The sequence below is a fragment of the Ambystoma mexicanum genome, chromosome 4q (genome assembly GCF_040938575.1).
Source record: "Ambystoma mexicanum isolate Mex_15411 chromosome 4q, UKY_AmexF1_1, whole genome shotgun sequence".
Taxonomy (NCBI): Eukaryota; Metazoa; Chordata; class Amphibia; order Caudata; family Ambystomatidae; genus Ambystoma; species Ambystoma mexicanum.
Genome location: NC_090928.1, coordinates 532559871 through 532631959, shown reverse-complemented (window position 1 = coordinate 532631959; position 72089 = coordinate 532559871). Strand labels below are relative to the sequence as shown.

At 47.4% G+C, this 72089-nt stretch overlaps 1 protein-coding gene across 1 annotated transcript; it reads left to right on the top strand.

Annotated features, from left to right (window-relative positions):
* Window positions 1–11435: 11435 nt before the first annotated feature.
* Window positions 11436–67548, top strand: PERP (p53 apoptosis effector related to PMP22). The gene is made up of 3 exons (XM_069608077.1): window positions 11436–11879; window positions 59911–60048; window positions 64828–67548. Exons 1-3 carry the CDS (start codon window positions 11681–11683, stop codon window positions 65043–65045), a joined length of 555 nt encoding a protein of 184 aa, XP_069464178.1. The 5' UTR covers window positions 11436–11680; the 3' UTR covers window positions 65046–67548.
* The last annotated feature ends 4541 nt before the right edge of the window (window positions 67549–72089 follow it).

Here is a 72089-nt window from a genome sequence, read left to right as displayed (position 1 = left end):
TATGTAACCTTCAAAAACCTTTTTGTTGTTCTCAACATCCACATTTATAAACCACCATTCATTCCATCATTCATTCACACTCTCCCTGTATATATAAATTCTCCACACCTAGGGTACTGTATGCACCTGGAAACAGATATATTTACATCAATCACAACACTTCTTTGTAGTTTCAGTAAGTGCTAATACACAAAATCAAATAGCATCCTGCTTGTTTGATATAACTCGATATATGTTTCGGTCTTCAAGGAATGGGCTCCTAATTTGGGGCAGTCGATATAGGCGTGCCTCCCCTCCTACTTAGATAAATCTAACACAGGCATCCCAAAGGGAAGCCTGATAGAGAATAAAAACCAGACAACTAGGGTGTAAATAGGCAGGAGGCAGCAGCACCCTGGCAGCAGTGTTCTCTCCCCCCTTTACTTCAAAGGGGGAGAGAACAACACAAAAAAAGATGAGGGGAAAGCGGAGAGCCATGCACCTATTTGCAAAGTGGCTATGGGCATATGCCATCCTATCTGGTGCTCAGGGACATGTGATGGCTTTAGGGCATATTTTCCCTAGAAAGACTGGGCTGCTGGAGCAGCTCTGCAGAAGAAACACTCTGGCCTGTGTTAGGAAAGATTTCGTAATTGTAGGTAATTTTCCTTCCATGTGGCAACCCCTAAACTTTTTGCTGTTGTTTTTCACCTTGTTCTTGACTTTGCCAGAGAAGTGCAGCCTTCTGCCGCACTCCTCTGGGCTTTCGCTCCTTTCTTACGGGGAAACTGACATGCCCTTAAGACAGTCAGTACCGGGGAACGCCGTTTCCCGTAGTTTCTTTTCTCATGTTGCGGCTTTAGTGAAACATGACACAAGAGGGCACTGTAAGCTAAGTTACAGCTCTCTTGGGTCTCTAGCCTTCTACAGGCCCTAGATACTCGTTTAGGATTGTATTTGATCGGTGCAAGTGATTCAGGGACGGGAATGGTGGCAGCGATCGTTTCTTTGTATTTTGAGCTCCTTTTGGCATTCTAAGCGCGTTTTCTGTGCTTCACCCAAAATGGTGGCCTGGCTCCCAAAATGGCCAGACCACGAGGCTCCTTTGTCCTGTCCGCTGACCATCTTGCTCCCTTCACCTTCCCCAGGTCGAGCCGACCCGGGGCCTTCCTTATTTGGGCATGTACTTTCCCGCGAAACACGGATGCTTTCGCGGGCTTCTACATGTCTTTTGTGTGCCTCCAGGATGTGGGCTGGGATGTCTGGTCCCAATACACATCCTGGGTGCCAGAGAGTCTAGGGTGGTGTGAATGCCTGGGACCACCGTGGTCCGTGATTGGTCCACGAATGGTGTGAGTGTTGATGAGCGGATCTCCCATTGGGTCCCCTCCGTTTTGGCGCGAAGGGAACCGTGGATAAGAGGGGGCTGGAAACACCACTACCATGTCGATCTCCTGAGTTCTCACGAACGAAGGAATACAGGAGCCAAGTATCCTGCAACCAAGAGGCTGGACCGAGGAATCGCTGGTGACCCGCTGAAGGACTTCTCCTCTGCACTGCTGTCGCCTTGTGAAACCCTTTTCACCTTTGATCGAACCAGAAGGCCTGTACTGGTACTTCGACCCTTTGGAATAGCGGGAACAGCTATTCTCGGCATCTTCACCATCTCCTGCCAGTAAGCCTTCGGAAGCGTCTCTGGGCCATCCAGTTGACTGACCAGCTTACACGGGAGTCTTGCTCTGTAACCGCCGCCAGGTTGTGTAGTATTTCGAGTCCTTGTCACTCTCACACGCTTCGTACACTTGGCGTTCCCAGGTCGGAAGTGAGTAGTGTACATTTGGCTCAGATACACACGGCCGCTCCGTTGCCCTGCTGTGGTGACAAAACTGTGCAGGTTTCTTCGATTGGGACGTCTTTTTACTCAACACGAAGACGAGGCGTTCCCTGCTCTTCTGAACCTGCCAGCTGCTGAAACTGACGCGGAGAAGCCTGGGTCTGCTTGCATCGGGGACCGGTGAGTAGTTTAGCTAGGATCTGGTCGCCCTCCTGCAGGAGCCCATTGCTTTTCCCCGCTGTGTAAAACAGCACCCTTTTGCCGTACTCGCGCTCTGCTTCTGCCCACTGTGGAGGCTGCGCTTGAGTCGCGGAACTTGTTCTCCTTCATTTGTGCACTGAACTGAACTGCCTGATTTCCTTAGAAGAGACTCTCTTTTTGCCCGTTGGCACCAGTGTGTGCAGGTACTTTTGAGCACAAGGCTCCACTCTTCGCAGGGCTCGGACTTCCATCTAGTTAGGGGCCTCTGAAGACGAACTGAGTCTAAAGCATTGTATCGCACTGCCTGTTTTCCTTCCCTTGCAGGTGGACTACACATTTCGTGCATATAACGCTTGCGACTGTCATATTTGTATATATATTGTGTTGATATGGTATGTGTTGGTTTACTATCGTTATATTGTGATTTTCTCGCTACGGTCATTGTTTTAAAGGCCTTAAAATAAATGTGTATATATTTTTTATATAACACCTGTTTGGAGTAGTTTGTAAGTGATCTTGCTCTGTGTGCTCATTGCGGGCTTTCAGTCACCCTCACCCCTCTTGAGACCTAGTCTTGACCGCCGCGATCGCTACCTTGATTGGTCTGGCTCGTCCAGAGGTTACCCTGTTCCAAGTAATTAGGTTGGCCTTCTGAACTTCTGCACCACCAGGACAGAGTTCAGAAATCCGTCTTAACAAATTGGTGTACAGCGGTGGGATACGACTGAAGGTATCCAGTGTTGCGCACGAACTAAGGCATTTCAGGTTATTCCAACCAGGACACGTAGTGAATTGTTGTAGTATAACTTTAAAAAGGCCATAGTCCTATCTAACAGCATGGAAACAAATACCTTGTTAACTTTAAATGCTTCCAAATCAGAAACATTGAAGAAGATGTGTGCGGAGAGAGGTGTTTCCTCTCAAGGCACTAAATTGGAAATGATCCAAAGAATCGTGGCGTGGCAAGAAGCGCAGCTTGACGCTATAACTTCTGAGGACAGTGCAGAAGGTGGTGGGGCTGCTCTCACTGGTAGAACCGACGGTTCTGCCGCTGCACTGATCCATCGCGACCATGAGGACAGGGAGGACGAGATGTCTAATGTTTCCTCTGCCAGTGCTGATGGGGAGGCTATGCTTGAATTCAAGAAGCAAGAGCTGCGGTTTAGGCAGCAGGAGCTTGAATTCAGCATAGCCAAACTAAAAATCGAACAGGCAGAAAAACAAAAAGACAGGGATCACCAGTTGGAACTGGCCAAGCTTCAGTTTGCAAATGGGTCCAAGGGTCCTGGACATGGGTCTGGGGCTTCCTCTCATCCACGGTTTCCGAAAGATCTGCTCAGTGTGTATGAAGAAAGGAATGACATTATGGACTGGCTGAATGCGTTTGAGTATGCATGCGAAGTCCAACAAGTTGACAATGCTGATAAGATTGCCTGGTTACTCAGCAGACTGCCCCATTCTGGCTGTAGTGCCATCATGGAAATGTCGAAGGCTGAGCGAGCTGATTTCGCAATGTTAAAGCAAACTCTCATTTTAAAGTTTGGGAAGACTCCGGCCCAATATTTGAAACGTTTCAGAGAGTATAAGAAAAAGGAAGGTGGTACTTGGGTATCTTATGTCACTGAATCCTTGAAAAACTTAACTGGCTGGGTCGAAGGTTATAAGGTTTCTACCTTCGAAGGCATGATAAATCTTGTCATGCTGGAACACATTTTTGCTTCTTCTTCCCCGGAGCTTAAGCAGCATTTGGCCGATTCAAAGGAGATAGATCCTAAGAAGCTGGCCATTGCAGCAGACTTATGGGTGTCACATCGAGTGTCCCATAAGGACAAAACTCATCCTGGTAAGCAGGAGGAAGGGAAAAAGTCCAAAGATATGGAGGGTGGAGAATCTGCTAAATCTTCTTCCCATAAGGGCCACAAAAAGAAAAGTAAGTGTAAGACACAAGAGAACTCACAGGGTAGTGGAGGTCCGCCTCCGAAACAGAATTTTGGTTACAATAAGCCTCCCTATGTAAACAGACCCAATGGATCTTGTTTTGCTTGTGGAGCAACTGACCATGTGAAGGGGGATCCCCGGTGTAAGGTTAGACCTTTGGGGGTCCACTCCGCTAATCTGGCCTTCTCCTCCTACGAGGAAGAAGAGATTACAGGAGCATCCTTCTCCTCAGACTCATTTCCCAGCGGGATAGAGGCTGAGGTAGTTTTAGTGTCCCTGGGTTCCTGGGAGCCTAAAGTCGCAGAGGCTTATGCTAGGATTCCGGATAATACCAAGCACTACTTTAAAGACAGTGTGCTGATCAATGGAGTAGATACTCCAGCTCTTAGGGATAGTGGGTGCAGTCGCACTGTAGTGGATTCTACCTTGGTAGACTCAGAGGAAGTTGCCAGAGCTACTCTGATGCCCACTAAGTTGGCTGACGGCCCCCTCCGTATGTTTCCCGTAATACCTGTAAATCTTACTTTAAATGGTACAGCAGTCAGGATTCCAGTGAGCATTCAGAGAAACGTCCCGGGAAAGGTCTTGTTAGGTAATGATCTCAGAGCTTTAGGGCTCGTAGGAGACACTGCCGAAAGACCCTACACACGGTCTCAAGCACGGGCAGCATTGGCCCAGACCAATACGCTGCCCCAGCCGAAGGGGAAACCCAAGGCGAAAGGAGTCGACAAGTCACGACGAGGGAAAGAGAATATTCCCCTGAGCTCGCCTACCACTGCGGTGGAGGAAGTTGGTCAATCGCCCGGGCCTGACGAGGAGGTGGTGATGCCTGAAGTATTCGACCCCAACGATCATCCTGAACTAAAAGACTTGTTAGTTGAAGGAGGTCCTGATAGGGACGAATTCAGTAAAGGCCAACGTGAGTGCCCATCTCTGGAAGGCCTAAGGAGACAGGCCTGCTCCCAGCTTGAGGGTGAACCTCCTGGGACGCATAGGATTTATTGGGAAGGTGGACTCCTGTATAGCGAGCCCACAGAGTCTACGGAAGGAGACCACAGGAGGTTGGTGGTTCCCCTTGCTGTTAGGCCCTTCCTCCTGCAGTTGGCGCATGAAGTTCCCCTTGCTGGTCACCTTGGTATGAAGAGGACCAAGCAAAGGTTATCCATGCACTTCTACTGGCCCAAGATGGGGGTGCAAGTAGAAAGTCACTGCAGGAGTTGTACCTCCTGCCAGTTGTCTGGTAAGGTTGGCGCGACAATCCAAGCTCCGTTGGTACCGCTCACAGTTGTGGGGGTACCATTTGAAAGGGTAGGGATCGATATCGTTGGTCCCCTTGACCCGCAAACATCCTCAGGCAATAGGTTTATCCTGGTGCTGGTCGACCATGCAACCAGATATCCTGAGGCCATCCCATTGAAAACTGTAACTGCCAAGTCAGTTGCAAAAGCTTTACTTGGCATATTTACTAGGGTTGGCTTCCCTAAAGAAGTTGTGTCGGATCGTGGCAGCAACTTTATGTCGAAGTATATGCAGGCTATGTGGAAAGAATGTGGGGTCACCTACAAGTTCTCTTCTGAATACCACCCCCAGACCAATGGTCTGGTGGAACGTTTCAACAGAACGTTAAAAAGCATGATTGGGGCTCTGGAGGAGCCTCAGAGAAGAAAATGGGATCTTCTTTTACCATGCTTACTGTTTGCCTACCGAGAGGTACCACAGGAGGGTGTTGGCTTCAGCCCCTTCGAACTTCTGTTCGGTCATCCCCTACGGGGACCCTTAGCCATCGTCAAAGAGGGATGGGAGATGCCCAATCCCCCTGTTACTACCAACGTAGTTGATTATGTGCTAGGGCTCAGAAAACGGATGGTACTTCTGATGGGCTTGGCTAGTGATAAATTGAAGGCAGGACAAGCGCTGGTGAAACATTGGTATGACCAGAAAGCTTCCCTCATCAACTTTACACCTGGTCAGCAAGTCCTGATCATGAATCCCATAAGGCCTCGAGCTTTACAGGACAAGTGGTCAGGCCCTTACACAGTGGTGGAGCCCCTGGGTGAGGTCAACTATTTAGTGGACCTTGGAAGGCCTGGACAGGCTCCAAAAGTGTTTCACGTGAATAGGCTGAAGGCTTTCGTCCCAAGAGTCGAAATCGCAGCACTGCTACTGGCTTCAGACGTGGAGGAAGAGGAGTCTGAACCTCTCCCCGACCTGTTCCAGAGCGGTCCTTCAGATAGCTCCTTCGAGGGTGTCCGAGTGGCCCCTCACCCGACTTCTGATCAGCAGGCTGAGGTGAAATGTTTGCTTAGGCAGTTTTCCCCCCTGTTTTCACAGTCCCCTGGTTTGACACCTTGGTGCAAACATAACATTGACACAGGAGACAGTGTACCTACCAAAAGTAGGGGATATAGGATGTCAGACAAAGTACGGTCTTATATTAAGACCGAGGTCAACAAGATGTTAGAGCTTGGGGTGATTGAACCCTCTAGTAGTCCTTGGTCCAGCCCTGTGGTTTTGGTTCCAAAGGCAGGCACTTCTGAATTGAGGTTCTGCGTGGATTACAGGGCTCTGAATGCTGTCACCAAGACAGATGCACACCCCTTGCCTCGAACAGATGAGCTGGTGGACACTTTGGGTGCCTCCAAGTACCTCAGCATGTTTGACCTCACTGCTGGCTATTGGCAAATAGCTTTAGCAGAGCATGCCAAGGAGAAGACAGCATTTTCTACTCCAGACGGCCTTTACCAATTCCGGGTAATGCCGTTCGGGTTGAAGAATGCACCTGCCACTTTCCAGAGGCTTGTGAATCATGTGTTGAATGGGTTGGACGAATTCTGTCTTGCATATCTGGACGATATAGCAGTTTTCAGTGCCACCTGGGAAGACCATGTGAAACACCTCGGGATTGTGCTCCAGGCTCTTCAGAAAGCACACCTGACCATAAAGGCTAGTAAATGCCAGATTGGACAAGGCTCAGTGGTTTACCTTGGACATGAAGTAGGTGGAGGGAGGATACAGCCTCTACCCAGTAAAGTACAAGCAGTACAAGACTGGCCTACCCCCACTACGCAAACCCAAGTGAGAGCCTTCTTAGGACTCACGGGGTATTACCGCAATTTTGTGGCAGACTATGGCACCATAGCTGCCCCTCTGACTGCCCTCACAACTCCGAAGAAACCCAAGAAGGTAACTTGGACCGACGAGTGTGAGAAGGCCTTCAATGGCTTAAAAGACTCCTTGTGCCAGGCCCCTGTCCTCAGGGCCCCTGATTATCAAAGACCTTTTATCGTGCAGACGGACGCCTCTGACACTGGGATAGGAGCTGTACTATCACAAGTAGATGAGAAGGGTAAGGAACACCCTATCGGTTTTATTAGTCGCCAGCTTAAGGACAGAGAGCTCAGATGGTCCACGGTAGAGAAAGAATGTTTCTCTGTTGTGTGGGCCCTAAGGAAGCTGAGGCCCTACCTCTATGGGACCCACTTCACTGTGCAAACTGACCATAAGCCGTTAAAGTGGCTAATGAACATGAAGGGGGAGAATCCAAAGTTGCTTAGGTGGTCCATAAGTCTACAAGGCTTCGACTTCACTATTGAGCATCGGCCAGGTGTCCAACATAGCAATGCTGATGGGTTGTCCAGAATGTTTAACCGACCTGAACAAGAGACTCATCCAGGGGTGGATTAGTTACCCCTGTCCATAGTCTGGGAGGGGCGAGTGTTAGGAAAGATTTCGTAATTGTAGGTAATTTTCCTTCCATGTGGCAACCCCTAAACTTTTTGCTGTTGTTTTTCACCTTGTTCTTGACTTTGCCAGAGAAGTGCAGCCTTCTGCCGCACTCCTCTGGGCTTTCACTCCTTTCTTACGGGGAAACTGACATGCCCTTAAGACAGTCAGTACCGGGGAACGCTGTTTCCCGTAGTTTCTTTTATCATGTTGCGGCTTTAGTGCAACATGACACAAGAGGGCACTGTAAGCTAAGTTACAGCTCTCTTGGGTCTCTAGCCTTCTACAGGCCCTAGATACTCGTTTAGGATTGTATTTGATCGGTGCAAGTGATTCAGGGACGGGAATGGTGGCAGCGATCGTTTCTTTGTATTTTGAGCTCCTTTTGGCATTCTAAGCGCGTTTTCTGCGCTTCACCCAAAATGGTGGCCTGGCTCCCAGAATGGCCAGACCACGAGGCTCCTTTGTCCTGTCCGCTGACCGTCTTGCTCCCTTCACCTTCCCCACGTCGAGCCGACCCGGGGCTTTCTTTATTTGGGCATGTACTTTCCCACGAAACACGGATGCTTTTGCGGGCTTCCACATGTCTTTTGTGTGCCTCCAGGATGTGGGCTGGGATGTCTGGTCCCAATACACATCCTGGGTGCCAGAGAGTCTAGGGTGGTGTGAATGCCTGGGACCACCGTGGTCCGTGATTGGTCCACGAATGGTGTGAGTGTTGATGAGCGGATCTCCCATTGGGTCCCCTCCGTTTTGGCGCGAAGGGAACCGTGGATAAGAGGGGGCTGGAAACACCACTACCATGTCGATCTCCTGAGTTCTCACGAACGAAGGAATACAGGAGCCAAGTATCCTGCAACCAAGAGGCTGGACCGAGGAATCGCTGGTGACCCGCTGAAGGACTTCTCCTCTGCACTGCTGTCGCCTTGTGAAACCCTTTTCACCTTTGATCGAACCAGAAGGCCTGTACTGGTACTTTGACCCTTTGGAATAGCGGGAACAGCTATTCTCGGCATCTTCACCATCTCCTGCCAGTAAGCCTTCGGAAGCGTCTCTGGGCCATCCAGTTGACTGACCAGCTTACACGGGAGTCTTGCTCTGTAACCGCCGCCAGGTTGTGTAGTATTTCGAGTCCTTGTCACTCTCACACGCTTCGTACACTTGGCGTTCGCAGGTCGGAAGTGAGTAATGTACATTTGGCTTAGATACACACGGTCGCTCCGTTGCCCTGCTGTGGTGACAAAACTGTGCAGGTTTCTTCGATTGGGACGTCTTTTTACTCAACACGACGACGAGGCGTTCCCTGCTCTTCTGAACCTGCCAGCTGCTGAAACTGACGCGGAGAAGCCTGGGTCTGCTTGCATCGGGGACCGGTGAGTAGTTTAGCTAGGATCTGGTCGCCCTCCTGCAGGAGCCCATTGCTTTTCCCCGCTGTGTAAAACAGCACCCTTTTGCAGTACTCGCGCTCTGCTTCTGCCCACTGTGGAGGCTGCGCTTGAGTCGCGGAACTTGTTCTCCTTCATTTGTGCACTGAACTGAACTGCCTGATTTCCTTAGAAGAGACTCTCCTTTTGCCCTTTGGCACCAGCGTGTGCAGGTACTTTTGAGCACAAGGCTCCACTCTTCGCAGGGCTCGGACTTCCATCTAGTTAGGTGCCTCTGAAGACGAACTGAGTCTAAAGCATTGTATCGCACTGCCTGTTTTCCTTCCCTTGCAGGTGGACTACACATTTCGTGCATATAACGCTTGCGACTGTCGTATTTGTATATATATTGTGTTGATATGGTATGTGTTGTTTACTATCATTATATTGTGATTTTCTCGCTACGGTCATTGTTTTAAAGGCCTTAAAATAAATGTGTATATATTTTTTATATAACACCTGTTTGGAGTAGTTTGTAAGTGATCTTGCTCTGTGTGCACATTGCGGGCTTTCAGTCACCCTCACCCCTCTTGAGACCTAGTCTTGACCGCCGCGATCGCTACCTTGATTGGTCTGGCTCGTCCAGAGGTTACCCTGTTCCAAGTAATTAGGTTGGCCTTCTGAACTTCTGCACCACCAGGACAGAGTTCAGAAATCCGTCTTAACAGCCTGAGAGTACTGAACTCAGGAAAACCGCAGATTAGTACATGGTGAACGGCCGAATGGCCAGGAGAAGAAATCAGCGGGCGACGAACGGACCGCAGAGCGAGGTGCCTACCAAGGCCCACTCCCTGTCAGACACCCGGAGGCCCCCACAAGGGTCTTGATGGAGCTGGACAACAAGGCATTGGCAGAAAAGACAGCCGAGCAATACAGTAAGTGACTGTCTACAGTAAAAGAAGTTTCTAATGTAACAAGACATGAATGAGACAGAGGTTAACAAAGTTGTTACATGGGTTTATAGCCAGAATAAAAATTAAGCATGGGCTAGGAGGCACCTATCAGCCATAGCATATTTTGTAAAGTTGGCTGGGGGGAAAGAACCAACACACAGCGCACTGACAGATTATGCTTTCAAAGGGTGGGTTAAACTCGAGGGGCCAGCGAAAGACAAAAGACAGCCCCTGAAGTTTGAAAAACAATAATGTTAAAACGGTGAAATATGTTCACACATATATGAGACCAAGTATTTAGGGCAGTTTGCGCTGCCCTACCTTGGGGCCCTTGGGGTCAATGAGCGGATAGCCTCTAATACAAGGGCCAATGATGGTTTTGACATGTTAGGGCTGCAGATGGTGCGGGACTAAATGACAATAGAGATAAAAAACAAAAAAGAAAAGGTAGGTTGACCAACCTATACTGCATTGAAGATACGGTCAAGCGGCCCAGTATGCATCACAAATGATTTTCGTGCAACTCACCCACAACTTAAGGTCTAGTTCTTAATACACAGGGACGGCAAGGCCCTCAAACATTTTCAGTTCCAGGCCATCCTCAAAAGCTATTGCTATGGCTGTTTGGAACAACGCAGAATATGGAACCCACTCCTTCAGAATAGGCGCTGCAACATCTGCATGGAGTGGGGCAAAGGGTGAAGAAAATAGGGGGCTGAACATCAGGGGTTTTCAGAAAGAGTGTAGAATAATTCTGCACAAGCAGGGGCCTGAATTGCATCAAGCACGGAGTATAGTTGGTTTTCTGACCTGGACCTATTCCACAGAGATGGAATCCACCTGTCAGTAAAAGGGAGGGAGTTATTTCACACAGGGAGCCTGAACAGTTTAGCGACATGAGCTCAGCAGACAATGTACAGGTCCCAAACACACAGACCTTGAGCCCACACTGGGGCGCACCAGGTGAGCAAAGAAGGGCAACGTCCAGTTCCCGGCCCAAGTGCCCAAAAGTACAGAATTATGATAACACTGCACACCTGATGGGAAATAAACACAATACTCCTGTTTTGTGTCATTAGCATTATGTTTAATAAAAAGCCACTGTCTTTTTAGTGCCAACACAAACAAGAGTCTGCTTACTATGTATTGTATATAATGTATGATGTCATGTTCCCAGAGGCCTAGACAGGGTAGGGCCTGAGCGAGCAAGGAACACCCAAAATCTGTAAACACCCTCTCTGCAGCGCTGTGTGGGCATTTACTGATGTTAATGTCACTGCGGTGGGCCCAGCTACACTAGCTTTAGGCCCCACTTGTTAGACAATCCTGGCTGGATGATGTTCCATGAGGTTAGCGCCGGTTCCACAGTTTATAGCTTCGAAATGTCGGACTGCCGCTCCCGGCGGGCAGGCAGGTGAGGGTTAAGCGTCGGGAGGGCGGGCAGGCAGGGCGTGAAGTGAAACCCGACGCGGGCTTTGTGCACAGACCTCGGCAGGCAGGAGCAAGCTCAGGTGTCGCCCAGCCCCGCAGCGCCGTGACTCACTGGGCTCTGGGTGGGGCCGCCTGCTTTGGGCTCGGGTTTGTTGTCGCAGGAGGCTCAGTCAGTCAAGTCCGGGGCAGAGAGAGCGCCGAGTCCGAGCCTTGGCCAGAGTTCTGCACCGCTGCCTTCCCTCTCTCCCGGCCTCACGATGTTCAAGTGCGGCATCGCCTACCCGCGCTGCAAGTGGATCCTTCCGCTGCTGCTGCTCTGCGCCCTCATCTTCGACATCATCGCGCTGGCGGGCAATGGCTGGGTGGAGACCGAGTCGGGAGCCGAGTACGCCTCTCTCTGGAAGAAGTGCACCAGTAACCGCGACACCTACGAGTGCGAATCCATCATGGACCGCGGTAAGAGCAGGGCCGGGGAGCTACGCTACTAGTGACGGGCTACTCGCCAAACACGTCCATAAAGTTCGCGTTTCCTTGTTCACGGCACTTCTAAATACCATAAACGGAGCTCAGGGTCAAACCAACGAAAAAAGTGCTGTTGTTCGGTGCACTCCCCACCTACGTAGACGGGCTACGTTCCAGCCATTAGTTCGGCCTCCCGCCCAAGGTTCCCTGCTGCCAGCGGTAACATTCTGGGAATCCGGGCTCCCTGCGCTATCGCCTTCTCCATTGACAGGACGCAACCCGCCCCACACCTGACTGACATCCCGCCCCACTCAACTTATCTCACTGGTATGGGGAGGGGCAGTTTACCCCCGTAAGCCCCCACCACGTCTCCGTGCAGGCTAGGATATCCCCTTTCATTAGAAAGCTTCATATTGACTTTACAGCAGCACGTTTCCCCACAATTTTAACTTCAATATGAGTTTACCGATCTGAAAGAGGGGAGGGGGGCACTTTGCTTTTCCCAAATACGGAAACGCCGCCTCTCCAAAACTGCCTTTTGATTTTGCCTGATTGAGTTCAACGCGCACAACAAGCAACACCACAGCCCTTTCCCAAAATAGAAACTGCCCATAACACTTTTTAGCATGCCCTTGGAAAATGTGTGAGGGGCCGTGTTTCCAGCAGTCGGACACACAAAAAACGAACGTGAGCGAGCGTGGTTCATGCGCAAGAGCTTTGAGGCCTGGGTGGGGGCGGTGAAGGGCTCCTACTCCACTTGATAGTGATGCTTTCCCTACATTTATTTTCTGGGCCCCCGACCTTTCCATCTCGCTCCCTTTTGTGTGTTTTCCACGGCCTCCCTTTCAGTTCCAGTTCGGTGCACGCCTGAACGGGATTGTGGGGTCTCCATGGTTTTTCCTCGGACGCATTGCCCTGGGTGACCCCGCAGCACTCTTGACACACACTGTTCCCTCAGTGGCAATTTATTGTGTTCCTTGCCATATTAAATCTAAGTTTCTCAAATGTGGCTTGTTTTCCACCAAAAGCATGTTCAGTGCCTTCCAAAAGTAGAACATTCCAAATGCTCTTGACATTATGGGCGTTTGGATGCATTGTGACATGTAGTACATGTATTAAGCTATCTTGGTTTTTATAATTGTGAATTATCTTTTAAAGTTATGCTTTTGTTCACATATCTGTCACGCTTGTCTTTGAGGTCACTTTGTTCCAAGTTTAGCTTCTGCATTGGAAACTTATACACAATTTTCCAAAATTGAAATGTATAGGAAGGAGGGGTCTAATGGAGCAGGTCCTAACATGGCTGCTCGTGCTTTGGACTCTCCTCATTAACTCGCCACTGCTTCATTCACGGCCTTACCCGAGCTCTGCGTGGGCACCAGAGCACTGGTTTGTGAGGGAGAGATGAGCCGCGACAGGAGGTTCCGCTTGCAGGTCTGACGGCATTCCAGAGGCATGTTTTAGGGACCAGTTCCTTCCCCTGTGCCTAATGCTGTGAAGGCAGGCACTGGCAGAGCTGGTGTGTACTGCCCTGGCGATGGGTGAAACCCAGTGAGAGGGAGGTCTGCCTCAGGTCTTGGTGAAACTGGACGCCCAGCAGTTCAGATTTAGAGCTCAGTGGGAAGTAGGGGGCCACAATGAGGATGAGGAGGTGCATGTCGGGGGATCCAAGAAGATCCTCCTCTTTGTCTCCAACCGAGGGGAAAATGCTGAATGAAGGGCCTGAACAGCAGCCTTCCTGTTGGCTCTGGTGGACTTGGTTATTCAGGCGTGGAGAGGATCCGGGAATGGCCAGTACCTCGGGGGTTGCTTCTCCTAAATGGCCGACATCCTACTTGGCAACCATCTTATCCTAGAGTTGCTGGCTATTGAAATGCGGGAGAAAAGAAGGGAGGATGGCGGAGAGGAACTCTTCAAGCCACGAGGGTGCTCCAAATGGGGGGGGGAAATAAGGGATCCATCATTAGCAGGAGATTTCAGGGATGAGGAGGGTTTAACAAGAGGGGAGAAGGCCTTGCTCAAGCCCATCAATGTCATGCACGCTGATAACAACGTGAGATCTGGAAACGGCGAGCTTACGGGTAGAGCGGTGAAGGATAAGCTAAAGTTTGGCTGGGAGAGTACTCCAGATGGGACCAGCTTTTGAGGACATTAGAATTGTTTTAGGGTAAACGCAGAAGCTGCACTTAAAGATGCTGAAGAGTTTTATAAATATGTCATACGGAGTATATTGAAACAGGACTTTAGGCTGGAGTTTTTGGACCACCTTCCAGGAGTGCACTCAAATGTGATTGTTGGTGATCCTGAAAGGGGCTACAATAGAATGACTCCAAGCCAAAACAGAAATGATGATAGCAATGATGGAGGAGAAATTGGGTGCAGAGAGATGCCGCTGATACTAAGTCCTAGGAGAGGGCAGAGAAATAACAAGATGAGAGGCCATACTGTAATGTTAGTCTGGAGGTGGACAGATTTCAAGGATACTATATAGCAAGTAGCAGTTAAGCAAATGGAGACACTGTATTGTGATTTTGGATAATGCAGTTTTCAAATCTGAGCCACAAACCATTGGCAAAGACGGGAGCCATAAGTAACAGAGTTGAATGCCAAGGGCATACCCCCGCCCCCCTCAAACCCCACATAATTTCTTTTAGCTTTGACCTTTTCCCCCCCTATGCCCCGGGCCTATTTGTGGAGGGGTTCTTTTGGGGCCCTGGAGGCTTTCATCTACCTTTTGGTGGCTAGCTTGAACATTTAAAAGGAGTTTGGGGGAGGGATGTTGGCAGTCAAATGGGTGCTTTGTTTGCTTTTTTTTGGGAGTGATGTATTTGCTCGAGACTCGAGCTGCCTATGTGGTCTATGTCTGCACTTCTTTTTTTACTAATTGTTTGTTGATTGGTACATTAAAAAACACATTCTAGGCCTATCTCAAGATAAGATACTTGAAACAAAATGGCCTTTTTGACTCTGCAGGTATGAATAGGCTTTGGTTCTGATCTTTGGGAAAGCTAACCTCTGCCCTGTAGGGTGAAATGTGTTGAGGGATGTTTTACATGTTAAACTAGTATTGGATCTTTTTTAGAGTGTATTTGCACCGTAAAGAAACGGCACACAATGTGCATGACCCGTTGGCCTGCTTGCTGCGGGCAGCGTGGAATTTCTGGCTTATTGTGGCTTTCCAGTAAGAGCATTCCAGGAGATTCTTGGCTTAGTTTCCCCCTTTCTGGTCTCAATTAAAGGCAAGCTCTTCAAGTAAGGCCTGGCGGTGAATACACTCAGTTTAGGGGTCAGGAAAGAGGCCTTACTATAGGACTCCTCTGGTTATTTGAATTGTAGTGTCGGTTTGCTTAAAGGTGAACATAATCTTGCGCGATCTTCATGTGCATTTCTCTTTTCCAATAAGAAAAGAGAAATGCATATCAAGATCTACAATAAATGAGCTATGCATTTCAGATTTGTTTAGAAACATTACATTTCGTTGCAATGTCATTGTTTATGTGAATTTCGATTTTGAAGCCATTACGAACGAAACTCGGATATAATGTAAAAAAAATGTAACAATTATCTGATTGCCTTCAATGTAAGGCCTTTGTAGAGGTCGATCAAAGTGTGCTACAGTCCACATTTGGCGGTGGGCTGTCCGTAGTGTGCTGCACCCCTCTTGGTTTTTCATGCCGCCAAAGAGTGGTTCCTCGTTGGAAGCTTTGTCCTCTTGGTTGTGTTGGAAATCTAGTGTTGGGACCACCGCAGGCTTGCTTTCCTCAGCACAGTTCTTGATAGCCTGGCATATTTATCTGAGTTGATTTTATGTGCAAGTGGAAGAGCGTGAACCGGTGAGTGTGACTAAATCAAAGTTAAAAATTGAGGGGAGCTGGGAGCTATTTAGCTCCTGCTTGTAGCCTAAAAGAAAAAGGAGGAAAAAAAAGAAAGAGCCTGGTTAGCATGGCACCAACAGCTACCATGAGCTACTTTTGGCTCCCAAGGCCAACTGATGTCAAACGCACCTATGTGAATCTTTAACTCTGCATTTGGGGCAATCCTATAAATATGGATTAGGACAGTCCAAGCATAAGGGGGCATAAAACAATCAGCAAAAAAAGTTTGTATCTTATTTTGAAGTTAGATTTGCAGAACACTATGTATGGACTCCTGTTCCCCAGTGGTAGCTCCTGCTCACTGGTTAATGCAGGATACACAGCTGTTTTTAGCTCCTGCTTATCTAATGTTAATGTTGACCCTTGTAATTGGTGGTGGGTCGTCCTTTTTTTAAAAAAAAAATGTATTTTTTTTTTCCTCGAGTGGGAGTAGTTCAAGAACTTAAAGGATAGGGTGCAGGGGGTTCAGTTCATGAAGGAGCAATAATTGGGAGCTGTGAAAAAGGTGGTTGTTAGAGAAATAGGACTGTAAGACTTAAAGCTTGGTCTCAAACCCAGGGACTGCATCTCTCATCCCTAACATCTCCCCACTGGCTCCCGGTTGCTACAAGGATCAAGTTTAAGACCCTCTGCATCATCCACACGGCTTTCTGGGGCCTGGAACCCTGTTAAATTCAACTCTCTCCCCTAAATACCTCCCTGCTAGAGCCCTTCGGTCTTCTAGCTCCAACTCTCCACTTTTCGAGTGGGGGGGTAGAGATCTCTCTCCTCTGCAGGTGCCTCCCTTTGGCCTCTCCAGACCTGAGCCGGATCTCCTAAAGTTTTGGAAGTTTCTGAAGACCCTCCTTCCCTCTCCCCTGGTAATTGTCCCCTGTTCCTCTTTTGACTAGCTGCCTGGTTCTTAGAGGGCCCCATGCCCTTATTTACCAGTGTACCCCTGCTCTTGGTCTCCCCTCCCCCTCACCCCCCTTTCCTGCACTTGCCCTTCCAGGCTCTCTTCCCCCTGCAGTAGCCTGGCTGGACCTGCACCCTTTGAGCCCTTCCAGCCCCATCTCTCGCATTAGCATGTGGTCCTTCTCCCCCTGCACTCTTCTGCATTCCCCTGGCACTTTTCCCCCAGCCTCCCCATGGCACTCGCAATACCCTTGGGCACACCCACCCCGCTCTTCTTGTTACTGCACTTGCACAATCAATGACACAAGGTGTAGTGGGACTTTTTTTTGTTTTTCTTCATCCCTATCTTCCCACCCTGCTCTTAATCCCCAACTTTTTATAGGAATTAAAATAGACGTTGGTTTAAAATAGTTTTTCAATGTTTTGAAAAAACTGCAGTATTTCTTCTGGCTATTTTTAGATCATGGATAAGTGGCAACATTTTCTAGGGGCCAACATGTTAGGTAAGCCGCATTGATCACTGTCCACTGCCAAAAAACTTCAAGCCCTACCCCACTTGAGCACTATGGCCATTTTAATGATAGTAGGGGTGATTTAAGTCTCGCACATTTGTCTGTTCTTAAAATCGCATTGAGCAAGTAGTATGGTTTAAAATATGAAATTATTTAAATACCAAATTATGTAGTATGGCAGTTCTACCCAAGTGGTTGCCAATTTTGCTCAATGATGCATTTTAAAGCACACATGCGAGTAACATTGGTAAAACAAAACAAAGAGGTGATGGCTGGAAGGTTTAGAATTAATATTAACCTCTACCATTGCTCTGAGCAACCCTCCAGACCATCGTTCCTCGTCTGCTAAACCATTACAGCAAAGGGTCAGACCATATGACCATCAGGCTTGGTCCCACCCCACAGCAAACTCGGGCATGTTTCCTTTTTTTGTTTGGTTAGAAAGTTTCACAGTTGCTTCAAACTATAGCAAAATCCCACGGATGGATTTTCCGAAAAACTGTCATAAAGCTGGATAATGGTCCCACTTGGTGACCTTCAATTGGTTTGGTGAAAGATTGTCAACTTTTTAGATGATTTTTATTTTTTTTTTGGTTGGTGGATGTATGTCTGCCGACTGTATTTTATTAGGAGGCGACCAGAGTTCTGTGTTGAAAGTCAGCCATTCCGAGTTGTAGTATCATCTGAAAATGTGTCTAGCGCCGGCTAATGTGGTCTGGATGCCTCTACTAAGGTAATACAAAATAATAAAACTGCCGTTTTGTCGCGCAGGTTTAAGCTGGGTCCGTAAGCATTGCTCCTGTTTCATACCCAACTCGAGCCCTTGAACCTTGGGACTGCTATGACCAGTTTAGTTCCAAAAAACAACCTTGTCTTGCACTGCCCAAAGCCTTTCATCCTTCTTAGGTCGATAAATGAGTACCAACACAGGTTGGTTGATTTTGTATGCACATTTGTTCTATAAAAAAGAGCTTAAGCGTAAGTGCTATACAATAACATTATCATTTGGCCTTGGACGTCTGCTTGGATTCACAGTCATTTAGTGTACTCGGGAACAATGCTATTGGATGCCACTTCCTGTTTTTTCAAGGGGTGAAAGGTCGTGTTTCATCGCTTCCCGGGATGTCACTTTGGGGTGGAGGTCAATCACTTCTGATGATGTCATCAGAGGTCAAGGGTTGTGAGGCGAGGGGTGGGCCACTTTTTTTTTTTCGCTGACCGGGCCTATTTCTTGGCCCAGTTAGACCCTGGTAGGAATCCAATCTGGTTATATTAGCTTTTTTTAAAAAAATTAGATTTGAGGACCAAAACACAAAAAAGCCCAATTGGATTGTTAAGGTTATTTTGTAGACCTGTTTTTGGATGCAGGTGGGAACGTCATCCGCAATTTTGTGTACAGATAACCTAACGTCCACTTTTAAAGCTATTTTCAGTGAATTTCTATTCATTGTAATATGTTAATCTTCACTGCACATATTTGAGGGTTTTGGTTTTTCTCCCACTCTGTTTGCATGTGTGCCCAGGAATGTTGGCTGACACGTCTGTTGTAATGGGCATGTGTGTGTGGATGCAGGATGGTAATGACACATGGAACCTGGAGTGTTGGTGTGACTGGGTTCTATGGGTTCCTACAGTGACTATTGGAGTTGCTGGGGTGATGTCCCAGTATTTGTATCATCTGATTTACCTGTGCTCAGGCAGGAATAAACTTGCCTGTAACGTACCTCCTGATTCCAGCGTGGTGTGTGAGCATGAGAACCCCATTACTTCAATCTGCTGCCCACATTTCACAGCTCACAATGTGCAGAGAGTTGGATGAAAGCTAATGAAATTCTATGTTTCGGTTTTGATTACCATGCTTGGATAACAATAGATTTGATTGGTTAGTTTGATGTTCCAGGCCTTCAATTATATAAAATCTATATTTTGCAGGAATGACGGCTTGTCTGTGAAGAATGGAAAATAATATTGCTTTTTATTGGGGAAAGTGGCAGAAAACAACTCATTAGCGAGTTAAAAACAAATGGTGACGTCATGCTGAAATTCTGATGACCGGTTTTCACCCCCCCCCGCTCCATTGCACCCCTCTTTCCCCTCGCACCGCACTTGTATGATCTTTATGACACAAGGCCTAGTAAGATCGTTTGTCTTGTCCTCCCTCTGCCTTCCCTCCCTTGTCTTGTCACGTGTAGAAATACTTGTGTACAGGTGCGTTATAAATAACTGGATCATTACGGCTATTGTTCAGGGTATAGAGGAGGTCCCAAATAAAGCCTGCACTCCCATTTCCTATTTTGAAGTAGCAGGAATGTTCACACCAAAATGTGTGACGTATGAAGAACAAATAAACCAGCAAAGAGCCGCAGTAGGGCTCTACCCAGTGCCTATCAGAAGAACAACACCTGTTGAAGTACCAATACCCAGAAAACCATGAGCAGTAAGGTATCCATTGAGAAAACCCTACCAGCAAATAAGACCAAATGAAGATTGCCTAAGTACCATCCCGGAAGAAACCAAAAAGGCCTTGATGGAAGATGAATGGTGACGTCACGAAGGCCCGGACGGACTCGCAGATAAAAGACAAGATGACACAAGAGACAAAATGCTATGAATAAGGATATCGTGAACCTAGAAGGAGAGAACAATTTTGAAATATAAAGAAGCTTAAGCTGTAAAGCAGGATGAAGTCATTCAACCAGCTAACACCTGTACATATGCTTGAAACCACAAGAAAGCTAAGAAAACAGTGCAGCTTGCTATGCTAAGTAGAAGAATAGAGCAGCAAGCGCCATTCTACTACATCTACCTCAAAACGAAGCACAGTATTATAAGTGCTGGTCTACCTTACACAAAAGCAGAATCAACTCAGATTACTAGAGGCCAAACAGGACAAGATTCGTATCCCAGCTGAAATGAGAAGAGACGGCTGTATCAAAACTCAGCAGATGCAACTTGCGCCAGGAAGAGCCAAGGTCAGACCAATAGAAGGAACGAACAGTAGCTTTGCATAATTGAAACTTAAGAGCAGAATATCCTGTCTTTGGAAGGTCGAGATAAGGAGGCGTAGGCAGGTGGCAAGCCGAATAAGAATTAAAATGCACAAATTGAGGGAAACTCTGCAAATTCACGGTGTGAGTAGCACGTGACCACCCGAGCGAGAAGGAGCACGGGTTCACACCTACACTTGGCAGCCGCCCAGACAGAGATATAACTTTTCCTGACAAGCAGATGCAGTTTCGAGGCCAACCACAGCTAACTAATTGACACATAGCCACTAAAGTAATGATTGATTGAAGGCAGGCCAGGTGAATCGTGGGGCACTCTGCACCTGGCTGACCATTCTGCATGCTGCTAAGTAAAGTGGAAATGTATGCATGGGGTTGAAGCCAACCCAATCCCAATGGACCAAATAATCTAGGGTCCTATAGATAGCAGAACCAATGGGACGTCGTACTCTTAGTGACGTCTACAACAGTAAAGTTTGAAGGAAGGGCTTAGATGCCCACCTGATAGTGTTTATCCAATCCCCTCACTCCGTTAGCATATACAGATATAGTACCTATATTAAGGTTACCTTTTCCGAACCAATAGAATTGCATGTTAACTTTTAAGTGTTACACGTCAAATATGATTTTTCAGTATAAATGTTATTGTTTGAATGAAGTTCCTTGGAGTTGAATTGAGACGGACTATCGCATCACCTTTGATTTCCATGACTCCCCATTTTTTGTACTTGTCATTAGACGGACTCCCTTTGCCGAGCCATTGAATTGTCCTCATTGATTGGTGTTGGAGTAATAAACCTGCACCCCCATCCATCTCAAAGGTGCAGCTATCTCGTCTTAAAGTACTCCGGAGCAAACCCCGGCTCTATGGGCCGGCCGGGGGTCTCCCCAGTACATGGGTGTGTATTTCCCTCATCACAAGAACGGTTCAGTAATGATAATGGTATTGTTAAGATGTGTTTTTAAAAAAATTTAAAAAAAGGAATAAAATTCTTTCTTGGCTGTTTAAAGTCTAATGTTACACCAGATACTTTACATGAATCCTGAATCTCATTTAACTCTCTAAATTCATTTTTGGGTGATTAGGTGATGAGCTAGTTCATTTGCAGACCTTCGAGTTTTAAACCTATTGGGATTGCTCCAATTTACGACCATTCAGAAGCTACAGTGCCTGGTGCTTTTCCCCAGGTGGTGATCTTTGGAGTATCTGCCCCACGAAACCGCTACAGCTTCCTCTCTGGTGAAAATAGGATTTCTTCAGAAGTTATTTAAAAATAATAATAATAATCGGAATCGTGCCATCCGCACTATAACTAAATTAGTTCCAATCAAGCCCATTCAATGGCACTGGTTTTGCGGTGGGAAATCCTCTTTTGCCCCCTTCTGCCCACAATCTTTTTGGGTAGAACACTGGCAGATTTCCCTAAACGCCATTTGCATCAATCTATTTTCCACCCTTTCATAATTCTGTCTCTTGTGATACTAATCAACCGATTCTATTTTGTACAAGTTTTATATGCTAGTTTGTAGGGCAGGGTATACATTTAAGGCACCTTTCCACCAGTAGCAATCTCCACCTGTACATTTTATCAGGTGCTCAATACACACGTGTGTTTCCTGGGTAGACTCGACTAGAGGCTCTGCATTTTGCTTTTAACATCTGTCCTTGATTGTTCCATGTCGAGGGCCAAATTGTAATGTTGGAGGTATGACAAATAACCCTTCACACCGAGGATTGTGTTTGAGCTCGGATCCATGGGCAGGTTGCGGAACCGCTTGTCTTCTCACGAAGACTGATGGTACTACAGCTTCTCACCTTAATTTGTTTATTGAACCCACATGAATAGAGTTATGCCGATGCATGGAGAAAGAGACAATATTTATTGCACTTAATATGAATTAGGGAGCCAGCAGGCGAAGCTGACCCTCCCCCACCCCTTAAAGGATCCCCATAGGCACGTTATATATGCCTATCATATCATAAAGGACCAGCACTCCAGTCCGGTGCTGGCAGACACGCGTACGTGTAATCGCCTGCACTGATCATGTACTTGATCAACCAAGCACTAAATCACCTCGCTGTTAGCTCTGGGGATTCACGGCAGCCTGGGGATCCTTCCTGGTGACCTGCAAGGTCAGGCACCCATCACTGCTTCTGACCTATGACTGCACAAAGTGCCCGTTGAGACCACACATTTGAACTGTGCAGCTTTGAATTATGAGGAATGATTCGAATTTACTGCAGCTGGTCTCTTTTGTCGCCTGAGCATTGGAATGTCATCCGTATCTCTTGGCCTTGGCTGTGGGTCCTGTCTCACACGTCTTGCTCTCTGTCCAGCCTGAATTCAGCTCAGCTCTGCTCTTGCTGAGAGGCCTGTGGCCTGCTGTAATTTTCCTGAACTATTAGAATGCGTTTTTTACAATGTTCATTCTATACTAGATACTCCATAGGTTAGTCAAACTTGGTTCTATCAGGTCCCATAGGTGCTCCTTCAGTTCCATAGGGTTATTTGCATGTAAGCATCTGCAAGCTGTGCTCAGGATCTCTTGCTTCTTGCGGTTTCTGCGTTGCTGCATTTGGCTAATGGCAAAAATAATAAAAGCAATGACAGTATGTATATGTGTCTGTCCTCTAACTATAGAACTGTTCGCTCGTGTTCTTCATGTATTCAAGTGCGTGTTTATATCGTGAGGATGGCACATGTGCTTCATGTCTAACGCTGCTAAGTCATGGTGTCTCTAATGACATCAACAACATGGCTTCTTAGAGCGTTTACTCGATGAGGTGTCTTTGGTTATAGCTTGGGGCTCCTCGTCCACGCTGGGGTACATTTGTACCACACCTGATCTGTAGGGTTGGCTGAGGGGGTATCTCTTGACATACTTGTCAATCATTGGTCCGTTGGTAATTTGTCCAAAATAGAATGGGTGATTGCAGTGTTTCTTGGCCTTTTTCCGCATCATGAATTTCGTAGGAGGGGCAGGCGGGGGTAGGCTTCCCTATCCCTCTTCACTTGGCCTACAAATTATACCATATTTAGAGCAGACTGAGGAGGAGGTGTACCTTTTATTAACATGCGCCGCTTCCTCAGCACCCCCCACCCCCCATCAAGGGTTATGAAACGCTGTTAATTAAATGCTCACTTAAACTCTCACTTAACCCACAGACTATCTACAACCTCCTTCTCCTTTATCGGCAACCCAACTCTGTTGACTCACCCGAGTCGGACTTCCTCGCACTCCCCCCTGGCCCCCCCCCAGTCACCCCGACCCCGCCCACATCGCCTCCTGGTTACTCCCTTTATCAAACCTGCCACCAACTCGGGACATGTGCTTCACGACATTCGTCTCCTCCCATGCTCACACCAAGGGACGTATTCTTGTTAGTGGAATTGATATTCAGAATCCTATCGGCATTTCTCTCATCAGTCCAGTGCCTTGTTCAGATCATCACCTAATTTAATTCAATCTCTCTCCGCCAAACTTGTCCCTCCCACTGCACCTGTGCTCAACCACATTATGGTCACGAAGCTCATGCATGAGATCCATGGGCTCAGACTTCTGGAAATCCTCACTTCTGCCCCTCATCTACGAAGGAACCTCAAGGACTCGCTGACCACTACCACCAGAGCCTCCTTCACACCATAAACCAGCATGCCCGCTTGAAACGCAAAATGCCCAAACTGCACATGTCTGCCAACATCTGGTTTTCTGAGGAGCTCATCGCCCTGTGCAGAAATAGGAGGGCGTTAGAAGATCTGTTCAGAAAGCACCCCACCCACACCAATGGCACTAACCTCTCCAATTCTACCAAGAAAAATAAGCAGTTCTGCACAAAGCAATCTCCTATGACACTAGAATCTCTAATGCGAGTTCCAATTCCAAAGAATTAATTGCCATTCTAAGAGGACTGGAAAACCCTGTCCCAGACTAAATCTGACAAAGCCTGGTGCACTACTGTTCAGGATGCGCCCTCTAAGATCGATCTTCTGCACAACAAAATCAATGCTAAGAAAATACTCTAAGCTGCCAAATGTGTTCTGCTGAACATGCTGGCAGCCCTTGCCCCGCCATCTGTTTTCCTTCGCACAAGTTACCCAAACTATCGTCTTGGATGTCATTCAGAGCGTGAATCTATGTGCCCCCACTGTGACGCCGATCATTACTGACTTTGTGAATGCATCCTTCAAGATTAGTGTGGCACCTACCCATATTAAAATGGCATAGGTGACCCCACTCCTCAGAAAAAGCCATTATTGGACCCCTCCCTACCAACTTAACTACTGCCCTATCGCCACTGTCCCCTTCTTACTCAAAATCCTGGACCACGTTGCCTACCTGCAAGTTCAATAATTCCTTGAACACCACCCTCTCCTGTGACCGAGACAGTCGGGCTTCCGATGGAAACGCAGTATTAAAACAGCCCTTCTTGACCTTAAAATGCAACTCGACAGTATGCGCGACTCAGGCAACTTAGCCATCCTCCTCTTGACCTCCCTGCAGCCTTTGATCTTGTTGACTATGACAATCTCTGCCTACACCTCAGCTCCCATGTTCACTTCTCTACAGACGCTGTCAGCTTGTTCAAATCTTTCCTTATTGAACGAACTTCATTGATCATGCTGCAGCTGATCCCACTTTTGTCCCTTTGTGTGTCCCCCACTGCTCCTGCCTTTCACCCACTTTATATAACACCTACACCAAACCTCTGTTTGACTTGGACTCACTTGTGTGGAAGTGGAAGGCAGGCCAAAATGGGGAAGGCTGTGTGGGGGGAGACCCTGACGGAACCATAGTTTTGGGTCGGGAATTATACAGAATTGGATGGCTACTCATAACCGCTGCCTCAATGATGACACTCACGGGCTCCCCCCACCACCTCAAAATACTCAACTCTGCGTTCTCTTCCTTCTCCATTGACGGCTCTGTTATTCCAGTCCTCAAGCAGGTTAAAACCCTAGGGGTTTACCTTCACGCAGACCTAACGATGTCTAAACACATCAACACACTCGCCACCTCAACGGCTTATACCTCCAACTCATCGAACTGACTAGACAATTTCTTTCTCATAACTGCCTCGCGCTCGCCAGAGCTCAGATACTCGAACTGGATTACTGTAATGTCCTCCTCAAGGGCACTTCAGCTACCGACCTTGCCATACTTCAACTTCTACAAAATGAAGCACTATGTGCAGCACTGGGACTCCGTTAATCTGATCATATTACAACAGCATGCAAAGAAGCTCACTGCCTGACCATCAGAGCCTGTACTGACTTAAACACCCTTTCCATTGCCCACCGCTGTATCTATAAAGAAGCCTCCCCCCTCTGAAAAACGGAATCACTAAGAGACACCAGGCACGTCCCTCTGTTCATCTACACCTCTTTTGGTTACACACCTTGCTTCAAACATTCCAGAGCAGGAGGCGTGAGCTTAGGAGTTACAGCTTCTACTCTCTGGAACTCCGTACCACCCTATATCAGAAATTAGCCCCCTACCGTGCCTTCAAGAGACTTGTGAAAACGTGGCTGTTCGGTAAATATGACTGTGTCGTGTCATAACGGCCCTCTTTGCCACTCCGTACCACCAGACCCTTACTACAACTTGTCTGCCATATATGACTCTCTCCATCCTGGATGCCTACCGTCTTTTGTACAAACGCTGTGATACCACTGGGTTTGGGCGTTACATAAATGCTATAGATAAATAAAACTAAATGGCTGAAACAGTCGGGTTGGTTCATTAAAATCGTAATCGAGGGAGACGCCTTTCAAAGATCTCTCAGAAGTGCCCATCTTATTTTCATTGTCAAAAGTTCTAAAGACAAGGATTATTGGGTAACAGCGACGTTATCTTCAGGTACAAGGCACGCACTTGACGTATGCTGGTCCTTAAACTTATGTACTATATCTTTATCCCAAATTATAGACCATGGGGCCTTTTTGATTGGTTGCACGCGCGAAGACTGGAAAGGGTAGTTTTCCCTCTGTTACTCCCAGAAGATCGCTTGCTCCTGATGTATTTATGCACAAATTCCTTAAGCAAGCCGTGTGGGAAACGTTTGTTTTGTACAAAGAAAAGAGACCTGCTTGAAATATGGATAATTTCTCATGGTTCCTGGGGCAATTCTTCGTTGCGTTCAGAGTACTGACCCAGCAGAGTAATGGTGGCTTTGACATCAGTAGCTGCTCAGTGGAACATTCTAGTTGGCAGGTATTTTGGATGCTTTTAAGTTTAAGTAACTGAGCTGCTCTTTTTGGAGCCTAAATGACGTGCTAGGAAAAACGTATCATGGAAAACAAGACGGATGGGTTAACTGTGACGGGAGAGCAAATGCAGATACCCTGTGGGTGTTTTGGAAGGCATGGTCCGAAGTTCTGATTGGACAAGTTGGAGCTATAACCAGCTTCTGGGCATTCAAGGACCCTAAGAGCTCGTACATCAGATACTGCAAGTCTAACTTCCACTGGATACACGCACGTGGTGTCCATTATATATGATCCATCATGCTTTGAATGGAATCTGGACGTGTCCTATACACATTGCTTAACGTAGAGTTCATATCATATACGTATGTTGCATGGCACAAGTTAGCCTGGGAGTTGTATGTTTTTAGGGTTGTGTTGCCGTCCCGACCTTAACGTTTGTTTTTGTTGGTACCCCGTCCTTGTTAACCATTTTTTCCCCAAACCATGCTCCCTCTATCCCCCCGAAATTCGTTAAAACTTGCGAATGTCATTTTTCGGGATTACATTCCCTGAATTGCCCGCCATTCACTAACACTACATAATGCCCACGATCGGCTTTTGCACACCTCGTTTCGCTCCACATCGTGAAATGACTCGTTGTTGCTCCCAAAAGAGGTCCTCACTTTTTAGCGGGGCGGCCCCCTTATCTTGTAGAGCTGGGGTGCTGTGCGGAGCCCTTCTCGTTATATAAGCTTGCACAAGTAACCGGGTTAAGTGCCAGTATTGTTTACATGTGTATTGGAATGTTGTGATACTTTTCCTGTTAGCTATGTTCGAGTGGGGCATCAGAGAATCCAGGTGGTCGTATCCTTGCGTGTCGGACCTACAGTCTGTTCGAGTGCTCACCTTTCATCTCCAGGTGTATAGTACCGACCCTTATTGGTGACCCCCTCTGTAAAGCGAAAGTTGTCGTGCCACTTGGAGGAACGTGATCAGGTTGTTTGTTAGTCTAGTTGTTCCCCACTACTCCCGTTTTCAGTCGGTATTTATATGTCTCTGTCTGTGCAGCCGCGCGTTTTCTCTCTGGCGCATCCAAGCCGCTGGTCTTCTCTGTTCTGTCTGTTCTTTCTTATTTAAGATACATTGGTGTGGTGCGGAGGCATAGTTACATTACCCCGAAAAGCAGCCAACCCTAAAAGCGATTGGGTGAGAGTTTCTTTGGGTAGAGAGAGGGGGAGAGCGAGAGAGAGGGGTTGTGAGAGTGGGAAGAGGTAGACGCATATTCGTGCATTTCGGATTTCAAGTAGAGGGCTTCGATGTCGCATTCGTGGCCTCATTTTTTTTTTTTTTTTGCTGCATTCCGTGGATTCTGAATGGGAACCTTTTTCTTAGGACCGAGGACCCCAGGCTGCCCCCTGGCTGGTAGAACCTGGTTATTGCCGCTTATGGGCCTGGCTGTACATGCGGTGTTGGTAGTAGCGGTTATGAATTGTGTCCCTAATCAGACTGAGTCTTGTTTGTTATTGGTATTATATTTTCTCCTATGAGCACAATCATTGCAGTTGCTTGTATGCGTGGGAGGCCTATCGATGAGTGCTCCTGGGTGGGGTTTGTTGTTTGGAGGAGCTGATGAGTTCTTAAGTGGTGAGAGTGAAGAGGGTTACAGGAGTTCCTGTTGGAGAAGCAGAAAAGGATTGGGGGGGGGGGTCCTGCAGGTTCTGTTGCATAGTCTTGAGAAGCCTTCTCCACTTCATGTGAGTCAATGTCGTGCCTTATGTTGCATTTTCTTCCCCAGGTATGTGTGTGTTTTTTTTTTTTTTTCGTCCCCGAAATGGGTATGGTGGTGAGATCTTAATCTGAAGAGGTATAGGAGGCTAGAAGTCATGCGGTGCTATGCAGTTTTACCAGTTTAACAAAACCACATGTCTGGCTCCAGATTAGAAAACGCGGCAGCTACCTTGTTAGGCCAGCCTTCCTTTCTAGTGCCCAGTTATTTATTGGGGGCATGTTTACAGTTTTCGCTTACCAGAATTTAAAAACCACTCTCCTAGGAAACTTCTCCTTGCCAATTATTGCAGAAGAAAAATAGCATACATGGTGTCTAACAAACAAGAACAAGGAAAAGCATGTTTTAGGTTGGTGGTTGCTGACCTGCACCCATATTAGTAAGCAGTGTTCCACTTTTCACTGTTGTGTAAATGTGCAGGTGGGCAATGCCATGGCTCATGAGAATATTAAGGTCTTGTGATTTCTCGACCTTAGCAATGACCTTTACTGCCAGGGCTGACCACGCATACTGTGGTACAAACAGCAACTCCGCCCTGGGAACAATTGCTTGCCCAGAACCAGTAAATGTCAAACCCGGACTTGAGCCAAGAACCTTTTAAAGGGCACATGACCGTTTTCCATATCTATGCTTTAGACACTGCAAGTATTGCCGGTCTCTGCTGTGTTCTTCTGGTGTTACTTGCATTGGAATGCGGGGTGAGGGCTTCGGTAGGCAGGGGCAGAACCAACTATGATGGATGGAATTGCTTGAGCCAGAGTTTCCTAACCTGTGCATTCCTCTGGGTAGATTTCCAAATGCTGCATCCAGCTTCGTTGCCGCTACTGGATCTGGTGACATTAAAGGCCCACTTTTTTTTGGATACTTGCTAGGGTGGTCCTCCGTTAGGAGAATTTTTCACTTCTATGGCTGGCCACTGGGTACTTCTAGACTGCAAAAGGCTCGTTTCTACAACACACACACCGTTTTCATCAAAACTGGAATTAATGGTGTAGGTCTTGCCTATAAGCTATTTACTAAGATGACGCATCATATTTCGGTCTATTCAAATATAATAGGAGCCGATTGCAGGGGGGCACGGTCTGCAGCTGCCAAACTCCCTTGGATGGAGCACGGCATGCATCCCCGCCAGATCCCTTTCCTCCCGTCCACTGGCTCCCTGGTGAGGAAGGGTTATTGTTTAAGGCTGTGCATATTTCACAAGTCTCTGCCGTCCTGGCCATGCGCCACGCTTTCAGTCCTTTCCAAATCTGTCTCTTCCCGCCGCCATCGGCTCTTAGTTCATTATGGCCCGATCGGCCGGCAGATTTCTCGCACGGTGCCTTTTGTATGCAATTATATAGCATGACGTTTTCTACCAACGGGTTAAAAAAATAAAAATAAATAAAATAAATGTTCCCAAAAGTTAGCATCACCATCTCAGTATGCCCTGTGTTTTCCGTGGGCAGTTTCAAGTCTCTTGGCAAGAGGTCTTGTGATCTGCTTGTGAGCCAACGCAAACCTGTAGGTTTGGTTTTTGAGTTACACTGAAGTGTACCGGTTGTGTAGGCTGCAGTGGCTGGAATGTGCGCCACACCTCCCTGCCGTGGGGGAGGGAGGTTTCTAGGTGCGGCTGTTCGTGTATATCTGGCGTCAAAGAGAACTGTTGCTGGGGAGGGTCAGAGTTCAGACCTCTACCAGAAGGGCATAGACGACTTTGAAAGATGACAGCTGTTGCATACAATATTGATCTAACTCGGGGCAAAACCTTTTACCAGTTAAATTCTGGAAGGGAAACGTACTGTTGTTTTGAAAGATTCAGCTGCACATTTCACTTGTTTTTTTTGTTGTTGCAAAAACAACAACGATTTAACCTACTAAAGTGAAGGCATATGTGAGTTTATTTAAGTGAGTAAGGCGGATAATTGGTGTCTGTGAGGAATTTCTACCATCTGCACGTGGGTGTGCACTCGCCTGGGCTTTTTCAATTTTTTAAATGGAGTGATGGTAGATCAACGTCCGGAAAATGTGTGGGGCTAATCTGCACACATTTTCCGATGCTCACCGCATGACATACACATGGACCTGTGTGCTCTAGGTGGACACAGGCCACAGGCGCTGTTCCTCTGTCATATTTAGTTGGGATCTGGCAGGTGGAGTATACGAGGCATCTCCAGAAGGGGGGGGGGGGCAAAGGTTCCCCCTGCCATGGCTAGCCTGATTAACTGACAAAGGCCTCATGGATCCACCCTACCCTGTTGTTGAGCCCGGCATCTGGTAGTATCGATTAACATACTAACAGAGTGTACTTCAAACATGCCCACATGGGGTCTGGCTGCAGAGGGTTAACAAAGGAGACGGGAAACCTTTCATATGCATTGTGTCAACCTGAAGCCATCTCCTGCCACTTGTTTAATTGACAGGGTAATGACATGTCTGGGCCTAGGTGTATTACAGTAGTCCTCCACAAAAGGGGGGACCCCATTCAGAAGGTATGAGTATATGGATTGACAGCACCAGAAAGTCTGGTCTCACCGCAGCTTTAAGGCAAACCTGGCGCTTTAATCGGGAACCAACCACAGAGCGTTCCATTGGCCCTTGATCCACAACAGACCGGAAGATTGGGACTTAGTAATAGATGTTTTCACCCCTTTACCGCCCAGTGAAGAAGCTAGGAGAAGTGCATCTACCGACATCGCCTAAAAAGAAAATTTTCTAGCCCCTCAAGCTGCAACCGACTGCACTGCTGACTGCTACGCCGCAGTAAACTAACGCCGTCCGAGATGCCTTGACCAGTGCTTCATAACCGCCGGCCTGCACTGAGACAATTCCTGACCCAGAGCTGTCGTGTAGGCCGGCCTGCAGCCATCCGTCCAGCTTCGCTCGCCGGGCCTGCCGCCTAATACCCACAGCTGTCTCCCATCTTGAACTCTTTTACAGAAGATATAAAGCGCCTTGAAACAGACTCAACCGTGTCGACCACAAAGAACTTCTACAAGCACAAGGTACATTGTGTTTCTGTACCCCTGGTCCTTCTCAGAAGGCCCCTAGAGACATTTTAAGACCCTTTGGTCCCTTTGTGCTGAAGCCAAGTATCCTTGAACTCTTGTGATTATTTACTATACTGACCACCCTCCTGTCAGTATCCAGAGTGCATCTCTTTTCCTTCTTTGAAACTGTCTGTCCTCTGCATTCCTACACAAGGTGGGTTGCATTTCGTAGTATTGCTAGAGCTGTCTGTTGTGATAATAATAGATATCTTTATACAACCTTGACTGGAGTGTCCCTTTTATCATTGGGTAATAATTGTATTTTCGTTGTGTTGCAACTATCCAATGCTTTTGGAGATGAGCCTACCGTTCCATCAACATTACCTAAATTGGACAAGGAGGTTTCTAATTGACTTGTGTTTCCAATCCGTTCGGATGTCTTCTGGTGTACTAGCGGTGTGCGGCTGTTTGATGGTTTAGAAACCGATATTCATCCCATGACCACTGGTACCCAGAAGTTGATTCACCGCTGTCGCTCTCGGTGTGAAGCACTTGAACGGTAGTTTGAACAAAACGTGACTCTTTCATATGCAAGCCAGTGCTAAAAGTGTAGCTCCTTGGTATAAGGCATCACTCAGAGCGAGGAGCTAGTTCATAGTGTGCTGAAAAGCCGGCTTCAACATTCAAGGTGTCCATTTTATGACCATTTATGCCTAATGCTTTTGAAACCTGCTTTCCAAACTCAAATAATTAATGTAATGTTGGGCCTTTGTGCAAGGCAGCAGTTGGCCTGGAGAGTCAAATGTAATTGCTGGCATCTGTTCCTCTAAAGCTAACCGGGTTCTTCTAGGTTTTAAGCCGGAGCTAAATGCCTCCCTGCAGTTGTGATCATTGAATATACGAAACCGATGAGAGCCCATTCAATTTGTATCAATATTCTATTTTTGAATTGTGTTGGTACTGCTGGAAGTGCCTTGGAATGTTGTCTGGGTTAAGGTTACCCAGACGTCTGGGAGGACATTTAGTGAATTTCTCACATATGATTGCTATTAATTCAGTTGCACTTTTACAATTCAATGACTCACTTCTCAGTATTCAGTTTCAAACATTCATACTAAACCATGATTTTTGCATTTTCAATTAGTTTTTCATGAAAATGAAGGTTTAATTCTTTCGGACATCAGCATTTTCATGGTGTCCAATGTATTTCGGTGTTGTGAACGATCTTCAGGGATCAATTTCTGCCTTTTGTTCTGTCTTTCCTACGTGTGCTTCATATATAGTCTCTGGCGCTGCTGGGCTGTCCTCTGGTCTATGTTCCTATGTCTTAACTTCAAGTGGTAGCAGAGGGATGGTCGCTAACTCACCCGGCCAAAATGCTGTCTCCCACGCACTCCCCGTGGGACTTCCAGAAGATGGGAGTGGCGGACTGTGGGAGTGATTGTGCCAGAGTGCGTATCAATCAGGGTATTTATAATGCGCACTATCGCCAAAGGCATCATGGCGCAGCCGGCCACCCACAATGAGACACTGCACCTACTCAAATCGGTGTGTTTTGAGGTCACGCCTAAAGCCATCAGTCAGTCGTTAGCCGTAGGGCTAAAAGAAAAGCATTCCAGAGTTTCGACGCTGTGACCGAGAAAGCTCGGCCACCCATTCACTCTTTGCCATAACTTGGAATGCCCAACAATGCTGCATTCATAAACCCAGTACTCGTGTTGGGCAGTAAAAATGAAGTTTCTCCTGAATGGGCAGACATTCTTTTCCATTTAAGGCTCGATGGGTCATACAGAAACCGGCAGCTAATGTATTGATTGACGTGCCTTAGTTACACGCTGGCCGAATGGGATCTCTTTAACCAAACGGACTGCTGCATTTTGCAGAACCTGGAGACGGTTGACTAAATATGCAGGCTGGGCACGATAGGTGGCATTACAATAGTCAATACTACCGTTCAGGCAGGCTGCAATCACTTGCGCATTTAACTCTGGGATAAAAGGGAGCACTTTTTTTAGTTGCTTCATCTTACAGAAGCCGAGGCCACAAACAGTTTATCTCGTTATCCATAGTTAAAGGTTACGATATCTTGGCCCCAAGGTTGCGAACCATCCTTGCCGGAACCGGCAAGGGTCCCATCAAACGCGGCCAGGGGAGTTGCTAGGTCTGGAAAAGACCCGGGGCTAAGCTAATGTTGGAACTGTTGGGACTGGGGGCTAGCTAGTCTTTTGGCTGAAGCTCCTGAGATTCTATCAGGGGCTACAACCAAAAGATCAGGGGCTATAGCCCCCTTAGCCCCCCCCTAGCAACGCCCCTGAACGCGGCCAAAAGTCCAGTTTCGGCGGCACCAGAAGGGCCTATTATCAAAACCTTGGTCGTACCGCCATTTAGCTTTAACCAATTTGCCTCCATCCAACCCCTGACAGCGTCTAGGCACAGTCACAGCTGGCTCCCTCTTCTCTCAATGCTGAGATCCATCCTGAACAGAATCTGGATCTCCATAGGAAAAAAACTGTAACCCAAAGGACCGGATCAGTACTGCTAGAGGCTGGATGTGGACCTTAAAAGGCAATGGGGACAAGGCAGACCCCTGCGCAACTCTGCATGTCTGAGACCAGCGCTAACCTGAAAGATGGAAGGGGAAACTGATTGTATGTATGAGACCAAAAAAAGCCCAGAACCAGTCCAGTACTGGCTCCGAGATCCCTGCGCCTCTCAGTCTAGATATAAGGCTCTTAGGATCAATGGTATCAAAGGCGGCCGACGGGTCCAATAAAATTAGACCTGCCGTGCTGCCTCTGTCCCTGATCATGGTCCGGTCATCCAAAGCCACCACCAGAACAGAGAATGTCCCCATCAGTGGACGAAAACCCATTTGACATGTGTCTAGTATGTTCTGCTCTTCGAGAAAAGATCTCAACTTGAGGGGTCACAGTCGATTCCAGCGCCAACTGCAACAAATTGGGCGATAATTTGACAAGACCGCAGCATCCAACAATGCTTTTTGGCTTACTGCACAAAAACCCAGACTCATTTAAAAGTGGAAAAGGTCGCTTTAATGTGACGGGCCAAAGCTTACAATCAAAACGCTTAACTGGCTCCATGGCCTAACAAACTAAATAGCTATTTGAACAATCAAATAAATAACTTAAACATTTCCCATTTTCCCCCAACAATTAAATAACCCATTTCCTCCCTAATGATCCCTTGGATCCTACCGTATCCTTGCCCCTTTTCCAGGCGTCCCGCTTTCTCCCCAGGGGCCATGCCCCTCCAGGCTCAATACCTGATCCCCCGGGGTGACCTGCTTGTGCAAACAGCGCCACCCCCTCCTTTCCCGTGTCATTCCCCCATTGTGCTTCCCTCCCCCCACATCAAAAGGGGCCATGCCCCCGGCACCAGAAAAACCCTCCCCCGAGGAGTTCTTTCTGCCCCAAACCCCCCCCCTTTTCTACCTCAAACTTTTCACCCAGTCTCCCAGCCACGAACCCAAGTCCGCAAGGTAGTAACTGTTCCCGTACATGGACAAGTGTACCCCATCCTCTCTAAAAATAAGAAACCCCTCATATGTTATCTCCTTATGGTCCATGACCCTCACTTTCACCGACGCACAAAATTTTTCCATTTCCCTGTTTATCCCCTTCCTAGCCCGCTCTATTGCTCCCTCATTCCTTGCTCCCCTCCAAACTCTTCTCGGCAACAACTTCGTCCATACCACCACCGCTTGAGGCCACATACCCCTAATCCAACCCAAATCCCTCTTCATTTTTCTCAGCAGAGCCACCCCCGTATCCCTAACCAGATCATTCTCCCCAGCATGCAGCATCACCACCTGAGGAACTCCATAGCGTTCCCTCATTCCTGCCAATATGGGCAGCAGCTGGTCCCAACGCATGCCCCCCAAACCGTTCCACCTCACCACCACTTCCTTATAACTGCAACCCAGCTGTCTACCAAACACCCTTTTCTCCGCCTCTTTGCCAGCCCACTTCACAATTGAATGTCCAACAATCCAAACTTGCGCCAACTCCCTTCCTTTGCTCAGCATCTGAAACAAAAATTAACAAATTACTGACAAATCATCTTATTACAAAACAAAACAACTTGCCCCCCAAGTCATCCAACAACTTTCTTCAGCAATCCCCTTTCCCAAAATCCCTAACGTAACCCTTGTATTTTCCCGACCTCCAACGCCCCAAGCTTTTCACCCTTTCTTCCAAAAAACCCAGTCTGCTACCCTCAGATGCTGCGCCCATCCTAAAAGAATGAGTCCCAAACTCCTCCCCTTTTTCTCCTACCCTGCCCAACGCCTTACGCAATACCCCCAGCACCTGCGCTGCTGTGACCGGGGATCCATCCGCATGCTGGAAAACCAAACCTACGTTAACCCCACAGCGCTCCTTCCACACCTTACCCACCTTAATTGGGCATAGAGCCTCGCTCCCTCGACCCAGCAGGACCCAAGAGCCCCTTCCCTTCTGATCCGTCTTGGACCTTTTAATTTTGATGTCTAAACCTTCCTCCGTAATTTGCACATCCTCCCACCGCAGCCCCCCTACCCCCCCTTGTCCCCCGACCAACTCAGAAACCCTAAAGGCCCCAAAAAATAACCATGTAAAACACGCCGTAAACATTTCCCCTTCCCATACCGACCAGCAAACTCCCCCCAAAACCTCAATCAACCTCTGCAGCAATTCAGCCGATATCGGCCTCCTCTTATCCTTATCCCTCTTACTCTCCCTTGCCCATCCCTCCAACATCCTACTTGCCATCTCCCCCCCACTTGGTTGAAAACCCCAAAACCATTTTCCGTAAAAGGAGATCCCTGCTAGCTTTCCTGTTATCGTTGCCCTTGACCAGCCCCTGTCCATGCACCTCAGCAGATAATTAATAACGTCGTCCCTCCTCCGCTCTTCCGCATCCCATCTACCCCTCCAACTCCTAGCTCCTCTCCTAATAAAATCCTCCCAGGCCCTCCTGTATGACTTCTTGGATGCCGCGGCCAATGAACCCTCCACCAGTGCCAGCGCTCTCAGCCTCCTATCTTCCACAGCTCCTTTGGAATCTGCCGCCCCTCCCGATCTGCCTCTGGAGCCAATCCACGGAATCTCTGCCATTGAAAACGAGATAATGCATCAGCGATGCCATTATCCTTCCCTGGCACATGTGTTGCTTTAAACACTACATTCCATTCCATGCAACGCAGGACAAATTCTCTCATCAGCCTTGCCACCCTCTGATCCCTCGCTGACTGCCTGTTCACCACATGGACCACGCATTAGTTGTCTACATTGAAATTCACCTTCTTATTTCGCAGCTCCTTCCCCCACAACTCCAATGCAACTAGTAATGGAAAAAACTCAAGGAACGCTATGCTCCTCCCTTCCTTCAACCATCTCTCCGGCCATTTCTCGGCACACCATTTTCCCCCCCAAAACACTCCAAAACCACCGGCCCCTGCTGCATCCGAGAGAATCTGAACTTCCCAAGTCACTGGATCTCCCTGCAACCACATTGACGTTCCGTTGAAACTCTCCAAAAAGCGCAACCAAATCCTGTAATCCTCCCTCACTGCCCCCGATACTCTTATCCGGTGATGTGGGCACTTCGCTCCCGCCATGGCCCTTGCCATATTTCTGCAAAACGTCCTCCCCGGGGCCACCACCTTACATGCAAAATTCAGATGCCCCACCAATCTCTGCATCTCCACCAGCATCATTTTCTTGGCCCCTACCGCTTTTTCCAATAGTACCACCAATTTGCTCACCTTGTCGTGCGGCAAGCGTGAGGTCATGGCCACTGAATCCAACTCAATTCCCAGGAATGTTAACACCACTGCCGGCCCTTCCGTCTTGTCTTCGGCTAATGGTACCCCCAGCTCCTCCATCAAGTCTTGAAACAACTTTAACATTCTTTTGCAATCCTCCTCCCTCTTAGCCCCGCTAATGAACAGAAAGTCATCCAAATAGTGCAACACACTCTCCCACCCTGAGCTGAATGAGAAAACCCACTGTAAAAAAGAGCTAAATCGTTCAAACAGCGCACAGGAAATTGCGCACCCCATAGGCAATGCTTTGTCTATGTAAATACGGTCCTCAAACTGCAACCCAACAACCAAAAATCCTCTGGGTGCACTGGCAATAATCTAAACGCCGCCTTGATATCGCACTTGGCCATGAAGGCCCCTCGCCCTTCCCTCCTTATTAGCTCCACCGCCTGGTCTACACTTGCGTACACAACCCCACACTCTTCCGGTGCAATGAAGTCATTAACTGACATACCCTCCGGCCACGACAAGTGATGAATGAGTCTGAACTCCCCCGGGGCTTTCTTGGGCACCACCCCTAATGGAGATATCACTAAGTCACCCGGTACTTCATCAAACGGACCCACCATCCTGCCCGCCGCTATTTCCTTGCTCAATTTTTGCCTTACCACCTCTGTATTCTCTCTTGCTGACTTCAGATTTTCCGCCCATCGCCGCACCCTCGGACCCTGGTAACCTAATCTGAACCCCTGCCCAAAACCCTCACTCAAAATCTTAGCCCCTTCCCTATCCGGGTAAAATTGCAACCATTCTTCCAACACCCCCACTTTAATTGGAGTAAAAGCTTTTCCCCCCAACCCCTTTTCCTGCACCTCTCCCCCTACCCCTGTCTCCTTGTTGAAAACACTGCGTGAGAGGGTGTTTTCCCCCGCACTTGCTGCACTCATGCTTGAACCTACACATGGTTCTTGCGCAGCTCTCCTTATTGTACCCCCAGCATGCTGCTGAGGACTGGCCCCTGCCTCCTCCCCCCGCCCCTTCATGGGCGGGGCGACCAAGAAAGGGCCGGAAAGGCACTGGCAGCCCGCTCGCCGTGTGTAATGTCGGGGCGGGCCTCGTTGGGGCCATCCATTGCAGCCAAAGATCCATATCTATCTCCCCCCAGACCGCCTGACTGTCCTCCGCCATTCTCGCTCTAAATTCCTCATCATACCTAACCCAGGCAAAGCCCCCAAAACTCGTGAAAGCCTTCCTTATTACATCCATGTATTTAAGCAGGGCCACGCAACGCTCCGGGAATTTTTCGCAATACACGCTGGAATAAATGATAAACGCCGACGTCCAATTCTCAATGGTCACCGGGACCCTCGGGCGTGAAGCCAACTCTCTCTCTTCCTCCTTAGACCCCTCTTTCGCTCTCACCTCCCTATGAAGCAATTTGAAAACATCCACAAATTCACCTCCCTGTATCTTCTCCCTGGTCGCTGCCATCAAATGTGCCCCCAATGGTTTCGTTATCCCCATGTATGGCAATTTCTTCTCCTTTCCCTTTACATCCACCTCTTTATCTTTCCCCACCTGCACCTCGAGCCCCAATGGCTCCACCACTTTGTCCGTTTGGACCTCCACTGAGCAAATGTTCTTTTCAACCCCTTCGGCTCCCACGGCCTGCACCCCGACCTCCTTCATCACACCTTGAAGACCACCCCGGTCATCCCCCGAGCACCTATTTGTAACCCCTCTCTGCCATGCAGATGACCATTCCCTTTCCCGCTCACCTCTTCCCACGCCTGCCATCTGCGGCCTGGCATCCACACCGGTGCTCCTCCTCTCCATTCTTAGAGGGCTCCTGCTGCGGGGACAAAACATTTCAGCACAATCACCCAGCCAATAATTCCCTTGACCCCTTTCACCCCGACGCCCTTGTACTTCCCTTTCTTTGTCCCACCTTGAACTTCTTCTCTCCCCCGCCCTCTCCCTATCCGCCCTGTAATCCTCAAATTCCCATTGCCCCCCGTATTCCTCCCAACCAACTTCATCACCCCTTAAATACCATTGAGGATGCGGGCTCCTGCCCGAGATGATTTGCTGATCTTCCTCCGAGCCCGGGGCGTCCGCCCCGCCACTCCTCTGACGTCTTCTCGGCGGGGCTGTGGAAACCTCTGCCTGGTCCTCTTCTCGTGGGCGAGGCGTTCCGACCTCCACCCTGACATCCTCGTTGCTAGGGGCTGTGCTGCGCCCTCTAGGCTCCCCTTGCGCTATCCGAGGAGGGGCCGTACTGAAACCCTCACCCTCCATCTGTACTGCGGGGGCTGCGCAGCGCCCTCCGCCACCACTCCTCCTATCCGGGGGGGCCGTTCCGCGCCCCACCCTACCCTCCTCAATTGACGGGGACCTCTCCCTCCTTCTCCCACCTGCGCTCTTCTGCAGGTATTTACCCCCTCTTCCTCTCTGCCCTGCCACCCCCACCTGCGCCCCACCCCTGCCCCCACTGGTGTTCCCTCGTTCCCTACCCTCTCGAGCGCTCCCCTCTTCCCTAGAGCTTTCATACCCTTCCTCCCTCCCTGGCTGCCCCCCTGATCTCCTTAAACCCCCATCTGCCCTCTTGTCTATTTCCCTCCTCATCTTCCTGCCCCTAGATTCCCAAATCTCCCCTCTCCCTGCCATAGGGGTGCAAGCCACCACAGCCGCCAATGCACCGTCTGCCGCCGCTCTGCGCTGCGGCCGGCCCCCACCGCTCTCCTCCTCCCCCGTAACTTCCCCTACCGCACCTTCCAATTGGGCTTTAGTTGCCCTGCTAATGATTTCCAGGGCCTTCTTCAAGGCCCCGGCATCCACCAGCCCCTTCTTGCTCGCCCCCCGTCCTGTCATCATGCACACTAAAACGCGTGTGCCCAGAAAATATACCCCCTCAAAAAATGCCCTAATCACTCTAAGCCCCCGAGCCGGGACCTACCCTTGGACTAGCCCCTTTTGGCCCTGAAAAACCTCCAAACCTCACCGGAGCTAACCGCCCCCCAGAAACAGAAGCACAACACACACCTAGTGTGCTCCCCTGAAAATAATCACCCTAATATTGCCAATTAATAAAAGCAACAAATTTAAACTAACACTTCCCTAAATAGTTTTATTTATTTATTTTTTTGAACCTGCCAACCACCCTTTTTACCCACTACCCTCTCCCTCCCCACCACCTAGTCCAGAAACCCCAAAGCGGGAGCCCTACAACCCCCGCTAGCAAGCACTAGATAGCGCTTGCCAGCCGGCAGAGAACACTGCCACCTGGCGCTGTCCCGACAGCACCGCACTCCCCACAATCACAACAGGGGTGCGGCTCCTTTAAATGCGCTGCCCAGCCTCTTATGTGAGCGCGCTGGTACGCGCCCTCCGCCCACGGACCAACGCTCAGAAAGCGGCGTGGGTACTCCCCAGGGGCGCCGTGGAAAGCCGCTGCAGGGACACTGAAGCTCCGCTCCTCCCCCGGCCCCAACGCCCACACGAACCGCGGGCCTACGCACCGGAGCTAAAACCCTCTTAAACCCGACGATAACCGCAGAGCCCCACGCCCGCAGGCTACCCCTGACGGAGACGGAAGCCTGCAGCAACCGGTAAGCCGCGAGGGGTGTCTTATTTACGGCACCCCCCTCCTACCCCGCTACCGACAATACAAACTTTTTTTTTTTTTGTTTTTATAGTTAATACCTACCCGCCCTACCGCTATGCTAATCCCCTACCTCACCTGCACTAACTCGCCAACTAGGCCCAAGGGACCACAGGGAAGGCTCGGGAGCGGGCAACGGGACCTGACAATCGCCAAGTCCTAACCGTCGCCTGCCTCCCGAACCTTCCCTGAGCCCTTAAATACCCCGGGCGGGGCGCTCTACACCCCCACGGCCACTCGCTGGCCGTGTGCAGCGCCAAAAAATTCCCCGGGGGGAAACGCTTCGCGTTCCCCCCGGGGCCCCCCTTCTTTAGCAACGAAAACACCAGGGCCTTCATTGGTGAAGATGGAATTAGCCCGTAAATCAAGGTAGAATTAACAGCTTCTGCAGTGATCGCCCAGAGACTGAACAGAGCCTGTTTCAGAAGATGCAGTGGGATGTCATCCATTGGGGAAGCCGATTTGAGGCCAGCCACCACATGGCAAACCTCCACGGCGCTTCAGAGTGTAAGTCAAAAAAGTTGCCCACCACCTTCCCTGAATCCCTGGGATTCAGGGATAGCAGCTGTGAGGTGCTCCGTCCTTCCAGTTCTGGGCTGAGCTATCTCATCCCTAATCCTGACAATTGGAACAATAAAAAAGTTTGAAAAATCGTCGCACAGCACCTGTGAATTCAAAGAAGCAGATGCTGTGTTAGGGTTCGTCGCAGAGCCGGTCTTATGGGGGGGGGGGGGCGAGCTGGGTGACTGCCCGTGGCGCCCTTAGCCCCCACCACGCCAACTCGGGGGAGTCCCCCAAGGGCTCACCCGAGCTGGCGCCGCGGGAGAAGGCGCGGCAGGCGGCCCCTTTCTGTCAAATGCGCCCACGACAGCGGGCGCATTCAATGACAATAGGGTGCGAACGCGCCCTATTTGTATCATTACATCCTCACCGTAGCGAGGAGGTATAAAAAAAGTTGCCCATCATGGCCCCGCCCCCCTTCCGCCCCGCCCCCTGGTTAACCAGTGGGTTGGGGGGGCACCAATTCGCCCCAGGCGCTGCTGCCCTTAAGGCTGGCCCTGGTTAGTCGGGTCTTTCACGATTTGAAAACGTTTTTTTAGCATGTTTATGGCGGACTGAATCGATGATGCAAAAAGGCCATTTTAGCCCCTTTAAGGGCTTTATGATACAGACCTTTTTTATTTTTATTTTATTTTTTTGAAAACTCGAGCTGCAAAGTTGGATTGTAGCCCCTCCGCCACCGGCACTCTGCTTGGTGGACCGTAAGGCGGAGAAGATCAGCTGTAAACCAGGGGGCTGACAGGCATGAGGGCTTAGGATCCACACAGTTGTAAGTATAGGTCCAGAAATCTGACAAATGCAGGTGGGAGGGAATTGGGGGGGGGGGGGGGTGGAGGGACAGTTAGGTCTTGCTGTGCACAACGGCTGCCCTGACAGCCTGGCCTGTGCTTCGCAGTGAAATGATTGCGTGAGGCCTTTCCCTGTGTTCTTGAGCCTCTTCAGTGCCTTCCATACATTTCAATGTGACTGTGGCGTCCATCTTTATTTTCACAGCTGTTCGTTAGTTGTGTCTAAGCGTCAGTAAGCATGTGTATTCTTGTGCAACCAGCTAAGTGAGTCATAAACATGTTCTTCATGTCTATAATTTAAAATGTCTGCGTAGCTTCATGCAGGAATGCGTGTGCTTCATGTCTAACACATCAAAGTGAGTGTGTTCAGCCATGCAGCCTCTTCATGGTTTCTTTGGTAATGTCATCAGGTTATAGTCTGTAGGGCTGCTTCAGTGAGTGGTGTCTGTCATCTTGGTGGTATGCCGGGGGATGGGAGGGTTTGTTAGACGTCCCCACTACAGTTCCTCCTAGATGCTCCTATCAAGCCTGCCTTTTCATAATAGCTTCTCGTATCCATTCACAATGTTCACTTTGAATGTTGCGATCTACACTGGTTCATACCACGTGCCTTCAAAGTATGTGGCACGTTAAAGTGCAACCTACTTGTTTTGACTCTCATGTTGCAGAGAAACACATGGACATGAAACCAGCATTTGAAAGAGCAAACCGTCACTTTAATATGCAGTTCAAAAGAGTCCCCTGGAAAGAGGAGCTGTTAGTTTATGAGAGAGCAACCAAAATGAACTGGCCTTGAATCAGTTAAAATGATTCATGTAACTGCCTCCTCAACTGCCTCCATAGGGTTTTTTTTTTGTTAATCCTTATGTTCTCAATCCATCTCCAAGAGTGGACATCAATAAGCTCTGAGACCAGGTCCCTGCCCTCCTGTCCTACTACATAACCTTCTGCTGGTGGTCGGTTTTAAAAGCTACCTGAGGGGCAGGTCATGGACAGTATTAAAGGGAAGCCAGGAGCTGCTTCTGGACATCTTCACCTTCTTTCCAGAATGCCTTGTCCATTGTGGAGTGGACTTGACATGTCTGAACTCCACTTGAAGCCTATGGAGTGCTGTCTAGACTGGTTTCATATGGCTGTGCTCTGCTGTTTTAAGTCCAGTCTTTATGCTTGCTGTTGCTCTCTGTCGATTTAGTTGTTTAGGGATATGCCACATTCTTCTGGCCTGATAATAATAAACCCAGACACACATTCTCCTACAATAGGAATGATGGTGGCCTCATGGATGAAGGCCATACAAACACAATAATCCTGTCTTTAAAACACAGTATCATTCGGTTTTCGTGACTTTGAGCCAGATTAATCTCTCTCTTGCAGTGGTAAACTGGGTGTGGGAATTTTAGCAGTGCTACCCCGGTGTTCTCTCCTCCTACAACTAAAGATGGCTCTGGCTTCATCTGGAATTGCAGGCGATAAATGATCTGAGCCAGAAAGCACATACATTTCTTAAATAGCAAAGATATCAGAATTGATCCAGTAGTCTGCTGCATCAGAACTTTCGCCTGGAGTATTCTGCTGTGCCAAATCTGATTGGTTGACAGTGGTTCAGGGGGAAAGGGTGTATGCAATCCAAAGCACAACCTGAGATTGCATCCACTCTGTCTTTTCAATAAAATGTTCTGATCAGTGAGCTGCAAAAAGTTCAGGGACACTCTGTGCTCCTTTGTGGTACTCATCCATGGTAAAGATGATGTCCTTCCTAATGTTTCGTATTGTGGGTTCCTTCATGGGGCTAAGAATGGATTGATGAGCATGAAGTAAGTTATCATACTCACAAACTTCTACAGTGGTCTTTTGACTCCTTTTTAGGATTCTTCTAGCTGAAAAGAGATCGGAGTGTCGGCTGTAACTGACTAGGAGCTGTGGGTTTGTTCAGGAGTGGGCTATTAATTGGCTGTTCTTGTGGGAACGGTGACTCGTTCTCTAGAGAAGGGATATGGTAATAGTTTATGTAAAATCGAGGCAAGTGTTGATAGGAAAGTCTTGATGCGTGCCACTTAGCAAGGCTGTACGGGCAGTGTGAATGCTGTGATCTTTTTTGCAAGCTCCGTCCACAGTCCATTGCTCGGATTGCTTGAGTTGCTGTGTTCGTGTCCCTTTCACCTCAACAGAAGTATCATAGTACTGGACAGAGTTGTGGATAACAATGGAACAAAATGCAGGCAAGAAAAGAGATGATGCAGAACCTGTATGATAGAACTATGATGTCAACGTCTATTAGGAAGTCTAGTGCGTGATGCTGGTGTGAACAGATACTAAGTAAGGATGGAAGGCTTCTCTCACAACATCCTGGCTATCCAGTGAAGAATCCAGTGGGTGGCAAATCTTTGAAGCAGAAAGACTGAGGTGGTCGAGATGGAACATTACTGAGGCCCACCGGAAGGACGATCACTCCAGTCAAGATAAGCCTGAACTTTGGTTTATCTGAAGTGTCTTTAGAAGCCCAGGTTGGGCTTTTCCATTACCCTACTTGTGCAGAAGTTACTAAACAAGAACCTAAACATCCGTCTCGGCAGCCAAACTGCAAACAATAACATGGCCACAGAAGAAGAGGTGGGTGGGGGGTCCCAGTAAAATAAGTTTATCAGGATGTCCGGAGGGACAAGACTCCCAACAAGGGGACATAGGCAGGAAAAGCCTGTACATGGTAGCTTGGTGCCTGAGTGCGTTGTTCCGGCCACAATGGTAGTCTCTGCCTGTCTGAAGCATGTTGTGTCAGGAGGATCCTTAGTTGTGGCCCCAGCTTTGTCTCGATACGCGCTGTCGCACATCTCTTGCTGGGAAGCAACCCCAGCCTTTCCCTTTGGATGGGAGAAAACCTATTGCACATTACAAACTGGCTCTGCCATCCGTGCTCCTTGGTATGGATTGGATGTAGGAATTCCCCAACAGTTGGAGGTATGTGGAGTCTTGCATGGGGGCTAACTCGTGACATTTTATCTGGAGGGACTGGCTGGAAGTTGCTAAAAAGTGACTGGTTCAAAAAAAATCAACTAATAGTTATTTTTTTTTTTCCAGCTGCTTCCATAACATCTTCTACTGGTCTAGTTCCCCTGGTTAGAATCTGAATTCTTCACTCATTTTAAAATACCAAGCACAAAGTGATATTCCCGTATAACACATGGCAAGATACAGGTCAACCATGCGAGGAGTCAAAAATGAGACCAATGTAGGGGCTTAATCGCAAATATAACTGATGCTTGTTTTGCTCAATTGAGCGTTCAGAAAACACAATGGCAGCAGAATTTTTATTTTCGTGTGTGTGTGTATGCATATATATATGTATAATGTTCACAAATGTGTCACCCACGTAGGTAAGCAATGTACATTGTGGAAGCCAATAAATGAAATCTGTTCTCTAACTGCTGATTAATGTTTTTATCACTTCCAATATGTAACACCTTGGAGAGAATGCCGCTGTCGTGCTCTTTCTCTCCCTTTCATTTCTTTCTCCTTCATAATTTTTTTTTCTTGCGGGTCTCCTTTCCCATTTTTTTTTTCTTAAGCTCTCATACTCCTTTTTGTCTCTCACTCATTCCATCTCCTTTCTCCTACTGAAATGGGTAACATTCATAGCATTGCTTGTGCTGTATGTGTGTTTTGTGCCTCTTGGGTGTAGTGGGAACCAATACAGGCCCTGGCAATATTTTTCACAGTGGCCCCACAATATATATTTTCAGCAAGCCCAACCCTTTTACTATGAGAACATTTGGAAATCAAATCGGCTGCCACACAAGAGGCCCAGAGTGCGGAAGCCTAGCTGGAAATAACCAGTTCCCTATACGCCAGTCCACTCCTGTTTGTGCCTGGCTATCCTTGAAGAGTACGTTTGGGGATGGTTGGAATCGGGGCTCAAGTCGCGGGTACATGCGGGTGGATGGTGTCCCCCTCCCCACTCTTTTCAGTCTCCCTCCTCATCTCCACTGTTTTTTCTCAGAGGGCACCTTGATTTTCTAATTTCGGGTGACGCCACATTCAATTGGTATGTTAATGAGTCCCCTCCCCCCCACACTTTATTTATGTTTTGCTCTGTTATGTTGCTTAGTGGTCCACTTGAGCGAGTGTCAATTTGCTGCTATTAATAGTGTTCTTTCCCGACCACCAGACACGTGGAAATCGCAGCCCACGAACGGCCATGCATAGTGTTTGATCTAGCCTCGGTATGGGCCCTTTGGTTTGGAAAGTGGGGAGGAGGGGCAGTGTGTGGAAACTGCTCATGTTGTACACGTATGTTTCGTACAGCAGTCTTTTAAGGTCTGGGGGCGTATGGTTTGATCGGCTCCATCTTTGTGCACCACCTGTTTGCAAAATGACTGACTGTAAACACATTCCTGCTGGCACCATTATGTTTTGCCCTTGGTGGCAGTCTCCTCCTGCAGCCTACTCGGACCACCCTAGGGGGCAATTTCTAAAGTGCCGGCCTGACTGTGTCTTGTGGGGCCAATGTAGGACCGTTTGTGGACTTGGTGAACTGTGCTAGTTACCCAATGTGTTTTACAACTACCATCTGCCACGCATGTTAACTCAACTCCTAACCTCTCCCGCAAGTTGGGTACACCACCAGAGTTTGCTCTTCATACAGTGCAATTCGCACACGAGGGCCTGTTTTGGTGCCTGGCCAACTTTCTGTCCCAGGTCGCCTCTTGTATAATGGCTTTGATCACCGTGATTTCGGCAGCGCTGTGGACTTCGGTCTTTGTGACGCAGCTTGGAATAGTTGTATTACTCATACTTTAATCGCAATTGCGGAAGGCTTGGCAGTGCCAGTCTCTGCCCCACCCAAGCCAGAATATGTGTTTGACTCTTGAGCTGGGCGTGTTACTGTTTCTGCCAGAAGGGAGTGTATCTGTTAGGATGAGTCGACCTTGCTTCAGACGGATAATTACCTCAGTGGCTACATATTCGCTTTGTCATCAAGTTTCAAGACAGGGGGTGCGAGAACGCATTCGAAACTATCGGTAAAGCTGTTTTCCACACTCCGGATGCATCCCTCGATGAGAGACATCAAGGAAACGTTGTAACATGTCAGGAACACTCTAGAATTGTTCCTGCTGTCTCTCGACGAACGAGTTTGTTGGTCGGTTCATTTTCCTCTCCTAATCATTTGAATAATGCTGTGGGCCAGGTCCCATTAACGTTTTTCTGGCATTTTCCGTGCCACCGGCTTATGAGGTGCGTTTGGAGAGAAGGGTAAACCAGTGGGCTGTCCATAAAAGTATTGAGACACTGCCCATTTTCAGATGGCACCAAGCAAGGGCTGGCGTGCTGTTGATCACATAAGAAGGGGTGGGGGCTAGTGGTGCAGCTGTTTGAGACTGCTGTGGTCTCTGCCGCGGCTCACATCCCCACAACAGTGGTAGTGTTAGCCCAATATTTGCACACCGCAAAATTGTCTGGAGTATTTTGTCTTGTTCTGGAGGCTGCATGGATAAGATTGATCATAAACGCATAACTGGCTATGAAATGAGGCATGATTTGAATCCAAGGCACTAAATGGAGAGGCTGGATGATGCTATGTACACTGGAGGGAGGAGAGTAAATCTTTAGTCCTCCCAGACTTGGCACAGATTTTGTTGGCTCAACCATTGCACCTACCAACCAACCCTCTGCTTCTGTGCCTCTTTCAGAGTCTGGGATAGGACTGTGGTCGCGGCCTGCAAAGCGCCAGCTTGACATTGGGTAGGAGATGGGGCAAGGCATTGATTGTATGCAGAAGAGAGCAGTAAAAGCGAGTTGAGCCTGCTCTGGTGAAGAACGAGCAGGGTAGTGAGTAATGCAGGGTGTTGGCTGAGGGTAGTATAGATCATTTGCAGGGAGCAGGTGGTGGTCTTTCTCAGAACTGCTATGACCCCTTTTTGGCTACATGTGTGTGAAGGCGATAGCGTTTATGGTATCGAAGCAAACTCCTCAAAATAGGGTCCAACAGATAATTTCTTAAATGCAGTGAACACAGTGTAGAAATCGTAGAGGGTGCATGCGACAGTCTCAACATCGATGGGGAACAAAACCTTAAATAATCCAAAAAAGCCTCAGACAGACTGGGGTGAATAAACCAGTCTACACCGGCTAATGCAGGTTGAAAAATCCCAATGGATATCTCACCGACTGTAATCCATGTTGGCCCATGTGGCTCTCCGGTTGGTGGCATTCTACTGTTGGTGGATGGAATCAAGCTTTGATTTCCAAACACAGGGGAATAATTACAGAAGTGGCCCCACCGGGTGAACGTGTAATGGTCTGTTCTGCGCTGTTTATAGGGCAGAAGAAAACTGCCTCATTTCCGTGTGGTCCAAGCGACTAGCAGTTACTACCTTGAGGTGGGAGTGCCTAGACACTCATGGCTTAGCAAAGACCTTTCTGTAGAGGAGCATTGTCTGTATATTGGCAGTCATGCAGTTGTTGCTGAGGAAGAAGCTTGGCGGAATACTCAGTTTTGAGGTAATCTGCATTGTCGTACGAGCCATGCTCTCCAGAGCTGTTGGCTGGGCAGTATTGGCTTCTGGGGGGCTCCCACAGACTGTTAGACAGAAGGCTGCCCTCGTCTGAGAGCATTTTATCCTCTCCTGCTGAGTTCCCTGTAGAGGTGGTGTGTTGGTCGGCATTCATGGGATTAGGCAGCGGCTTCCATCACTCCCACCTTGCCATCTCGCATGCACAGCCCCCTTTTGCCAGCTAAGCATCCTTGAAGAAACTTGACAGTAAGTTGGGTAACTGTCATTGCCATGGAGGAATTGGCATCCTAGGCCACCTCCCACACCCCCTCCAGCATCTTCAACTTGCAGTAAAGTCAAACCGCCTGGAGGTGAGTTCGGCTCGAGTGTACAGCATATGAAGAGTTGCATGCAGTTACTCCTTATATGGGCCTTCAGATTAGCCAGGGGTGCAGCATTTTGGGAGATGTAGTCCAAAACATCTGGAGCCCACGATATGGGTAATATGTTGTATGTGTACCCTTTCCTTGCTCAGGTGGGGTATTACACTGGTTGGCAATGACCAGTGGTCTAAGTGTAGTGGAAGTATGCCCCCCTCTGCCCTGCCTTGGCTGCTTCCCCCTTCCCCATACTGGCACACCCCTTCCACCCCGAATTCAAAACCCATACCTGGGTCCTGCCTTTCCTTCACTGGACAACACTGTTGTATAATGGTGCTATCAAGATTGAAGAAAAGGCATTGCAAGAAAGCATGCACTTAAGTGGCCACCATTAGTTGGCCATTGCCCCCCACGGCATACAGATACACGCAGAGGACTGGGAGCGGGTCTTTGTGGCTTCTGGGAAAGGATCAGTCTATTGCAATCCATCACCAGCGAGATAGCTCAGTTAGATGTGGCACTAATGACCAGGGTTCGAATCACTTGTAGGGGATAAGGAAAAGGAAAACGACAACGGCGCCCTTCCCTGACGTCCTGGAACTGTGCTTTGTGGGACATAAAAGAGAATTAATGATGGCGGGGCTTCCCGAAAAGTATGGGAATGTCGTACCCGTTAGTTCCCGCCCACTTCCACTTCTTGTAATGACCCTGTAAATGAAGCCGAGAAGGGAATATGTAATGAGTGTCCTCATGGCCAGCTACACCATCAATATGGTGTTCGAACAAGATACCCGATTCCCTCGGCCAGTGCCATTTTTAAGTGAAAGTGCAAACACATTCAACTGAAGAAACACAATCAAAATATGGCAATAGCAAGAGTCAGACGTATCAGGTCTTGTGTTTGAGGGTAACGGGAAAGCGATGTGTCCGTAGTGGGCTTGGGCTCTGTTACTGCACAATGGACCGTCCTTGGTGAACGGTTCTGAAGTCTGATTGGTTCTCCTTTTCTCCTGAGACGTTTGGATAATATAGATTGGAACACCGTTTAACAGTTTCATCCTGCTATATTCGAAATGATAGTTAGATACCATGCCCAAAGATCTTTCCCATAAATATTTTTGGAAAAAAAGTATTTTTAAACCCTTGAGATGAACCTTTTTCGTAGCACATAAAGGTGTTGTTTGTTTTTTTTTCTTTTTCTTTTTCCGCGCAATGATGGAACCCTGCTTTCAAAATCCTTTTGCGACGAATGCCTGTAAAGGGTGCCCGAAAGCCCGAGGCTGGGACGTAATAGTCGACTATCCTCGAATTTGTCTAAACATGCAGTTCCTCTGGGTGCTGCACAGAAGGTGGAAAGGTCTTACCCAAAGCCAGCCCTTGCAGGTTGTTTCGTAAAATACTGACAATGTATTGGAGTAATGCCAGTGCGTGTTAGAAAATTAACAAGGTTTGCACATTTGCTGGTTGCTGCAAAAGGAAGTTCACAATAGAGGTTTGAATCGAGGATTGTTTCAGGAGTGATGTTTGAGATTTGTGTTTTTAGGGATGTGCAGGTGGCAGGGGCAGCAAAGTCGTTGGGGGGAGGGGAGTTGGTAGTCTTCTTATTGCAGTCTACTTGTTCCACCACCGAACCTATCAATGTGTGGCGGCACAGGGGCTGCATATGTTCTCTTTATTGCATACGGCCTAGAGCGGAATAATACAAAAATGTTGCCCTGAACATTGCGACATGTTAATTAATGGGCCGTTGTGGGGTAATAACCTGCTGATGCCCCCCCCCCCCCCACTACACAGACTAAACGGAATGAGGGTTGCAGGGGTGTCCCCCTCTCCCTTTTGTCTGTGTAGTGGGGTTAGGGGGTGCGTGGTGGGGGGGGGATGGTATCAGGGGAAAATAAAGAAAAAGAGAAAAAATGACCCTGTGACCCACGTTAGTGGGCGAGAACTGACAATGCAAGGTCGGAGGAGAGAGGCGGCATGCTTCATGGTGTGCTGCCAAACAAGTGGATGGGGGGAGGCGTTCTGGGAATGTAGGGCACAGTGATCTATGTGATTGCTGCGCCAGGATGGGAGTCAGCAATTTAGTAGTCTACATTATGGGTGGTGCAGTGATCACAGATTCCCTAGAGTTACATCACTTCCAAAGTGGATCAACTTATTGCAACTGACGAGCCACGATGATTGGAATAAGTCTGATTGTCGATCATATTGAGGAAAGGTCATCCTTGTCATTAACAAATTCACGTTTGAAATGACCCTGGCTTTAGATAATATATTAAATCTGAGCTTTTAGTTTGGGGGTGCTGGTGAAGGCATGTAGCTGTGAGGTAATCTGTAAAGGGAAACTGACTGTATTCATGCTGTAAAGTTACCCCTTACCCTCTCCACTGCCTCACCGCACTGTATAGTTGTCATACAGGTAGCAGTGCAGTCTTCCCAGCACACAGAAGAAGTACAGCAGTGACCGCAACTGTTGCATCTTCTGACACTCTCTAAATCTATATACCACAGAGGGCATCCAGAAAACATGGCCAGTACTGTCGGCTCGAAGACGAAACAACATTACGGTGTCTGTATAATATATATATTTTTTTTACGATATACTAGTGCACCGGTTAAAGCCCAACCATTACCTGCTTCAAAGGTGTCCCACTGTTCCACAGAGCTGTTAATGTCTAGGCACATGATGATATGATAGGTTATTTATAACACGCTTCATACCCAGAGGTTTCTAAGTGCAGACCCGGGGATCGAACCTGTGTTGCTCCATGTCGTCTTGCTTCCAAGACGAGCTATTGCCCCCCTGAGCTATCCTCCCGAGACACCGTACTTTTGCACATCCTCTCAGTTTATTCTCAACACTTGGGTCTCTTGTTATACAGTGTGTTCTATATGTACAGAAGATGTACATTGAAAAAAATAATTCGAACCCCCGTCACGGCTTGTTTTTAAATGGTCATTTGTGGGTAAGCATATTTCCCTTACCATGCTTTCTTCAGCCCTTTGACCCCCCCACCCCACCAGGATTGTGAGTACTAGATTACATTCCATCCCAATGTCAGCCAGTGCTAAATTCACAGGGTCACTGACTCCGAGCAGATGAGGAAGGTTGTACCCCTGTGGGAGGCGGTGCTGTCTAGATGCATGATGGGATGTGCAGACGTGGCAAGGCACATGTTGCCAGCGCTCAGCTCTATCTTGTTCTTCCCCAATTCTTCTCCTTCATGTTCTGTTACATTCTTTTTTCTCACCTGACCTCTCCCTTCCAGCTCTATGGTGCTCACAGCTGATTTTGTTCTTTATTTTTTTTAATGTATCCAGCTCTGATCAACTAATGCAACATGAAAGGGTGCATACATTAATTCAGCTGTTTTACAGTGAAGGACAGATGGCACCATTGATTACATATGTTGTGCTGGCATCGACGTTCGGCCTGTAGGTCACTGATTGAAATCCCTAATCTACCTTGACTTTTCATGGGTGATGCATGCGCCACCATAAAGTTGGGTAATGGTAACCCCTGTTGTTTACAGGGCTGTGAAAGTTTAAACCTTTAGTTGCAAGCACTCCATATAAAGAGTGCTATTAGTCTAGCCCCAGGTAATTTTAAAGCCAGACACACCCTGTTGTATTGTCGCTTAATGTTTTCCATTGGTGGCCTCTGGGCTGGGTGACTGGTTTGATTCTCTTGACTTGCTGTACGTTTATCATTATGGTATTTATTGCGAAGCAACATAGCGCTTTACAGAGGTATACACCAATACAGATACATAACAGAGAGCTTTACAGAGGTGTAAAGCATTAACAGGGGGTGGAGGGGGGTTGGATACATAACTTGGATTGCATTGAGCAGCTTGCCTGCATGGCAGTGAGTAACGATCATCGTAGGGGGCAGTGTGGGGGACTCCGGAATCGTGTACCAGGAGAGCGCCTGTGCCCTATATTGATTGACGGGACCAATGAAACGCTGCAATTGACATTTGACATTCAGGCCTGACTGCTGGATGCATGTCAGACACATGGGGATTAGAACCTGCAAAGAGCTGTTTGTTTGCTACAAGAGGAAGGGAATGTCTCAAAACCAGGGTGGACTTCTTTGTGGGAACTCCTGAGCGCCACTCAACCCCACTCCTAACATACAAACTACCCATGTCTATTATGTGGCTCTTGGCTCCTGTGGCACGTCACTCAAGGTATGGTTTTAGGTGAGAGCTATGTAGATCACCTCACCTCCTAGAGCTCAGTTTAATTTCTGAGTGAGAGACAGCTCTGTAAAATGACCGTATTTGTTTGAGTTTCTATGAAGATTGGGATTCTCAGGGTCCATCTGTCCTCCTGGCCACTAGAATGCTGTTTTAGGGAGCACAGAACTAATCCACATTTGCATCTTATGAGGTGCACTTGGGTGTTCTTAAATTGTTATGGTGCTTAGCAGTGAGGCGTTTGACAGGCTCTGCAGGCACCTCTGTTAGGGGAATTTCTGGGCAGGCAAAGCCATGCTAGGGATTTGCGGACTCCCAGCTCACGGAAGGCCCTAACCCCCTTCCCTTGTCCCAAAGAAGTCAAGGTCCGCACAAGTAGCAAAAGGGTTACTCCAGTTTTATTATAGACCACAAAACACACAGGGGTCATATGCACGGAGTGAGGTCCAGGCACATCTCGCCGCATTCTGGCTCGCAGGCCAGTTTTCATAACATGTGATGTCACATTGTGCGTCACTCGCGGGGGTTCCCTCCCCATAAACCTAGTGCCACTCAGGATAGGCCACTGAGTGGTAGGTCCAGCATAGGACCCTATTGAAAAATCAGATTAGTGGATGCAGCTGTGTCAGATGGTGTAATTGGATCATCCCTAAAAATTGCTACTCTGAAAATGTTACATTGGGTGAGCCCTGTGATTGGTCGGTAGCCCCTGCCATCTGCCCCTAGGGCCCAGGGTCCTGTTTTGTCAGGCTGTGGGCCCCCAAGCCTGGGACAAACTCCGTTCCCACCAACGAGCCACCTGTTGCGCTACATGCATACTATTTGTCAGCAAGGTGCAACTATGTGTCTTCATTATACGATAGTGTGTAGAAGACTAATGCCATGAGAGCGTTCCATTCCCATCGTACAAGGTAGCTGGAGAGTAGCGAGTATGTTGCGAACCGCTGTCTGGTCGTGGGACGGCTGCTCGTTCCCAGCCTCCGAAGCTTGGCCCAATGTCAGCTCGGACGAGTCACGTGGCTCGAGACCACTCTTGCAGGCTCAATTTGCTTCAGATTAACTTGTATTTTTCAGGGAACATTCTTTGCTGCAGCCAGTGTCACCCTGGCTCTGCGTGTGGAATGTCGTTGACAACTTTGTGACCTTGACTGCCGTTACTCCTGCCATGGCCTACTGTATTTTCCTAATGCCTGCTCTGGTTTTTGTTGTGTTGCTCCATTGTGTCCTTGGGTGAGTATGTGTCACAGCCGTTGAGGTCCCTCGAGTGCTCCTGTCCTTCCATAGGGGTAGGTGCACGTAAGCATCTGCAAGCATGTATATAAGCTGTTCTGGCGTCTTAGATTGCTGTAGCAAACCTAATGGCAAAATCATAAACATGCCAACAGTATGTATGTCACAATTACACCTTGTAAGGGAAGAGATTTCGACACTCTCTCCCGAACCACAGAAGCCGAATGAATCGACCCCTCCCACCGTGGTTGGCACAGGTACCTGATCTAGAGATACACAGGACACCACGTGGCAGCCAATGGGGGGGGGAAGAGGGATTAGGGAGAGGTTGTGGATAGGGTGGGGGAATGTGGAACACCGGAAAGAGGGTAAGGAAATACCTAGTTTGGATAGGACTGGGGAAACGCAGGGTAAAACCTGACCTACACAACCCTATCATACATATTCAGATGCGTGATACCTGTAGAACTAACACATACACACAATGTGAATAATTCCTAAACAACCTGCCTCCTAATCCTGTCTAATACATATGCATGGAAATTCAACATGAACACGTAACAAACATTTTGCCATAAACAAAATGAAGCAAACAAATGGGAAGTTTCCCAGCATGATGAGACACACACATGGCCCTGTGAGCAAGCATAAGCGACATGTAACAGAATGTGAACCCATGTAGTAGCAGATTCTAGTTAACGTCACTAGTTCTTGCGAACACATATAACTTCCTGATTCCAGGAACTGTTGTGACTTAACCAACAATGACTTGTGATACTGGCCGGTTTGCAGTTGAATGTTCGTAGTTACACAGGTTCCATCAAGGGTGATTATAACCCAACAACTAGACGTAAGCCCCATCTCCCAAAATCGCCCTGGCAATGCAATAGTCTGTCAAGGACGGTATAATCACAATTCTCTCCAGTACTTCTCTTTAGTCCGGGAGCCCCACGGGACTACCCGGACAATGTGAACTTCTGCAGAAAAAAGGCAAGCCGGAAGCGCGTCTGTCCTCCTGCTGAAACGCTAGTCCTCCAACCATCAGCATAACCATGCGCCGGGCGCACCCCGAACTCCTGCTTCCTCCGACAGCATAACGCCTAGCAAACCAAAATAAGCCGCACCTGTCTGGTGCCGTTGCCGGTTAATAAGCTGTGAGTAATCAGAGACAGCTGGGAACGCACACGCAACCCAGGACTACAAGCGGCTGCTGGGAAAGGTAGTCTTTGCTTCCCCAGCTCTCCAATGCACTTCATTGTGCATAATGTAACACTCCTCGTCTGCCCCATCCTCTATTCCTGACAATGTAGATGTCACTGTCCTCTACCTCCATAGAGCTGTCGCATGTGTTCTTCGTGTAGAGTGGGTGTGTGTCCCGAGTGCGTGGATTGCACATGTGCTTCCTGTCTAACGTAGCTGTGTTGTCATGATGTCTCGAACGACCTGCGGCATGGCTTCTTGTTGCTTTTAGTCGATTCTGTCCATGAAGTTGTCTCCAGCTGTCTTGTCCATGCTGGCAGGGTACCTTTCGTGGTAGTTGTCCACGGTGGGAGCATTAGGGATTGGTACAAGCTCATGGGATTGGCAGCCATGTTGTCGTTGGTGCTTCTATCGCTTGGGGGGGTCTCTCTATATGGAAGGCATTCTCGGGTTTTCCCTCTTCAACTCCCCTATAGTTTACCCTTGGATAGTCCTCACTAAAAAGATGGTGGTCTGTTGTATGGGAGCGTTTATGATGGAGAGAATGGAGGTTCCCTTTAGTACAATCCTGGGTAGCGCCCACCATGATGCCTGAAAGCCCTTGAAGGGAAATGGCTTTAGGGGAGACGGCAGTGCTCGTGCCAGCAGCACAAGTCCCACTGAGAAACATGTACGTCTTGTGGGGGATGGAGGGGCGTTGAGCACCGCTATGTTCAGAACACGTTTTCAATGAGTTGTGGGTTTTATATTGCTCCAGGATCTGTATGTAAATATGTTCATGTGCAAACTTAATGAAGTTTTCCTTTATGCCCAACAGTAAATTGACCAGTATAAAAGACTCTCAAGTCTGTTTGTCTGTGTGGCAGATCGGTAAATGGTCCTTTATAACCTTTTTATTTCATGTTATGGTCCCTACTGGCACCCATTGTAGGCAAGTGGAGTCACTTTCAAAGGTTTCCTCTCTTACTGAACTTGGGTGAATGGTTCACGACATGAGCGTCCTTGCCGCAGGTCAGAAGTCTTAGCTTTTTCAAAATCTACTCCGCATCCTTCAGGGACTTAAAACACATTTTTGAAGAATGCACTGCTTATGTGATTTGTATTTATTTGTGTGTAGTAAATTATACTATGGGTTTGAACACCACTTTCCATCTATGTAATATCAGTTGAGGGACGGGGGTGGAGGGGGTGGGAATGGGTGTGGGGAAGGGCATAGGTTTTCCACACCAGTGGGTTGGGTTTCAAAGTTCCATCCTTGACTCAGTATGCCAAGCCTGAAAGCAGTCGAATCTCGGCGTTGAAAAGCTCTGCTTTCCTCCGTCGAAGACATACTGTTGAAAAATTCACCAGTTTTTTTTTTTTTTTTTTTGTAATATGGCGTATATATACATATAACCCATTGACTACATAAACCAAATATGCTTTGGACAAGCAGGAGCTAAAAGCTGCTCCTGGGTATCCAGCATTAACCAGTGACCAACCATTGGGGAACAAGTAGCTACTACGTAGAGTTGCGCAGATCTAACTTACATAAGATGTAAACCTATAATTTAGTCCATTATATATGACCACCCCTATGCTTTAAATGATGTCCTCTTTATGTATAGATCGACCCAAACATGCAGAGTTAAATTCACATAGGTGTGTGGTTTTTTTTTTTTTTTGTTTGTTTTTTTGGTGGCATTTACCTCGGGAGCCAAAAGTAGCTCCCAGCTCCCCTCCATTTCGAACCCTGTTTTGTTCGTGGTAAATTACAAGTTGCAGTTTCATTATGAATACAGAAAGCAACCTAACTGCTGAACTTTGAAGCCCCTAGAGGGAAAAGGGGTGGTGGTAAGAGGCAGAGTTTGGAAAGTTGCATTCCAGATAATGAGGTTCACACAAGTTCTGGCTGTGACTTGGATGGTCTGTGATCGGCATGAAAGCCTATGCAGAACAGGGGAATTTTCAGTGACTAATCAAATTTGAGATGAACCGATTTCAAGCAGATTCCATTTTTCTGGACCCTTGATGGGGAACGCCATTTGTCTTGATCGGTTTAGTCGGCTGGCGGGTTTCAGCAATCTGTGGGCTGACCTCGACTGGAGGTTCCTCATCCATTAGCAGTTGAGTCTGTTGATCGGAAATGTGCGGGCCTAGCCTCCAGAAGACTTCCCAATTTGCTCTTGCACAGTAAGCAGCGCTGGACCTGCAAGGCCTTTTAACGTGTTGAAATCTGTTTAGGGCCAGGACCATCCCATTGTGTCCTGTTCACTGTAATCCGGGCCAATCGTGAACGAGCAAGGGCAAGTCTTAACGTGTTGCCAGCTCATTTCCAAATTCATTAGACCTGATGTTTAACCCCATTAATTAAATATCCAGCTGCTGCAGCGGCCTGCCAATCTTCATGAACAATCTACTGAGTAAAGCGCACACTCGCCAAGACTGTAAGTCCCTTGAACGAAGTTGGAACAGAGCGGTCTTGGGTTGGAATACCATTGGGATAATGGGCTGCTTGTCTGACGCGTCATCGTGCTTGCATCTGGATTGTGTTGCCTCCCTTCATTCTCGCTAGACCATTCTGCCTTCACTCTGCTCTTACATAGCACCTTTGTGTTCTTTCTTTTCTCAGAGTTTTATATTTCACAATTGTCACATAATATTCAGCCAAGTTTGGGCAATAATGATCTCAGCAATATGAGCCATGCATCGGTGCAAAGCACATCCTGAATTTCTATTCCTGCTTAGTAGCAGCTGCTTCTTACCCCCAACCTGACAGTACTCTTATTTTCTGTCATCCACGAAGGAACACATGTCTAGTTTGGCCTATTGATATGTTAACCCATAAAATGCCCCACCCCCCAGCTTTGCTATTTTTTATTGGCTACTAGAAACCATTTTGTCAAGTGATTCGGTCACATGTGGCAAACCATGAATGGGGGTCATCCATAGTGAAATGGGGTAGCAGGGAGCTGCCACAACAGTTGTTCATGCACCTTTCTGAAGGGATGTTTGCACCCTGTGTGATGGGCCACACCTTTCCATCTAACACTCGTAATGCGATTGCTGCCAAAGGCTGTTTCTGGGAGGCCACACCAAGATTCCTTCCTAAGTGCAATTCTGTGCCGTCAAGACAAAGTGACTATTGTTGAGCAGTACGCAGAGAGTGTGAGGTTTTTATGGTTACGATATTTGAGAAGTGTGTCGACAGCGAGTTGGCTCTCGGCCCGCCAAGTACATATTAGCAGGAATTGAGCTCATGAAGTTTTCATATCCAGGGCAGCTCTTTCTCTGTACCAAAATGTACATACCTCCCAGATCACTTAACACTCGTCATAAAGCGAGGAGTAGAATCCCCAGGCTGCGACCTTGCATAGTCTCCCTTTTCCCAACACCTGCTGTACACTGTCCAGTGTATATATGAGAGTTGCACTGTGGCAAAGTGATCATTGGAGCTCTTTGCAGACGCCAGTGGTGGGAGTCTGGTGAGGAGATAGTGTTGTCCCTTTTTATGCCTTGTGTCTTGCTAAGTAATTATCCCTTGCTGTATGTGGCTTCTTGGTTGATTGGAATTCTTACTAACCTGCTCACCGTTTTTCTTCCCACCTTGCACTAAACTCGTTGACTGGCCACTCGCAAACTGCAGGCAGGCACCTACTAGTAGCCCAGCCCTCTACACACACTAACATCCTACAATCTCTACCGCCTTTCCACCAGATGCTCCCACAGACCCCTCTGCAAACCCTCAACACTGTGAGTTAAAGAATCATATGGATATAAGAAAATGTCATCCACGTGATTCTGTACCACCACCGACCCGTCGTCGGAATGCTTTTCATATGTATACTGATCTTCTCATAGCACTTTAACAAAACATCCTCAAGTGTTGGTTTAAAGTTTGAACACAGGCAGCATAGCCTATATCTGCTCCATATCGTATCTGCGAGCAAACCAAGTTTTCCCAGGAGAAACGTGCTCTCGTCTATGATATTTTGTACTGGCCATTCCAAACACTGCTGAACATTAGATAAACGAACCAGATAAAAAAAAAAAAAAAAATTTGAAACCTAGATCTTCTCTCATAGGTCCTCTACAGGAGTACCATACAAAAAGGTCCTGGTTACCTTGTAGTAAGTTATGTTATATTTGATCCTTGTAAGTAAAAAGTATCTCGCGCAGGTTGCTGTGTCTTCACGTGTGTTTTTTTATTGTCCAGAATGTGGACATATAGTAAAAGGAAGGTGGTCAACCGACACGTGTTTCAACCCAGAAGGGTTTTTTTCAAGGCATGGTCATATATCTTGGGGAATTTCAACCCTAAAGCTGCTGCCAGTTCATTGTGGGTAATTCACTGAAGAATTACCCACAATGTACTGGCAACAGCTTTAGGGACTCTACAAGATTGACAAGCAACTTTGCCAACTGGCAACTAGAAGAACATGGGTTAAATAGGTGCAGGTCTTAAGTGAACACTGGCTGCCAGAAACTTGTTTATTACAGCAATGTTACCATTTGTTTTAATGAGTTTTCCTTTTCCTTTCAGCGTGGGGGAAAGCCACTGCCGCCCTGTTGATCATCGGCTTCATCATCCTCATCATATGTTTCCTCCTCTCCTTCGTGGCCCTCTGTGTGCCCAACTTTGGACTCCTCAGAGTAATTGGAGGCCTGCTATTTGTGGCTGGTAAGACTGACCTTACAGACCATACTTGACAAGATTTTTCTGGAAAATAAGGTGTTTGTAAAGCAGGACTATTGCCGGAAGGCTACTCTATACGGGAATGGTTGTGATGTAGGGCTGTCGGGTGATTTCCCAGGAGCCGGCAGCACCATCTGCGGACCTCCGGGGCTGGGCCCAAACTCCTCCCGCGTCCCAAAAGAAGCATGAGGCACACACAAGAGCAAGGTAGCTACTGCTGTTTATTATAGTAACGGCAGGGATAACTCTCAGACCGCATGCATCCGGAGAGGCTCTCAGCATTAGTGGGGCTCGCAGGCCCTTTTTACCGTGGTATGATGCGCTACTTGCGTCACCTGGAAAAACTATCCCCAAAACCTATCGCCATTTCGGATTGGCTCCCCGAGTGGTAGGGTCAGTATGGTTACTTATAGAGAAGAGGGTTATTGGGTGAGGACGGGTCCGGTGGTACACTTGGGCTGTCCCTAACAATTGTTACACTGAAGTTGTTACAGGGGGACACTTGGTGATTGGCTAACTATAATGGCATCAGTGATGAGCCCCTCTTATTCTGATTCGTTCACCCGCGAGCCCCCAAGCCTGGGACCACCGCCGTTCCCAGCTTGCGGTGTACCTGGCACTGGCAACAAAGTGCAACTATGTGGACAATGGACAGGTCTGACTATGGGCTAATGTGTATGTCTTTCCCATCGCTGTAGGTGTCCAATTTGTCACTTCATTGTTGCAAACTGTGTCCCAGACGTGGGACCCCAGCGAGTTTCTGTCTCGTAAGCTAGGCATCTTGTCAGTTCGGCTTGGTTACGTGTGGATAGACCGTGGCCGGGACAGAATTATGAGCATTTGATTTGTATTTCGGCTCTGAGGAGCGTTTGGCATTGGCAGTCGTAACCTTCGCGCGGGGAGCGCGGCATGTAGATGGCAACCTTGCGCCCTTGGGTGTGAGCTCTCGTTGGGGCTCGTTCTGTGTGATCAGCACTTTGCATTTTCGTATGAGAGGATTTTCGTCTGAGAGGCTCCTGCCTGGGGACTCTTGCTTTGCGACCTACCTTGGCCTAGCTTCTGGGTGGCGGTACATAAACCCTAATATGGGGGTCGCGAGGGGTGACAGAGTGTTGCAAGCAGAAATATATATATAATATATATTGGTGTCTTCATAGTGATAGGTGGCGAAAAAGCATCTGCAAGCATATATACAGAGCTCTTCAGGCGTCTTGCGTTTCTGCGGTGCTGTAGAAGGCCTATGTGAAAAATAACAATGATGCATGTCTGTGGGTGTGTCGGTCCTGTGCATCATAGCACTGAGTATGTTCTTCGTGTAGGTTGCTGTGTGAGTGACCAATGTGCATGGTGGCACGTGTGTTCTTGTCTGTTGGGTATGTCGTCATGGCATCTCTAACGATGATGATGTTTGTGGTTGCTGTCTTAATCGAGTTGGTCCATGAAGTTGATGTCAGCTCCACTTGAGGTTCCCGGATGTGGTTTAATTAGTGGGCAGGCTCCCTGGGCGTGTGGGGCGTGGCCACAGTGGATCTTGCCGTCTGGTGTAGAAGTGAGCGGGTCGAATTCCTCTCACAGGGGGTTGCTTGCGCCATGATGTTCTAGGCCATGGTTTAGATGAGAATGGGGGGAAGGGACTTTCCCATGTTTCCCTCTTCAGGGCGTATGATGGAGGGATGGAAGGATCGGACTAGAGTTGGTTCCAGAGTATGGAGAAGTCATGGCTGCCTGAACAGGAAAGGCTAACATGGGGAATATTCAGTGGAAGTGGGTCAGAGTGCAGCATATTTAAAAGCCGGTGGAAGGAAATTAACGTCTATAGTGGTACGAACCCCATCTAAACCAATACATTTTGAAATTTAAAAGAATGCTTCTTGAGCAAGTTGAGTGGCTTAAAGACTACAGATTTATCTGCAGGCGCCTGTAAGAAGGCGGAGAGCCCACGTTGTGCCTTCTTTGGCACCTCAAATGTCTCATTGCAGGCCTTCAGTCACAAATTCACATCAGTAAGAACAATTATTGCATGATTGTAGCCATGACCAGGCCAGTGCCTCATGTTGAAGGCCTCATTAAGTCCATACTTGGATTGAGAGCACAGCTACTGAGGGATTGAGCTTCAGTTTGTTATCACACACCCAAATCAGGTTTGTGATGGAAGCATAATTGTTAGAATTAGCTGTGACTGACACCTCCCATCATTTGTGTGTTCATAGGGTTTTGTGGCTGTATCAAGTATTCATTTCAAATTTGTTATAGTGTATACCATTGCATTTTGTACTTCACTGTATTGTCTGGTTCTGAGCTGTGAGCTGGGAAGCTTAGGACCAAGGATAATGTTAATGTAACCATGCCAAGAGCTACAGAGACTGGTCTTTTTCCAGAACGAAACCATATTAACCACTGGAGAGTTTATTTCACTCTTGGTTAAATGGTGTTTTAAGGGTGTTCTCGTCTCATAGCTCTACCTTTTTAAATGCTTCTCTTCCAACCAAGACTTAAAAAAGGTTTTGTGAATGCGGAGAGCACAACCCTGGAACGTTAATCACATCCGTAATATCGTTTTAAGCAGTTCCAAGAAATCCACTCCTTCAATCTCTTAATTGTTTGCCATGGTGGCCTCTGTTGTTCTGGCGAGCCCCAGTGCTGCATGTGGGACACTACAGGAAGTACACAATACTAGCGGTAATTTTAATTGCACCAGTGAAGTTGGACGACTTCATCCAATAACCTAAAGTAGCGTGAGCTATTGGTCTGCCACCATATTGCTTTGAACGGATGACTGCATTAATCCATCCTTCATTCCAAAAGAATCACTGTGTAGATAACTGCAGTGGTGATGACAATACCATCTGCAGTAAAAAGGTCTCGGCAAGATTGTCCTCGTAGAAAAAGGAGACCGCGTTTCTAATGAACCAATGCCTCTGCTTGAGGCAAGAGTCTCCTAGATTCAAAGAAGACCCCTTTTTCTGCCCATTGAGAATCCATGCACCATGTCAGTGGGTGTGCAGGAAGAAGCATCCGCTTGTCCCAGGTAATGGTTACCTGCCCTTAGGACTGTTTATTGATAGGACTGGAACAATTCACAACCAAGTTGACAAGGCTTTTCTGGAAGAACGAGGGGACTGCACTGCCCTTAAAAATGATATTGCATCTACGTTTCTACAACGGGAGCTCCATGAGCGAGGATGGCCAACGACTTCCTTATCTGTGGTCCCTGTCTCAGTTAAGAGTACACTGTCGACCCCATTGCAAACATGCAAGCTCTTGGGCACAAGTGTTCACTTTTTGCTAGGTTAGGCTCTCATACATTCCATGCCACCTCAGAGCTTTCCACATGAATGGATTCGCCAACCTAACAATGGCCTAGCTCTCAGGAACCGCCCCCACCCCCTGAGGAGATTCCCCGGGTCTCGTGTAAGCAGCAACTGACCTTCAAACTAGGTGCACATTGATGGAGCTGGAGAGAACGTTTTAAGTTGCATTCCTCGGATTTGGGCATATCCTTAATAGTCCATGTTCAATGATGACATTGGGCAACAATTCATGGCAGTAGATTCACGTTTGCCAACCTTTGCCATTAATGTTATCATATTTTACTGGAAAGCTCCAACCCCCTTATCAGGTTCCTGAGCCAAGTACTTCCCTAACATTAATCCGAAAGTGTCCCTGCCTACTTCACAGGCAAATGGCTGTTCATGTGCTCGAATTCGCTTCCCATAACTGGAGTGGAGCAATCGTCAAGAGCAGTATTGCGGGGTCCAGTCGGATCTGTGTCAGTTACTTGTTTCAGAGTTGAGCAGAGTAAGGCCTGCTGTCTGTGTACATTATAGTCCAATTACTGTCTTCCCTCTTCATTCCCCATCAGAGCATCTATGCACACATAATCGGGCCCCTACAATGTACATTGTTGGAGTATATTGGTGTACTTAAAAGAGTTTAAAAAAATATACCGGCCACAGTGGTTGAAGAACGAGAACTTAATCTCTTTGAGGCTAGCAGTCCCTTCCTGCAGAGCTTTTTGAATCCACCGTTACCCTATGGTGAGAACACTGCACCTCATCCTTATCAAAACTCACCGCTTCTGGTTTCCACACTGCTTGTTTTCTCCGTGCAATGTACGCTTGCTGTTAGTACCTACTTTATCTGTGTGCTGTATTTCTCTTAGCACGGTTCGCTATCCAATGTTGGTGAAGTTGGATATTTATCGTAATCCCATTTGAAGCCAATGGAGCAGAACCATTTTTATGTGGTTAGTGGAGGTTTGCTGGGGGTGGGGGATATGAGTGATGGATCTCATTAAAGTCTCGCTAGAGGGTTTGTGTATTAGGATGATGTAAATGAACCAAGGGAAGGCACAAGTGCCTCCAAGTTATGGCTAGATGAGTGGTACTGCCCTAACCAACTCAGCATTCGTAACTAGGGGATTAGCTTTATGCACATGGCTGCTTTCCACTGCCATAAGTGTGAACTGACCAAGGCAGCTCAGTGTCCAAACTTTCAGCAGGAAAAGTCGATGGTAGCTGCCAGATTTAGTACCTGAAAATGGCAGCAGTGCGCAGTATAAGTCGCGATTACATTATAGCATAACATTGCGCAATCTGTTGCACTGTATTTGCAGATGTTCTTGCACATATTTCATATGCAGGATTGGCATTTTAGTGGAATGTTATTGGATGGCATTGTTGCCACGCTGAGGCTACCTGTGGCTTACCCAGAATGATTCATGCCGTTTTCCTCTTCTCCCCATTCCCTTTTTGTTTTCAACAGTCATCCTTCAGATAATCGCCCTGATCATTTACCCGGTCAGGTTTACGGATGAGCTGGCCGTCAACAACCAGAAGTACATGTACAGCTGGACCTACGGCTTCGGATGGGGCAGCACCATCATCATGTTCGGTTGTGCCATCTTCTTCTGCTGCCTTCCCAAGTACGAAGACGAACTGCTGGGCAACGTCAAGACCAAGTACTTCTACACCTCTGGCTAAGGGGCAGGCGAAAGTGACCAGGGGACCCCGCGTTATGCCTTTTGACTTTTGGATTCCACAGAGAAAGACACTACCTTGATACTACTATTCTAACGCTCAGCAACTTCTTTTTTTTTTTTTAAGCAGAGAATTCTACACAGCATCCTATTCATAGTGTGTGATATTGTGCTAGGATTCAGCATTCCTTTTCTATTTTTTGTTTTTTGGTTTTTATTGTGTTTTAGCTTTTTGTGTTGTTTTTTGCTCGCCTACTTGAGACCGGAACGCCCATAGAAAACTGTTTTTATGCTTATTTGGTAGGCAATACTGGGGTCTGCCAGTATCAGTCTTTACACATTGTTTCATGTTAATGTCATGTTAATGTCTGCCTTATTGCGCCCTTCCCTTGCTTGCAGAACATGGCTGCTTTGTAGCACACCGTATCAAATGCCAGTGGCTTTCATTTTGGCGTATTTTACTGTACTGGCGACGACTTTCTGGCAGTTGGGGGAATTCGTATCTAAGTAATAACTGATCTGCTAATGCTTTCTGAAAAGTAGACTTGCCATAACAAGAGCATGGGGGGGCATAGTTTCTCTGTTATCACCAGGCCACATTTCCATCCACATGCCTGTGCGCATTTGTGATGGCAGATGTCCATGTGCGAGAATTTGAAAGCCCTGGAGTCCAGGCGTCCATTAGGACATTGAATACTTGATAAAGTGATTGGGGTTAACCTGCAAAAGTTAGGCCAAGAATGGTCAGCCTGCGACTCTCTTAACTAATAATAGAAGTAACTGCGTCAAATGAATGTGCCTGTGAAGCCGCCTACCACAGCCCGGCATCCATTATTCTGTTCTGTGCAATCTCTGTTTAGACGGTACAATCGGCCGCCATTTTATGAGCTGAAAATTGTTGGTGTATGTGAATTCTACAGTGAATTTGTTTTCCTATATTTATCGACTGCCTTAAAATGAAATTTTAAACCATGCAGTGCACTGCAAAGATTTTTGTAAGAACGCCAATAATTGTATGGTAGTTTTAGGATAACAAAAAAGCCTGGCTTCTGTGAGATCCTGTTCGGTGGCGGAGTTTTCCAGTGCAGCACTGCCAACCACAAAGCAACTTGCTAGTGTGGTGTTGACGTGTTGCCTGTGATGGACAGACCTGCATGCTTTCGTATATTTGCCCTTAAATTCATACTAAACCCTCTATGGAGTTTGATTTTGGTTAATGAAATGCAACATGACAAAATGTCAACAGTTATGCTAAGCCAGTAACTCATTCAACAATTTTACGTTCGGCAAACCTCTTCTGATGCTGGTCTTAACACCATGTAGGTTTCTGTAAGAAAGGATTTTGATAGTGGAAACCGTTCATAGAAAAATGTGACAGTTTATTCGCAGGCACCTTTCAGTGCTGGCCATTTCAAGGATCCGATTGAGCTTTCCACTCCAGTGGCCATATGCAGTCTCATCTCAACCTCTGGCGTTCCTGGCAACGGCTAAACCCATTTTTTAAATGCAAGTGGATCGCTTCACTTAAGATGGTTTGGGGTTACCTATGACACACGTTTCTCCCAAAAACACAATCTAGGCACCATGTTCATGATTGTAGCTATGGCAGAGTGGATCACGTTTGGGCATGCGTGGGAGCACAATTTGGATGGAGGAACCTATGCCAGTTGTTAAACTCCAGGCTCGGGCACTTCACCTCTCAAACCCTGGAGCAGTGGCGGAACTGCTGCTACCCATTGAGGACACTGATCCTGGTGGGGTAATTGTGGTAATCTCCTATTTTGTCTTTCATTTTCCCATACCTTTTTGCTGTTTGCAAATTGGGATCCATTAGGGATCCAGTGACGGAATACTATTGGTTGCGTTTAACTTGTTACTGCCAGCACTGGTAGAAGGTTCGCCATTTATAGCCTGTTCATATGTTGCTTCATGCTGCCCCCCTACCCCCACACGTTTAAGATTTGTAATTGATGTTATAGGTTTCATCTTTGTTTTTTGGATGACCATGCTTCAGGAACTATATATCTTCTAACTTTTTGGTTTTCAATGCGGTTTCCCCAGTAATCCAATTCATATATCCTGTGTGAGGGCAGGGGTGCAGCTGGGAGGGAGAAGCCTTACTTTTTAACAGTTCATTTTCTTTTGAGCGCAAGGACCAATGTGGTCCCAGAAAAGCCAAATAGACCCACATGCAAGCTTGCCTTAAAGTACAAATGGAAAAACTGATCTGAAAGCCATGGTGATTTTTATTTCCGTGGGTCACTGCAGTTTTAATGTTTTTCATTTAGAGTTAACCAATCTCGTATTGGGTGTTGCACTAGGTGAACTGGTCATTAGCATTAAAGCATGCATCTCATTTGTTTCTAGGCACCACCCAAGATAAGATTTCATATGTTTTTTTGCCAAAATGTAAACTTGGAACCTTTACACATGTATGTATATATTTGGCCCAAAACTATTTTGATATACGGTTGTAAAAAAAACAAAATAAAAGAATCTTAACTCCATGTATGAAGTAATTTCAGTTTTTATTTTTAGAAATTCAAACACAAGTTTTGCATCATGTCGGTGCATGCTTTTCTAATCAAATGTGTTGTTACAGTAAGAAAGTGAAAGAGTTAAAGGCTCATGTTCGATTATTTAAAGGTAAGGTGATAAAATGACAGTAATTAAAATGATATGAATGTGTTCTAAATGCATTATAATGTGAAAAATGTGCACCCTGTTTACGCCTTACAAACCTCCGTGGTCCATCTAGAATATCTTTGCAGGCCCTAGGATTTGAGGGGGTGTGGACGACAAAAGATGTGTGGGCTTCCTTCCCCTTATTTCCATGAATAGTGACATCCGTGATATTACAGAAAACATCTCAAAATGAGTCTTTAATACCAAAATATATCATGGGAAGTGAAATTGCAAACACATTACCATGAGTAATGCAGGAGACCAATATACTGTGGCGTCCAGCATAAGAAATGTCACTGTTCAATATTAACAATGTGGCAATATCAGGAAAAAAAAAACGTTAAGTAGGAGTCCGTGTGAGCTGAATACCTTGTAGAGATTTCTAATTTCTGCAGAAAAGGCATAGCAAGCTAAAAGGATCTGCCCTTAAGCTTTGGTTAAGGGGCAAAGCCGGGAGATGAGACTAGTCTGCAATTCGGGCACTTGAACACATCTCTTCCCAAATGTAATTGTCTGTTAAGGGTTGGTTTGAAAGTTTGATTTGAAAACGCCATCTTCCTGTCAAAGGCATTTCTGTGTATATATTTGGTCATATTGTCCAAACTAGCAATATACTTTATTTCTGTATCTACATGGGTGCAGGGAATCCTATAGCAGAATGTTGCAAAGGCAACTCAGCAGTTTTAGGTCACTGTTGCTGACATGTTGTGTTTACAGCTTCACCTTCAGTAGAACCAATGTGGGGTGGTTGTGTCTCTATTGTAACACATCGGGAGTTGGGTCGTCAGTTAATGGTGTGATGGACTGATTTGTCCCAGGAGGACAGACAGCCACTGAGGAAAAGGAGAACACAAGAGTGAATACATTGACATATTGTGAGCCCTGACACTAGGGACCTTCATGGAGTGGCCAAGTAGGTGATTGGGCATCCGCAGCTCCTCGCTCAGTGCCAAGGCCACCATGACTCCTTTCCTCTCCATAATCAGCTTCTGGCTCATTGGCCCCCCATTTTGAACTATGAGGGACTAGACCCCTATGCTCTGTCTTTTGCAACAGACTATTTGCTCCATGATACGGGGGTTTATTGTCTACTTGCCATGTTAGGTCAACAACTCCACCGCCCTGGAATACCCGGGATACCCCTATTCTCGATGCTTTATGTATATGTACCCCACTCTTCACCCCAGACCACTGCTGCACCTGTGTCTGCGGCTTGCTGTAGGCCCTCTAGAGGGGAAAGGACTCCTCAAGGTCCGTGTTCAAGCTTCCCACATCCGTACCCCTCAATGTCCCTGACCCTCAAACGGATGAAACCGGATACATTCTGGGGGAGCACAGCAGCATAACTGCACCCGAAAGGCATGCATTTCCACCGCGCCCACTGCTCCCTCTGTGCACGCTCTTTCTCGGTTTGGTGCGCCTAATGTTTTGTCATGTGTGTGTAATCGATCAGCACAATCTCTTTCTCTACATGAGATGGTACTATTGGCTTTATGCATTCACCGCTATCAAGTTGGTCAATGGGCGGTGCAGTGTTCAAAATACACTAGCCACCCCCCTAGTCTGGCCTTGGGTCGGGTCATGGTGGGGGAGGAGCAGGTGGTGGGCCAAGTGCATGGTCATTATATGCCCACTGATTATGTGTGAGTGAGTCTTGGACTACTGCAAGCTATGGTGGACATGAGAAGGTCTGCAATTGGAAAAGACACACAAAAGGGGGGGGGGGGTGACAAGTGGAAGCTCCAGAGAAGAGACACAAGCTAGACAAGTTGGGGGAGCAAGGTCTCTCTGGAATAGGCTCTAGATGGGACACCATAAGGCAGCTGTAGGAAGCAATCGCTCAGGCCAGCCTACTAATATCATGTCTACTAATAGTGCTGCTACTACCATGCAGCTGTTACTATCGGTGCTAAAAATACACCTAGCATGGTTGCCTGTGTACCTACTGTTACCATTAGTACTACTGCTAGAATTACAGCTAGAGCCCAGCTACTACTTCTACCACCATGTTTAATGCCACTCTTACTGGTTCTAGCAGAACTACTACTACTGACACTACTCATGCTACTACTACTGTATGTCCTACTTCTGCTGCTATTTTGAGTATACTCCGTATGACAAAACTGTATTCCGCGAGAAACAATGAGGTAGCATTTTCATCTTTGAAGAATGGCTGCTCCTTCCTGCACACAGGAGTCTGTCTTGATACATTCTGGTTTCACCATCACCATCTTGTGGCCAATGCTGCATTTTACTTTTATGGACTTCATTGATTCTCGGTGCGTCACCCTTTCTCAACTCTCATGCTGGATTTCCTTTGCATTCTGTACTCATGGTGGCTCTGAATCATGCTATTACCATCTTCATCTTGTATCCTGGCTTGCAACATTATGTGTTACTACTGACTTCTGCAATTGTATTAGCTCTCCTCTCTTGCTTCTCCACTCTTTTTGACTGCTTAATCTCTGTTCTCTCCTCCCCTCCCCTATCCCCTCCCTTTTCCTATTTCCTCCCCTCCTCCCCTTACTTTCTTCTATGCACTTACTCTATCAGAATTGTCCCTGGACCTACTATGATAGCAACCTCGTCTGTCGCTCCCCTATCCCCTTACTGTTGCCCCCCCTCCCTCCAGCACTATCTGAAACATTGTCAGGCCTAGTACGATAGTCGCTTGTTTGTTCCTCCCCTCCCTTTCTGCACCCCTCTCCCTCACCTTTTGTTTTCCTCCAGCTCTACCAGAAATGTTGTCGGGCCTAGTACGGTAGTCGACTGTCTGTTTCCATTTCCTTCCCACTCTCCCCCTCCCTTCCTTATCTATGACTTAGCTCTTGCACTATCTGAAATGTTGTCAGGCCGAGTACGATAGTTAATTTCACATCCTTACTTTTCATGGCCTGTAAAAATGTTGTTGTATTTTGCCTTGTTCCCTTCCTTGCCTTGAAGCGCTTTAAAACACATTTTGTATAGGCGCTATAAATAATAAACTATCATATCATATAAATCGTATTGTTTTTTTTTTCCTATTCCTGCTGTAAAATGTGGTGTTTCGACTTTGGGATGGGTACGGCTCCCTTGCTTCACTCGGTGTTAGAATGTCTGCGATGATAGCGAAAATCAAAAGCTGGTAACCATGAGTATACTCCAAGTGAACATATCTTAAAGTGAAATACACAAATTTAGTTCAATTGATCTTTCCCTTTAGAAGAAAGTGCACAATGCAAAATAGCATTTGCCTTAAATCAACACTGGAAAAATTACCTGAGGGAGGAGAGTTTCCAATAACTACGCTGGGAAAGTATAAAAGGCGGCTACCCTTTAAACCCAACAATCTATAGTGAAATATTTCCTGGAAAACAAAATCCCAATACGAGACATGTGCTTTGACACATTTAGCAGTCTTGTGGGTAAGTGTCTGCATTGCGACCATGATAACCTGGGTGAAATCCTAGTAGCCAAACACTTGAGCTAGCTTGTGGCCTCAAAAACACTCACAGGGGGTGGAGGGATATTGCGTCCGCCCTCTGGAAAAGAAAGAGGGCAGACAATGTCCACTCACATGTATCCCCTACTTGTGCCCTGAAAAGCTGGACATGGCCCCGACCAGGGAAAATAACCTTCTGTCTCCAGGATTGCAACCTTTGTTGCCACATCCTAAGCAAATATTCATGACTCACTTTCCCTCTCGTCATTTCCCTTCCTTATCCCCATTTATAGCAGTCAACAATACTCTAGTTTCTGAAGATGACTTGAAAAGTACAAAAAACATATTAAGGTACTCTCTCAAATATTTAAATCCTTAATGCAAATCTTGGGCAAAATGTGTACAAGTGGCATTATTGCCCCCATCTTTAATGGTAGACTACAAATAGCAGAATGCAAAAAATGGGCTTTGGGTTTTGAAAATGCACTTTCAAAATTTTGGACTCTTAACAAAATGCGTGAAAAAGGTTACCTATTCGTTTCAATGTTTGACAAATGCAGGCTATATATATGTGTGTGTGTATGTGTAATATATATATATATATTTTATTTCTGAGGCTTGTGGAATCTGCTTAGATCACATGCTGTGCATAGGCCGACATCTAGTGGAAGCTGCAGAGTTTTACAGTTTGTTTTTCGAAACTCGAAAATGGCCGTCGACACAGGGCGGGGCGTGCCAGTAATACTATCTCTAGTGTGACTTCCCCTGTACCCATGATCCCTCATGCGTCTAGGACCTTCAGATTGTTTTTTTCCGCCATACTGATCGGAAGCATTTCGCGGAGTTCCTGGCACTAAGCCATAATTTTGCAAAGTATTGATAATTTTACCCCTTCTCCATCCCAACGTCGAGATACTGAATTTCTACACTCGACGCCGGATC

What these genes read in the sequence shown, in the direction of transcription:
- PERP (XM_069608077.1), top strand. Translation starts at nt 11,681, where the DNA reads ATGTTCAAGTGCGGCATCGCCTACCCGCGCTGCAAGTGGATCCTTCCG. An exon ending in CGAATCCATCATGGACCGCG is followed by an intron (nt 11,880 to 59,910) that starts GTAAGAGCAGGG and finishes TTTTCCTTTCAG; the next exon opens with CGTGGGGGAAAGCCACTGCC. An exon ending in AGGCCTGCTATTTGTGGCTG is followed by an intron (nt 60,049 to 64,827) that starts GTAAGACTGACC and finishes TGTTTTCAACAG; the next exon opens with TCATCCTTCAGATAATCGCC.